This window comes from Mytilus galloprovincialis, chromosome 10 (assembly GCF_965363235.1).
Source record: "Mytilus galloprovincialis chromosome 10, xbMytGall1.hap1.1, whole genome shotgun sequence".
NCBI lineage: Eukaryota > Metazoa > Mollusca > Bivalvia > Mytilida > Mytilidae > Mytilus > Mytilus galloprovincialis.
In genome coordinates this window covers 14,058,034-14,130,122 of record NC_134847.1, presented here as the reverse complement: position 1 = coordinate 14,130,122, position 72,089 = coordinate 14,058,034, and the positions used below count along the sequence as shown (strand labels likewise).

Genomic DNA, 72,089 nt, shown 5'->3' with positions numbered 1-72,089 from the left:
AACATTTTATATTGGCAAATTTCCAATGAAGTTATTTACATAAAGTTATTGGCAAATAAAAATAGAAAATGACATCATAGTCATGTCTGGCAAATGTCCAACATACATTATCTAAAAACATTTTAGATAAGATAAGGAAAAAAAGCTTCATCAGCAACATTTTATATTGGCAAATTTCCAATGCAGTTATTTACATAAAGTTATTGGCAAATAAAAATAGAAAATGACATCATAGTCATGTCTGGCAAATTTCCAACATATATTATCAACTACTATTCTATACAAAGAAAGATAACTCCAATTGAAAATTAATTGCTATTGCAAAATATTGTGCAATTAGATATTTTCTTGCTATTGTGCAATACTGTGCAATTGAAAATTTCTTGCTATTGCACAATACTTGATATGGAATCCTGATTTGGACCAACTTGAAAACTGGGCCCATAATCAAAAATCAAAGTACATATTTAGATAAAGCATATCAAATAAGCCCAAGAATTTAATTTTTGTTCAAAGAACCCCAATTATTCAATTTTTGATGAAATCACACTAAGTTCAATTTTGGACCCTTCGGGCCCCTTATTCCTAAACTGTTAGGACCAAAACTCCCAAAATTAAACCCAACCTTCCTTTTAAGGTCATAAACCTTGTGTTTAAATTTCATAGATTTCTATTTACTTATACTAAAGTTATGGTGCAAAAACCAAAAATAATGCTTATTTGGGCCCCTTTTTGGCCCCTAATTCATAAACTGTTGTGACCTCAACTCCAAAAATCAATCCCAACCTTCCTTTTGTGGTCATAAAACCTTGTGTTTAAATTTCATTGATTTCTATTTACTTATACTAAAGTTATTGTGCGAAAACCAAGAAAATGCTTATTTGGGCCCTTTTTTGGCCCTTAATTCCTAAACTGTTGGAACCAAAACTCCCAAAATCAATCCCAACCTTCCTTTTGTGGTCATAAACCTTGTGTCAAAATTTCATAGATTTCTATTCACTTAAACTAAAGTTATAGTGCGAAAACCAAGAAAATGCTTATTTGGGCCCTTTTTGGCCCCTAATTCCTAAAATGTTGGGACCAAAACTCCCAAAATCAATCCCAACCTTCCTTTTGTGGTCATAAACCTTGTGTTGTAATTTCGTTGATTTCTATTCACTTTTACTAAAGTTAGAGTGCGAAAACTAAAAGTAATCGGACGACGACGACGACGACGACGACGACGACGACGCCAACGTGATAGCTATATACGACCAAAAAATTAAAATTTTTGCGGTCGTATAAAAAGACAATATATCTTTGTAATAATTGTTCTACTGTATCTATCACACTAACATGTATAAGGTCTACATCTAACACCCCAGTCATGCCCTCATAGCACCCTTGTCAGGCAGTTGGGACATCCTAGTCATACACAATCAACTATATAATAGATACAGACATCATATCTTTGTAATAATTGTTCTATTGTATCTATCACACCTCCATTTATAATGTCTTCATCTAACACCCCAGTCATGCCCTTGTAACATCCTAGTCTGGCATTTGTGACATCCTAGTCATACACAATCAACTTTATAATACATACAGACATCATATCTTTGTAATAATTGTTCTATTGTAACTATCACACCTACATATATAAGGTCTACATCTAACACATCATATCTTTGTAATAATTGTTCTATTGTATCTATCATACCTTCATTTATAATGTCTTCATCTTACACCCCTGTCATGCCCTTCTAACACCCTAGTCTGGCATTTGTGACATCCTAGTCATACACAATCAACTTTATAATACATACAGACAACATATCTTTGTAATAATTGTTGTATTGTATCTATCACACCTCCATTTAAAATGTCTTCATCTAACACCCCAGTCATGCCCTTGTAACCTTGTAACACCCTAGTCAGGCATTTGTGACATCCTAGTCATACACAATCAACTATACAATACAAACAGATATCATATCTTTGTAATAATTGTTCTATTGTATCTATCACACCTTCATTTTTAATGTCTTCATCTAACACCCTAGTCATGCCCTTGTAACATCCTAGTCTGGCATTTGTGACATCCTAGTCATACACAATCAACTTTATAATACATACAGACAATATATCTTTGTAATAATTGTTCTACTGTATCTATCAAACCTACATATATAATGTCCTATCTAAATCCCATGTCATGCCCTTGTAACACCCTAGTCAGGCATTTATGACATTCTAGTCATACACAATCAACTATATAATACATACAGACAACATATCTTTGTAACAATTGTTTTACTGTATCTATCACACCTACATGTATAAGGTCTACATCTAACACCCCAGTCATGCCCTCACAGCACCCTAGTCAGGCAGTTGGGACATCCTAGTCATACACAATCAACTATACAATACATACAGACATCATATCTTTGTAATAATTGTTCTATTGTATCTATCACACCTTCATTTATAATGTCTTCATCTAACACCCCAGTCATGCCCTTGTAACCTTGTAACACCCTAGTCAGGCATTTGTGACATCCTAGTCATACACAATCAACTATACAATACAAACAGATATCATATCTTTGTAATAATTGTTCTATTGTATCTATCACACCTTCATTTTTAATGTCTTCATCTAACACCCTAGTCATGCCCTTGTAACATCCTAGTCTGGCATTTGTGACATCCTAGTCATACACAATCAACTTTATAATACATACAGACAACATATCTTTGTAATAATTGTTCTACTGTATCTATCAAACCTACATATATAATGTCCTATCTAAATCCCATGTCATGCCCTTGTAACACCCTAGTCAGGCATTTATGACATTCTAGTCATACACAATCAACTATATAATACATACAGACAACATATCTTTGTAACAATTGTTTTACTGTATCTATCACACATACATGTATAAGGTCTACATCTAACACCCCAGTCATGCCCTCATAGCACCCTAGTCAGGCATTTGGGACATCCGAGTCATACACAATCAACTATACAATACATACAGACATCATATCATTGTAATAATTGTTCTATTGTATCTATCACACCTTCATTTATAATGTCTTCATCTTACACCCCAGTCATGCCCTTGTAACATCCTAGTCTGGCATTTGTGACATCCTAGTCATACACAATCAACTTTATAATACATTCAGAGACATCATATCTTTGTAATAATTGTTCTATTGTATCTATCACACCTTCATTTATAATGTCTTCATCTAACACCCCAGTCATGCCCTTGTAACATCCTAGTCTGGCATTTGTGACATCCTAGTCATACACAATCAACTTTATAATACATACAGACATCATATCTTTGTAATAATTGTTCTATTGTAACTATCACACCTACATATATAAGGTCTTCATCTAACACATCATATCTTTGTAATAATTGTTCTATTGTATCTATCATACCTTCATTTATAAAGTCTTCATCTTACACCCCTGTCATGCCCTTCTAACACCCTAGTCTGGCATTTGTGACATCCTAGTCATACACAATCAACTTTATAATACATACAGACAACATATCTTTGTAATAATTGTTCTATTGTATCTATCACACCTCCATTTAAAATGTCTTCATCTAACACCCCAGTCATGCCCTTGTAACCTTGTAACACCCTAGTCAGGCATTTGTGACATCCTAGTCATACACAATCAACTATACAATACAAACAGATATCATATCTTTGTAATAATTGTTCTATTGTATCTATCACACCTTCATTTTTAATGTCTTCATCTAACACCCTAGTCATGCCCTTGTAACATCCTAGTCTGGCATTTGTGACATCCTAGTCATACACAATCAACTTTATAACACATACAGACAATATATCTTTGTAATAATTGTTCTACTGTATCTATCAAACCTACATATATAATGTCCTATCTAAATCCCATGTCATGCCCTTGTAACACCCTAGTCAGGCATTTATGACATTCTAGTCATACACAATCAACTATATAATACATACAGACAACATATCTTTGTAACAATTGTTTTACTGTATCTATCACACCTACATGTATAAGGTCTACATCTAACACCCCAGTCATGCCCTCACAGCACCCTAGTCAGGCAGTTGGGACATCCTAGTCATACACAATCAACTATACAATACATACAGACATCATATCTTTGTAATAATTGTTCTATTGTATCTATCACACCTTCATTTATAATGTCTTCATCTAACACCCCAGTCATGCCCTTGTAACATCCTAGTCTGGCATTTGTGACATCCTAGTCATACACAATCAACTATATAATACAAACAGACAATATATCTTTGTAATAATTGTTCTACTGTATCTATCACACCTACATATATAAGGTCTACATCTAACACCCCAGTCATGCCCTCATAACACCCTAGTCAGGCATTTGCGACATTCTAGTCATACACAATCAACTATATAATACATTCAGAGACATCATATCTTTGTAATAATTGTTCTATTGTATCTATCACACCTTCATTTATAATGTCTTCATCTAACACCTCACTCATGCCCTTCTAACACCCTAGTCTGGCATTTGTGACATCCTAGTCATACACAATCAACTATATAATACATACAGACATCATATCTTTGTAATAATTGTTCTACTGTATCTATCACACCTACATGTATAAGGTCTACATCTAACACCCCAGTCATGCCCTCATAGCACCCTAGTCAGGCAGTTGGGACATCCTAGTCATACACAATCAAATATACAATAGTTACAGACATCATATCTTTGTAATAATTGTTCTATTGTATCTATCACATCTTCATTTATAATGTCTTCATCTAACACCTCAGTCATGCCCTTGTAACGCCCTAGTCTGGCATTTGTGACATCCTAGTCATACACAATCAACTATATAATACATACAGACATCATATCTTGTAATAATTGTTCTATTGTATCTATCACACCTACATATATAAGGTCTACATCTAACACCCCAGTCATGCCCTCATAGCACCCTAGTCAGGCATTTGGGACATCCGAGTCATACACAATCAACTATACAATACATACAGACATCATATCATTGTAATAATTGTTCTATTGTATCTATCACACCTTCATTTATAATGTCTTCATCTTACACCCCAGTCATGCCCTTGTAACATCCTAGTCTGGCATTTGTGACATCCTAGTCATACACAATCAACTTTATAATACGTACAGACATCATATCTTTGTAATAATTGTTCTATTGTATCTATCACACCTTCATTTATAATGTCTTCATCTAACACCCCAGTCATGCCCTTGTAACATCCTAGTCTGGCATTTGTGACATCCTAGTCATACACAATCAACTTTATAATACATACAGACATCATATATTTGTAATAATTGTTCTATTGTATCTATCACACCTACATATATAAGGTCTACATCTAACACATCATATCTTTGTAATAATTGTTCTATTGTATCTATCATACCTTCATTTATAATGTCTTCATCTTACACCCCTGTCATGCCCTTCTAACACCCTAGTCTGGCATTTGTGACATCCTAGTCATACACAATCAACTTTATAATACATACAGACAACATATCTTTGTAATAATTGTTCTATTGTATCTATCACAACTCCATTTAAAATGTCTTCATCTAACACCCCAGTCATGCCCTTGTAACCTTGTAACACCCTAGTCAGGCATTTGTGACATCCTAGTCATACACAATCAACTATACAATACAAACAGATATCATATCTTTGTAATAATTGTTCTATTGTATCTATCACACCTTCATTTTTAATGTCTTCATCTAACACCCTAGTCATGCCCTTGTAACATCCTAGTCTGCCATTTGTGACATCCTAGTCATACACAATCAACTTTATAATACATACAGACAACATATCTTTGTAATAATTGTTCTACTGTATCTATCAAACCTACATATATAATGTCCTATCTAAATCCCATGTCATGCCCTTGTAACACCCTAGTCAGGCATTTATGACATTCTAGTCATACACAATCAACTATATAATACATACAGACAACATATCTTTGTAACAATTGTTTTACTGTATCTATCACACCTACATGTATAAGGTCTACATCTAACACCCCAGTCATGCCCTCATAGCACCCTAGTCAGGCATTTGGGACATCCTAGTCATACACAATCAACTATACAATACATACAGACATCATATCTTTGTAATAATTGTTCTATTGTATCTATCACACCTTCATTTATAATGTCTTCATCTAACACCCCAGTCATGCCCTTGTAACATTCTAGTCTGGCATTTGTGACATCCTAGTCATACACAATCAACATTATAATACATACAGACATCATATCGTTGTAATAATTGTTCTATTGTATCTATCACACCTTCATTTATAATGTCTTCATCTAACACCCCAGTCATGCCCTTGTAACATCCTAGTCTGGCATTTGTGACATCCTAGTCATACACAATCAACTATATAATACAAACAGACAATATATCTTTGTAATAATTGTTCTACTGTATCTATCACACCTACATATATAAGGTCTACATCTAACACCCCAGTCATGCCCTCATAACACCCTAGTCAGGCATTTGCGACATTCTAGTCATACACAATCAACTTTATAATACATTCAGAGACATCATATCTTTGTAATAATTGTTCTATTGTATCTATCACACCTTCATTTATAATGTCTTCATCTAACACCTCAGTCATGCCCTTCTAACACCCTAGTCTGGCATTTGTGACATCCTAGTCATACACAATCAACTATATAATACATACAGACATCATATCTTTGTAATAATTGTTCTACTGTATCTATCACACCTACATGTATAAGGTCTACATCTAACACCCCAGTCATGCCCTCATAGCACCCTAGTCAGGCAGTTGGGACATCCTAGTCATACACAATCAACTATACAATAGTTACAGACATCATATCTTTGTAATAATTGTTCTATTGTATCTATCACATCTTCATTTATAATGTCTTCATCTAACACCTCAGTCATGCCCTTGTAACGCCCTAGTCTGGCATTTGTGACATCATAGTCATCACAATCAACTATATAATACATACAGACATCATATCTTGTAATAATTGTTCTATTATATCTATCACACCTATATATATAAGGTCTACATCTAACACCCCAGTCATGCCCTCATAGCACCCTAGTCAGGCATTTGGGACATCCGAGTCATACACAATCAACTATACAATACATACAGACATCATATCATTGTAATAATTGTTCTATTGTATCTATCACACCTACATTTATAATGTCTTCATCTTACACCCCAGTCATGCCCTTGTAACATCCTAGTCTGGCATTTGTGACATCCTAGTCATACACAATCAACTTTATAATACGTACAGACATCATATCTTTGTAATAATTGTTCTATTGTATCTATCACACCTACATATATAAGGTCTACATCTAACACCCCAGTCATGCCCTCATAGCGCAGCCTAGTCAGGCATTAGGGACATCCTAGTCATACACAATCAACTAAACAATACATAAAGACATCATCTCTTTGTAATAATTGTTCTATTGTATCTATCACATCTTCATTTATAATGTCTTCATCTAACACCTCAGTCATGCCCTTGTAACACCCTAGTCTGGCATTTGTGACATCCTAGTCATACACAATCAACTATATAATACATACAGACATCATATATTTGTAATAATTGTTCTATTGTATCTATCACACCTTCATTTATAATTTCTTCATCTAACTCTAACACCCCAGTCATGCCCTTGTAACATCCTAGTCAGGCATTTGTGACATCCTTGTCGTACACACTCAACTATATAATACATACAGACATCATATGTTGTAATAATTGTTCTATTGTATCTATCACACCTACATATATAAGGTCTACATCTAACACCCCAGTCATGCCCTCATAGCACCCTAGTCAGGCATTTGGGACATCCTAGTCACACACAATCAACTATACAATACATACAGACATCATATCATTGTAATAATTGTTCTATTGTATCTATCACACCTTCATTTATAATGTCTTCATCTTACACCCCAGTCATGCCCTTGTAACATCCTAGTCTGGCATTTGTGACATCCTAGTCATACACAATCAACTTTATAATACGTACAGACATCATATCTTTGTAATAATTGTTCTATTGTATCTATCACACCTTCGTTTATAATGTCTTCATCTAACACCCCAGTCATGCCCTTGTAACATCCTAGTCTGGCATTTGTGACATCCTAGTCATACACAATCAACTTTATAATACATACAGACATCATATCTTTGTAATAATTGTTCTATTGTATCTATCACACCTACATATATAAGGTCTACATCTAACACATCATATCTTTGTAATAATTGTTCTATTGTATCTATCATACCTTCATTTATAATGTCTTCATCTAACACCCCAGTCATGCCCTTCTAACACCCTAGTCTGGCATTTGTGACATCCTAGTCATACACAATCAACTTTATAATACATACAGACAACATATCTTTGTAATAATTGTTCTATTGTATCTATCACACCTCCATTTAAAATGTCTTCATCTAACACCCCAGTCATGCCCTTGTAACCTTGTAACACCCTAGTCAGGCATTTGTGACATCCTAGTCATACACAATCAACTATACAATACAAACAGATATCATATCTTTGTAATAATTGTTCTATTGCATCTATCACACCTTCATTTTTAATGTCTTCATCTAACACCCTAGTCATGCCCTTGTAACATCCTAGTCTGGCATTTGTGACATCCTAGTCATACACAATCAACTTTATAATACATACAGACAACATATCTTTGTAATAATTGTTCTACTGTATCTATCAAACCTACATATATAATGTCCTATCTAAATCCCATGTCATGCCCTTGTAACACCCTAGTCAGGCATTTATGACATTCTAGTCATACACAATCAACTATATAATACATACAGACAACATATCTTTGTAACAATTGTTTTACTGTATCTATCACACCTACATGTATAAGGTCTACATCTAACACCCCAGTCATGCCCTCATAGCACCCTAGTCAGGCATTTGCGACATTCTAGTCATACACAATCAACTATATAATACATTCAGAGACATCATATCTTTGTAATAATTGTTCTATTGTATCTATCACACCTTCATTTATAATGTCTTCATCTAACACCTCAGTCATGCCCTTCTAACACCCTAGTCTGGCATTTGTGACATCCTAGTCATACACAATCAACTATATAATACATACAGACATCATATCTTTGTAATAATTGTTCTACTGTATCTATCACACCTGCATGTATAAGGTCTACATCTAACACCCCAGTCATGCCCTCATAGCACCCTAGTCAGGCAGTTGGGACATCCTAGTCATACACAATCAACTATACAATAGTTACAGACATCATATCTTTGTAATAATTGTTCTATTGTATCTATCATATCTTCATTTATAATGTCTTCATCTAACACCTCAGTCATGCCCTTGTAACGCCCTAGTCTGGCATTTGTGACATCCTAGTCATACACAATCAACTATATAATACATACAGACATCATATCTTGTAATAATTGTTCAATTGTATCTATCACACCTACATATATAAGGTCTACATCTAACACCCCAGTCATGCCCTCATAGCACCCTAGTCAGGCATTTGGGACATCCGAGTCATACACAATCAACTATACAATACATACAGACATCATATCATTGTAATAATTGTTCTATTGTATCTATCACACCTTTATTTATAATGTCCTTACTTACACCCCAGTCATGCCCTTGTAACATCCTAGTCTGGCATTTGTGACATCCTAGTCATACACAATCAACTTTATAATACGTACAGACATCATATCATTGTAATAATTGTTCTATTGTATCTATCACACCTACATATATAAGGTCTACATCTAACACCCCAGTCATGCCCTCATAGCGCACCCTAGTCAGGCATTAGGGACATCCTAGTCATACACAATCAACTAAACAATACATAAAGACATCATCTCTTTGTAATAATTGTTCTATTGTATCTATCACATCTTCATTTATAATGTCTTCATCTAACACCTCAGTCATGCCCTTGTAACACCCTAGTCTGGCATTTGTGACATCCTAGTCATACACAATCAACTATATAATACATACAGACATCATATATTTGTAATAATTGTTCTATTGTATCTATCACACCTTCATTTATAATTTCTTCATCTAACTCTAACACCCCAGTCATGCCCTTGTAACATCCTAGTCAGGCATTTGTGACATCCTTGTCGTACACACTCAACTATATAATACATACAGACATCATATATTGTAATAATTGTTCTATTGTATCTATCAAACCTACATATATAAGGTCTACATCTAACACCCCAGTCATGCCCTCATAGCACCCTAGTCAGGCATTTGGGACATCCTAGTCATACACAATCAACTATACAATACATACAGACATCATATCATTGTAATAATTGTTCTATTGTATCTATCACACCTTCATTTATAATGTCTTCATCTAACACCCCAGTCATGCCCTTGTAGCATCCTAGTCTGGCATTTGTGACATCCTAGTCATACACAATCAACTTTATAATACGTACAGACATCATATCTTTATAATAAATGCTATATTGTATCTTTCACACCTTTATATATAATGTCCTATCTAACACCCATGTCATGCCCTTGTAACACCTTAGTCAGGCATTTATGACATTCTAGTCATACACAATCAACTATATAATACAAACAGACAACATATCTTTGTAATAATTGTTCTTCTGTATCTATCACACCTTCATTTATAATGTCTTCATCTAACACCCCATTCACGCCCTTGTAACCCCCTTGTCTGGCATTTGTGACATCCTAGCCATACACAATCAACTTTATAATACATACAGACATCATATCTTTGTAATAATTGTTCTATTGTATCTATCACACCTTCATTTATAATGTCTTCATCTAACATCCCAGTCATGCCCTCGTAACACCCTAGTCTGGCATTTGTGACATCCTAGTCATACACAATCAACTTTATAATACGTTCAGACATCATATCTTTATTGTAAATGCTCTATTGTATCCATCACACCTTTATATATAATGACCTATCTAACACCCATGTCATGCCCTTGTAACACCCCAGTCAGGCATTTATGACATTCTAGTCATACACAATCAACTATATAATACAAACAGACAATATATCTTTGTAATAATTGTTCTACTGTATCTATCACACCTACATGTATAAGGTCTACATCTAACACCCCAGTCATGCCCTCATAGCACCCTAGTCAGGCAGTTGGGACATCCTAGTCATACACAATCAACTATACAATAATTACAGACATCATATCTTTGTAATAATTGTTCTATTGTATCTAGCACACCTTCATTTATAATGTCTTCATCTAACACCCCAGTCATGCCCTTGTAACATCCTATTACCAATTATGCATTACGGCAGATATGATCGAGTTTATTGACGTGACGTTCCCACAGAGTCCTTACTTATATGCCATTAATGGTATGCTGATTTTTTCAGTACATTAAGACACCATAAAGTGTTGCTTTGACATGCAATGATTGTCACTTTATTTGAACTTAAAACAAAAGAGCTGTGTCTGCTTGAAATTGAGGAATTAACATAGCAAGCAATGGGGCCATGAATTAGTGGTGTACTTCCTATTACAGAGAATCATCAGAAATTCAATTTTTAGAAGTTTTACCTATTCCAATGAAAATTGGTCATATTTGATGTCAGTAATCATGATTAATCAACCTTTGGGGATGAACAATTCTGTTTATGCCAAATTTCAGCTCTTAAATTGACACAATAAGGTATTTTAGCCTTTAATGGTCATACAACATGCATGCAGTTAAGACTTGTCACCCCAAGTTCTTATTTTTGCATTATTTGGGATTTAAATCAATAAAACATGCATATTATGACTTGTTTATTGTAAAAAAAATAGCTCTTGGTCAAATAATCCAATGATTTTTCAAGTTTTATTGGTTTTCTTATGGTAGCCTTTAATTTACAATCTAGGCAATTAGTATATATACTCATATAAGAATTCCAAAATCTCACTGTACATGCAATTTTGAACCAGTTTTGCATGTTATCCAGCTGAGGGATATATAAATTGCTCTTAATAATCTATATTGTACCACAGAAGTTTGGTTTGTACCAAAAATGTCCCTTTTCTAATTTGAAGAAAAAAGGGGGGACAATATTCTCAATTATGTCTTAGGTTTGGACTTTCAAAATATGTAGAATATTTAGGCAATTTTGATATCAAATGAAAGCTGAATGACTGGTGATCATTGTTGAACACTTTTTGACTTATAATTTTTAATAATAAAAAAAATTGCATGAAATTTAAAAAAGAGGGTACATTTTGCCTGTTTGTCAGATCTGAAGTACCTATTTGCGTTCAGTTAAACTGGGTCAGTTTCAATAATGTATAATCTGCTTGATATCATATATGAAATAACTTGGAAACATCTTTTGAAACAAGAAAACCTTGCAAATTAAAGAATAAGACGGGGGAAAAAAATTTTAAAAAATTGTTCAGAGAATAATTGACTGAGGTCTAATTCCACCAAAATTCACTTAAGATAAAAAAAAAATGATAAAGTATGACTGGTACCAGAAGATACCTTATCTCATATTGATTTTAAAAATACAATGTTTAAAGGGTTTTAGCTACAAGAAATATAATAAAGCAAGATATAGTTATTTTTGGCCAAGTTCATTCATAGTCAAACAGTGAAATAATACGCTTTTAGTGGCAAGTTTGCTTCAATTTTGACAAAATAAGCTCAGAAACATTGCTGATGAACTATATTCACTTGCAAGTTTAGATACTCTTCATTACAGATTCTTGGGTTGTTTGGAGGAAGGTTCAAACCCATTTTTCTATGATTCAGTGTTGAACTAGTAAATTGGTTACGTCTACAAAAAACACAGAATGAACATTTTTGTCTGTTCCTTGAATAAATGTAGGTGAAAAACTGTTGAAATGGGTGCAATTTGGGTACCCTCATTTTAACCCATTACTTCATTTAAAATAAAGTACTGATAGTTAATTTCATATAAAATAATACTTATTTCGTTTATCATACTTATATCTTTTAGCAGTCCGAGTTTGTGATAGTTTGAGTCTGTTATAGACCAAGTTTGTGAAGCCGACTTTGTAATAGGCCGAGTTTGTTTTGGGCCGAGATATCTGGTAGTCCGAGTTGTGTCAGTACCTCCTCAGAACCCTGCGTTATTTATAGTAAAAACAACCATACCTTGTCAATACTAAATTTTCTAAGAAAACTTTGTAACGGTACCTCCTCAGAACCAACCGTTATTTATAGTAAAAACAACCATACCTTGTCAATACTAAATTTTCTAAGAAAACTTTGTAACGGTACCTCCTCAGAACCAACCTTTATTTACAGTATAAACAACCATACCTTGTCAGAACTAAATTTACTAAGAAAACTTTGTGTCGGTACCTCCTCAGAACCCACGTTTATTTATAGCTAAAACAACCATACCTTGTCAGAACTACATTTTCTGAGTAAACTGAGTGTCGGTACCTCCTCAGAACCAACCTTTATTTACAGTTAAAACAACCATACCCTGTCAGAACCAAACTTTTCAAAGTAAACTGAGTGTGGGTACCTCCTCAGAACCCACGTTTATTTACAGTAAAAACAACAATACCTTGTCAGAACTAAATTTTTTAAGAAAACTTTGTTACGGTACCTCCTCAGAACCCACGTTTATTTACAGTAAAAACAACAATACCTTGTCAGAACTAAATTTCCTAAGAAAACTTTGTGTCGGTACCTCCTCAGAACCCATGTTTATTTATAGCTAAAACAACCATACCTTGTCAGAACTAAATTTACTAAGAAAACTTTGTGTCGGTACCTCCTCAGAACCCACCGTTATTTATAGTAAAAACAACCATACCTTGTCAATACTAAATTTTCTAAGAAAACTTTGTAACGGTACCTCCTCAGAACCAACCGTTATTTATAGTAAAAACAACCATACCTTGTCAATACTAAATTTTCTAAGAAAACTTTGTAACGGTACCTCCTCAGAACCAACCTTTATTTACAGTATAAATAACCATACCTTGTCAGAACTAAATTTACTAAGAAAACTTTGTGTCGGTACCTCCTCAGAACCAACCTTTATTTACAGTAAAAACAACCATACCTTGTCATAACTAAATTTTCTAAGAAAACTTTGTGTCGGTACCTCCTCAGAACCAACCTTTAATTACATTACAAACAACCATACCTTGTCAGAACTAAATTTACTAAGAAAACTTTGTGTCGGTACCTCCTCAGAACCCACCTTTATTTACAGTAAAAACAACAATACCTTCATGACCTTGTCAGAACTAAATTTTCTAAGAATACTTTGTGTCGGTACCTCCTCAGAACCAACCTTTAATTACATTACAAACAACCATACCTTGTCAGAACTAAATTTTCTGAGTTAACCGAGTGTCGGTACCTCCTCAGAACCAACCGTTATTTATAGTAAAAACAACCATACCTTGTCAATACTAAATTTTCTAAGAAAACTTTGTAACGGTACCTCCTCAGAACCAACCTTTATTTACAGTATAAACAACCATACCTTGTCAGAACTAAATTTTCTAAGAAAACTTTGTGTCGGTACCTCCTCAGAACCCACGTTTATTTATAGATAAAACAACCATACCTTGTCAGAACTAAATTTCTAAAGAAAACTTTGTGTCGGTACCTCCTCAGAACCAACCTTTATTTACAGTAAAAACAACCATACCCTGTCAGAACCAAACTTTTTAAAGTAAACTGAGTGTCGGTTCCTCCTCAGAACCCACGTTTATTTACAGTAAAAACAACAATACCTTGTCAGAACTAAATTTTCTAAGAAAACTTTGTGTCGGTACCTCCTCAGAACCCATGTTTATTTATAGCTAAAACAACCATACCTTGTCAGAACTAAATTTACTAAGAAAACTTTGTGTCAGTACCTCCTCAGAACCAACCTTTATTTACAGTAAAAACAACCATACCTTGTCAGAACTAAATTTTCTAAGAAAACTTTGTGTCGGTACCTCCTCAGAACCCACGTTTATTTATAGCTAAAACAACTATACCTTGTCAGAACTAAATTTCTAAGTAAACTGAATGTCGTTACCTTCTCAGAACCCACGTTTATTTATAGCTAAAACAACCATACCTTGTCAGAACTAAATTTACTAAGAAAACTTTGTGTCGGTACCTCCTCAGAACCAACCTTTATTTACAGTAAAAACAACCATACCTGGTCAGAACACAAATGGTGTCCCTGTTTGCATATAATATAACTGAAAAACAGTATAAGTGACGCTACCATATTTCGTACTTGATCAGAGTTATGGGGTTATAAGCACTGTGTATAAGTTTCATAACAGTCTGGTTGAGGCAAACGTAAGTTGGATAACGGGAATGAAAATTTCAACAATTTTTCCATTTATAATTGGGCACAACTCTAGAAAGGTAAAGTGACGCCACCCACATTCAATCTCTAACTGTGATTTGTAGTTATAAGCATTGTGTATAAGTTTCATAACATTTGGTTGGGGCAAACTAAAGTTGGAGAACGGAAACCAATTCAGGGAGATACGGAGTACGGATGTACGGACGTACGGGCGGACGTACAGACTGACAAGGGTAAAACTAAATGGCGACCGGGGGCTTAAAAATATATAAAAGTAACCTTTTCAGTACCAATAATATGTATATACATTCTTTATGTACCAGTCTTAATTCTGGCGAACGTCCTTAGACACAACTTGTATATATAGTTCTTTATACCTTGTAAGAATCATGATTTTTTTTTAAATTATGATATAAAGGACGTCACCTATCCAGAACTAAACATAAATTACTAAATATTAATTTTAACCAATACCTTGTCAGAATTAAGTTGTGAAGTAATAATATAAGTAATTCAAATGCAACCATTTTTACAGGAAAGTATACACCCTATAAGAACCTACTTAATTCTGTATTTAAAATTAAAATATAGGATAAAACGTCCTTAGAACTAATTCAACAAAACCTTTTCCAGTGCCATAACTAGCCTGTTTTAAAAGTGAGGCAAAATAATTTTCGGCGAGGGGTCTGGGGGCCGCTGCTCATGGCCCCCAGAAGCTCCGAGAAAAATCACGCAAAATCGTGCATTCTGAACGTTTCCCGGATTCTTTTTTACATTGAAACACAATTAATTTTTATCTATTTATTTTTTTTTGACAATATTCTGGTCTCACAGCAAATATATAGATTCATTGTAAAACATTTCGGCGAGGGGTCTGGGGTGGCCGCTGCTCAAGGCCCCCAGAAGCTCCGAGAAAAATCACGCAAAATCGTGCATTCTGAGCGTTTCCCGGATTCTATTTTACATTGAAACGCAATTAATTTTTATCTATTTTATTTTTGACAATATTCTTGTCTCAAAGCAATTATATAGATTCGTTGTAATTTAAGACTTTTAGGTTTTAGGGACAACATTTAAAGACCGATATGTAGGATAATGCAAAAATCGTAATTCTCATGATCATTAATACCGGATCTGCCTGTATTGTCTTTAGACTTTGGTGATTTTTTTATGACTTGATTTAAATATAGTGACATTGCAGTATTATGCTTTAAGTACTAGTAATGCTTGAGTCGACACTAGGGATCATCTTGACCTTGTTTTATGGTATCATTGATTCTTTCATTGTTGAAGACCCTTCAGCGACTATCAAGATGAAGAACAGAAATAAAAACCCTGACCATTGATAATATGTATTTTTTTCTATGCATTGACTGTGTCCCGTGCACGTTTACACCATTTTCCTTTATTTTCTGTTAAAAGGTTTGAGCACGACTTAAAGCAAGTTTAACTCTTCGATGTAAAAGCATGTCAGCTATCTAGTTTTATCTACAAAAAAAGAGCTAGTTTTGTATTCTTTGATATTAAGTTCAATTCTCCACGAAGAAACGACCAATTTTTTTGTTTCCAGTAGCATCGTATCTTCTTAAAATATTTTCTCGCACAATGTCTGGACATCGGTGGACATGCAACTTTGCCAAACCACTCATTTACAAATGAAAATCAACATGTGTTGATGTGTGACGTCAGCGACGTAAGCTTTGTTAATGTAGCAAATCAAGTCACCGTCCCGCAAACCAGCTTTTCCAGCAACGCTCTTGGGAGATACCTATAATTAAAGATCTAATAATATAACGTATACAAGTATTAAACTATAATAGACTTTTGATATTAATACCATTAATACTCATCGTTGAAATTAAAGGGCGTCTCCGTATGGATGAATACATATAGATCAAATATTTTTTTTATTGATTACTGGGTACTTTTTACATAAGAGAAATATTCAGCTACAATAATTATGGGATATGACTATAACAACTATAATATAGGTCACAATTTATTTAAAAAAAGGAGCGACAAACACCTCGTTATCATTTAATCAGACCAAGGAGGTTATATGTCTCATATAACCTCCTTAATCACTGAGACAAACAAACGAAACTGATAATTATAATCTAAGACTACTGTGATTACAATATATATATATATAATATATATTATGTTGTGTTTATTTGTGGTCATTCAGGTCACAATTGTTTGTCGGTATTTAGCTAACAAGTGCTGCGCATGACTTTTAAATGGTTCTGGGGACGTATTCCGGTGCTGCATTCGAACGGTTCTGTGACCGTACCGGCTGCCGTATATTGATGAGTTGAGAACAATTATCCTCGGCACAACATGGCGTCATCCTCGAAACCTAAACGCAAACGCAAACGGCACAGCTCAAATTCAGAAGATGATCCACTGTGGACAAAAAGATCAGATGGCGATTATTATTCCGCATCAAGCGATAAGAAGAAGAAATTAACTGCACTGAGTAGTTACATTCCGCGTGAAACAAGTGATTGGACGATGAGCGAACTAGAAAATCTTCAGATTATAGTCGCCGTCAGCTGAAATTCGTAGCGGTTATCGGTAAAAATAATCTAAACTATCAATCGCGTTCACTCGAGATATAGTTTTTCACATTCCATTCATAAATCGCAAAAAGAAAAACCACTACTGACCTACCTTTTAAGTGATCACACTGTAATAATCCTGACCTTCACATTTTCCAGAATATTTTCCATTGTAATTCCGCCATCTTCGTTTCTATGAGGATCATTTGTTTACATATGACATTCGTCACTGTACGCAGTTTCCTGAAATGTTCCTTTCATTGATGTGATAAGGTTTCCCGCGCTTTATGCAAATTTTATGAAATTGAACTCCACGGAAACACTTCCGGTAAAAACAATGGCTGATTCCACCATTAAAAATCGTCTATGAAAAGTGAAGGTCAGGATTATTACAGTGCGATCACTTAAAAGGTAGGTCAGTAGTGGTTTTTCTTTTTGCGATTTATGAATGGAATGTGAAAAACTATATCTCGAGTGAACGCGATTGATAGTTTATATTATTTTTACCGATAACCGCTACGAATTTCAGCTGACGGCGACTATAATTGGAACTGGATCGACCCATCCACGAAGAGCATTGATGAATTTTTCGACATGTTTTCAAATATAAATGCAGATTTGCCACCCCTCGATGCAGATTTAATCAAGATGATGGATTATTTGAATGCTAACTTGACATTTGACACAAGTGTCAAAGAACTTGAACAGGAAAATCATGTTAAAGTTAGAGAATATCTTGTTAAAAACTTTCTTCCCAAAGTTGATGCTGATTCAGATGAACACCATGATGATGAAGAGTTGATGAAAACTGTGGGTAGTAGTTCCAGGTAAAATTAAAATTACCATCTTTTCATTCACTACTGCAATGTCAGTCAGGTACTTTTCAAGTTCTTGTAGCTTCATGTCAATCGGGCCCTTAGTCGATCCGCCCCAATATAAAAAAATATTTATAGGGAATAAAAATGAAGATACGATGCAGTCTGGTAACTCCGCCCATCTAAGGCTTTGATCGTGTATATTTCTTCTTTATTATATAAAAATTGCATCAAATTTGATTTGAATCTATTCACTGAAAACTCAATGTTACGTACATTTTTTACTATCTTATTTCCGCAATCATATATCTGAAAAGATTTGAAAATCAATCAGACAAATGGGTCACCTCTGTTTTCACAGAAGTGTTGTTGTCCGGTAAGTCCGTCCATGCGTAGTAAACATGTATGGATGACAGGTTTATCATCATGATCATATATTAACGAACTAGAACATGTAGAACTTAAGGAAATGATGTTTTATCATGTTTATAAATGGACCACTAAGAAAGGAACTTTAGATGAACAAAATAAAAAAATTCAAGCCAATATGATAAAGAAATTGTTGAAATAGAAAAATAAACCAAAAATATAAAAAAAACAGAAAATAAAGAAAAGTAAAAAATATGATTATAGATAAAGATAAGAATGTCAATAGCATGGTTAAAAGTATTTTCTTTAAAAAAATGCCCTCATTCAACATGTTCGGTATTCTGAATTGCAGTTACTTAGACACCATCATCCTTGTCAATGGGTTTAAAGTCTGTGCAGTATCATGAGTATATAGTGGTTTTAATATATAACCCAAAATTTTAATTTCAGAGTCAATATATTTTATTTTCAGTCTTTAAAATCGAAAAAAAAACACCAAAAAAACAGAAAGCTTGTGTCAAACTTTTCCATACATCATTGTACATATTTATTAAAGATAATGAGTCTTTAAGATTTTTAGCACACCTGGCCCGAAGGGCCAAGTGAGCTTTTCCCATCACTTTGCGTCCGGTGTCCGTCGTCCGTCGTCGTCGTCCGTCGTCTTCGTTAACTTTTACAAAAATCTTCTCCTCTGAAACTACTGGGCCAAATTAAACTAAACTTGGCCACTATCATCATTGGGGTATCTAGTTCAAAAAATGTGTCCGGTGACCCGGCCAACTAACCAAGATGGCCGCCATGGCTAAAAATAGAACATAGGGGTAAAATGCAGTTTTTGGCTTATAACTCAAAAACCAAAGCATTTAGAGCAAATCTGACACGTGGTAAAATTGTTTATCAGGTCAAGATCTATTTGGCCTGAAATTTTCAGATGAATAGGACAACCCGTTGTTGGGTTGCTGCCCCTGAATTGGGTAATTTTAAGGAAATTTTGCTGTTTTTGGTTATTATCTTGAATATTATTATAGATAGAGATAAACTGTAAACTACAATAATGTTCAGCTAAGTAAGATTTACAAAAAAGTCAACGTGACCGAAATGGTCAGTTGACCCCTTTAGGAGTTATTGCCCTTTTTAGTCAATTTTTAACCATTTTTCGTAAGTCTTAGTTATCTTTTACAAAAATCTTCTCCTCTGAAACTACTGGGACAAATTAATCCAAACTTGGTCATAATCATCATTGGGGTATCTAGTTTAAAAAATGTGTCCGGTGACCCGGCCAACCAACCAAGATGGCCGCCATGGCTAAAAATAGAACATAGGGGTAAAATGCAGTTTTTGGCTTATAACTCAAAAACCAAAGCATTTAGAACAAATCTGACAGGAAGTAAAATTGTTGATCAGGTCACGATTTATCTGCCCTGGAATTTTCAGATGAATCGGATAATCGGTTGTTAGGTTGCTGCTACTGAATTAGTAATTTTGAGGAAATTTTGCTGTTTTTTTTGTTATCTTGAATATTATTATAGATAGAGATAAACTGTAAACAGCAATAATGTACAGCAAAGTAAGAACTAAAAATAAGTCACTATGACCAAAATAGTCAATTGACCACCTAAGGAGTTATTGCCCTTCATAGTCAATTTTTAACAATTTTCTAAAAATTTGAAGATTTTCAATAACATTTTCCACAGAAAGTACTGTTATAGATCGAGATAATTGTAAGCAGCAAGAATGTTTAGTAAAGTAAGATCTACAAACACATCACCATCACCAAAACACAATTTTGTCATGAATCCATCTGTGTCCATTGTGTAATATTCACATAGGCCAAGGTGAGCGACACAGGCTCTTTAGAGCCTCTAGTTTTTATTATTTTGCCTTATATTAAATGGCATTGTCTCCCTTTTTAGCTCACCGGAGCCCAAAGGGCCCCATGTGAGCTTATGCCATCACTTGGCGTCCTTCGTCGTCTGTTGTCATAAACTATTTCAAAAATCTTCTTCTCTGAAACTCCGAAGTTTTGATCCATCGTCAAACATGGCCACCATGGCTACAAATAGAACATAGGGGTCAAATGCAGTTTTTAGCTTATATCTTAAAAACTAAAGCTTTTAGAGCAAATCTGACATGGGGTTAAATTGTTCAATTTGTCAAGATCTATCAGCCATGAAATTATCAGACGAATCGAGCAACCCATTGTTGGGTTTCTGCCACCAAATTGGTAGTTTTAACAAAATTTTGCAGTTTTTAGCTCACCTGGCCCAAAGGGCCAAGTGAGTTTTTCCCATCACTTGGTGTCCTGCGTCCGTCGTCTGTCGTCCGTCGTCGTCGTCGTCCGTCGTTAACTTTTACAAAAATCTTCTCCTCTGAAACTACTGGGCCAAATAAAATCAAACTTGGCCACAATCATCATTGGGGTATCTAGTTTAAAATTTGTGTCCGGTGACCCGACCAATTAACCAAAATGGCCGCCATGGCTAAAAATAGAACATAGGGGTAAAATGCAGTTTTTGGCTGATAAATCAAAAACCGAAGCATTTAGAGCAAATCTGACATGGGGTAAATTTGTTTATCAGGTTAAGATCTACCTGCCCTGAAATTTTCAGATGAATTGGACAACTGGTTGTTGGGTTGCTGCCACTGAATTGATAATTTTAAGGAAATTTTGCTGTTTTTGGTTATTATCTTGAATATTATTATAGATAGAGATAAACTGTAAACTGCAAAAATGTTCAGCAAAGTAAGATTTACAAATAAGTCAACTGGACCAAAATGGTCAGTTGATCCCTTTAGAAGTTATTGCCCTTTAAAGTCAATTTTTAACCATTTTTCGTAAATCTATGTAATCTTTTACAAAAATCTTCTCCTCTGAAACTGCTGGGCCAAATTAAATGAAACTTAGCCACAATCATCATTGGGGTATTTAGATTAAAAATTGTGTCCGGTGACCCGACCAATCAACCAAAATGGCCGCCATGGCTAAAAATAGAACATAGGGGTAAAATGCAGTTTTTGGCTCATAACTCAAAAACCAAAGCATTTAGAGCAATTCTGATAGGGGTTGATATTGTTTATCAGGTCAAGAACTATCTGCTCTTAAATTTTCAGATGAATTGGACAACTGGTTAGTAGGTTGCCCCTGAATTGGTAATTTTAAGGAAATTTTGGCTTTTTTGTTATTATCTTGAATATTATTATAGATAGAGATAAACTGTAAACAGCAATAATTTTCAACAAAGTAAGACCTAAAAATAAGTCAACATGACCAAAATGGTCAATTGACCCCCTAAGGAGTTATTGCCCTTTATGGTAAATTTTAACAATTTTCATAAAATTTGTAAGTTTTTACTTACATTTTCCACTGAAACTACTGGGCCAAACCTAATTAATAGGGATAATTGTACGCAGCAAGATTGTTCAGTAAAGTAAGATCTACAAAACATCACCATCACCAAAACTCAATTTTGTCATGAATTCATCTGTGTCCTCTGTTGAATATTCACATAGACGAAGGTGAGCGACACAGGCTCTTTAGAGCCTCTAGTTTGTTATTATCTTGAATATTATTATAGATATATATAAGAAGAAGTCTTAAAAGCTGTACATGTATTTCATGCTTATCTTTGAAAAGCAGCAGGAAGAGTTGATATTCCTGCTGAGGTCCTGACAAACGTTATTAGAACTTCTAATAAAAGATCCAACTATAAAGACCTTGAATCAGGGCCGTAACTACAATGAGGCAGACGAGGCAATTGCTGGCAAAAAAAAATAATAAGGGAAAAAAAGAAAATGGAGAAAGTTAGGCATGCATGCAGAGGGTAGAACACATCCTTGCATTTTAACATCAAGAATTAAGTAATGCATACTTCGAATAGTAATTTATGTTGACGTGCAGCTTCTGTACTTTTATTTCAACGTAAGGTATCAATATCTCTGTATCTGATTACCATCGCCAGTAAACCGGCATTTGGTTCTGTAATTATTTATTTCCCGTGAAAATGAATTATTGATAATGGATATTTCCAACATTATCAGTCATGTTGTCAGTTCGCAAAGTAAATCAAAATTAAAATAGTTTGAATTCTTCACCTTGCTCAGTTAATATTATTAAAGAAGCATTCACAGATCACACATGAATACCTAAACACCCCACAATTTGTATGTAGTTCTCTTTCAAATAAAATGAAGATTTGAGGCATTTTCAAATGTTTTGCTGCAAACCTGGCTGCTATTCGAAAACAAAACATTTATTTTGGATGGATGGAGGATTTGTTTGGTTTAACGGCAAGTACATGAAGTAGGCTTTCTTTTAGCTATATATAGAGAGCAAGTTACAAAATGTATGTGATTATTCCATTCAAATGTTAAACGGACAGGACAAGACCTTGGCAGAATGACAATTTGATTGCTTGATACTTTGAATTTCCATGGAGTATTGTGGGAATACTTTGGGCTTGTGAAATAAAGACGGTCACACAATTAACCATGGTAAAGGTGACTAGAGAGTATTTAATTTGTATCATTATTGATTCGGGTGTAATAAAATTGAGAATGGAAATGTGGAATGTGTCAAAGAGACAACAACCCGACCGAAGAGCAGAAAACAGCCGAAGGCCACCAATGGGTCTTCAGTACAGCGAGAAAATCCCGAATCCGGAGGCGTGCTTCAGCTGGCCCCTAAACAATAATGTGTACTACATGTAGTTCAGTGATAATGGACGTCATACTATAAAACTCTGAAATATATAAATGAACTAAAAATTAAACATGTTTTTTGATATCTCAACCCTCCCCTATACCTCTAGCCAATGTACATTGTAAGAAAAACAAACACACAGCAATACGCACATGCATTTATCATGTTTATAGAATTAGCAAAAAAAATTAATTATTCAATTCAAAGAAAGTAGTCAGACGATGGGATAATAGTGGCACAAGAAAGGTCAAACTAGCATTCACAGACAGTGACTAGGTTCCACTCTTTGCGCTTTATTAAAGTGTTATTGAAAATGTGTGTTATTTTTAATAAAACGTTGACCACACACACTTGTCCCGCATTTTCTACTATCAGACATATAACCTACTGTAAATTTTATATAATTGATGGTACAAAATTCGAGGCAAATATCTGTCAACCGGCTCTGATAGACTATTACAGTTCTTTATATGGTAAATATGAAACAAAACGATAAATATGATACAAACAACGGAGGTAACAAGATATATTTCGAACCATAAATTAATGTTACAATTTTCGGCCAGGGGGCCTCAATCGGCGGCTCCCGTTAAACCCCTGCCTCGTCTGTTCCCAAGGCCTAGTTACGGCCCTGTGAATTGTTTATTTAGAGCTAATTTCCTAATGCATGTAGAGCAAGACTTTCAGGTTAGCTTACTTACTTGCTTTGTTTGTATATTGTACAATTTTATTGGGATAACGTCCAATTAAATGTAAATATAATATATACAGGTTTAACTATGCCTATATATATTGTTTGAAGATGTCAAAGCTTGAGTTAAAAGTTTATACATTGTTATACAAACAAAGCAAGCAAGCCACCAAAGTTTTACTCTACAAGAATTAGGAAATTAGCTCTTAGTAAATTTTAATAGCTATGATTTTAATTGAATTAAGTGATTACGACCAGCCTTACTTTGGTTCACGATCATCAGACAATTGTTGAATAAACAAACCAATTACAAATGTATAGACTAATGATCATTATGGTAATTACATTATTATGTGTTCCAGTGGATTGTAAATATCTATTTATCTCTTCTATGTGTCGGAATTGAATATAAACTTTTCCCAATTGTATTCTGAGTTATCATGGAAAATAACTTCATATTCATATACTGATATCGATGCTGCTTAACAAATTGTACAAATCACACTGATTACTCATTTTTGTATCGATTTAAAGTAATTCATCTGAATGTTTCTCTAAACATGCTAAAGGTAATATTAGGCATCCTTCACTTACCTGCTGTCACTATTCATCGATACTTTTTACAAATTCCATTTATACTGATTCAGATATGTCACCAAATCCGCCGAAGTTAATTATTCATTATTATTTTATTATAGGGCCGGATCAACTAGGGGTGGATAATAATAACTTGTACAAGTAGTACCCCTGACTGAATGTGTCAAGTTTGCAGCATTCTAGACACTTCAGCACCGAGACAAATCGTCACCAGCATGGTGACAGACATTATGTTCTCAACAACTTTGCTTTATATTTTAAAAATCACATTTTTCTAATACTGGATGTTGACTTGACAATGGTAAAACATGGACCAGAGACGGATATGTTAAATCTGTGTACGTTTTCAAAGCACGATTGCTTTTAAGAAGTTCTTCACAGTTATTTCTTCAGGAAAATACTCTAAATGAATGTAAGATAAAGGTATCAGTGATAATTTTAGCATTTTGGAAAATTTGTATGCATAATTAAACCTCACAGCTGTAAAACTGTCAGACAACTTCTTATGGGAGTTATTACCCTTACACATGGAAATGACAAATGTTACCATTTTTTTTCCATTTTTATACGACCGCAAACAAATTTTTGTGGTCGTATATTGGTATGAAGTTGGCGTCGTCGTCGTTGTCGTCGTCGTCAGAAGACACATTGGTTTTCGCACTCTAACTTTAATTTAAGTGAATAGATCTCTATGAAATTTTACCATAAGGTTCAATACCACAACAGAAAGGTTGGGATTGATTTTGGGGATAATGGTACCAACAGTTAAGGAATTAGGGGTCAAAAAGGGGACAAAAAAAAACTTCCAGACATAACTTGTGTGTTAGTGTATGGATCTCTCTGACATTGTACCACAAGGTTCCATATCACAAAGGGAATGCTGGGATTGATTATGGGGGTAATTGCCTCAAAATTTTAGGAATTAGGGGCCAAAAAAGGGGCAAAAACAAGCATTTTTCTAGTTTCATGACAATAACTTGTGTGTAAGTGTATGTATCTTTCTGAAATTGTACTACAAGGTTCCATATCACAACACTACAAGGTTCCATATCACAACACTACAAGGTTCCATATCACAAAGGGAGAGCTGAAAATGAGTTTGGGGGTAATTGCCCACAACGTTTAGGAATAAGGGGCCAAAAATAAGAATTTTTCTAGTTTCCAGACAATAACTTGTGTTCAAGTGTATGGATCTCTCTGAAATTGTACTGCAATGTACCATACCACAAAGGGAAGGCTGGGATTGATTATGGGGTAATTGCCTAAACATATTAGGAATTAGGGGCCAAAAAGGGGCAAAAAACAAGCATTTTTCTAGTTTTAGGACAATTACTTGTGCGTAAGTGTATGGATCTTTATGAAATTGTACTACAAGGTTCCATATCACAAAGGGAAAGCTTGGTTTGAGTTTGGGGGTAATTGCCCTGAACGTTTAGGAATTTTGGGCCAAAAAGGGGCCTAAAAACAAGCATTTTTCTACTTTCAAGACAATAACTTGTGTTCAAGTGTATATATGGATCTCTCTGAAATTGTACTGCAAGGTACCATACCACAAAGGGAAGGCTGAGATTGAGTTTGGGGGTGATGAATCATAAGGGGGTTCAAAAAATTTGGGGGAGGGATTTTTTTTTCCTTTTTTTCCATTTTTTTTCTTTAAAATTTTCCATTTTAAATTGGTTATTTCTGATTTATATATAAAAGCAAATAATAATGATATGGTTTGAATAGGCAAATTAAAAATATTTTTAAGTTCTTAGACCACATTCATTCTGTGTCAGAAACCTATGCTGTGTCAAATATTTAATCACAATCCAAATTCAGTGCTGTATCAAGCTTATAATGAATGTTGTGTCCATACTTGCCCCAACTGTTCAGGGTTCGACCTCTGTGGTCGTTTCAAGCTGCACCCAGCGGAGCATTTTATTTACATTTATAAGTTTTCATTATTTACCGGCCCTCATTAAAATTCAAATATCTGTAATTGGGAGATATCTGTATTGTATTTTAAGCTTGGCCTTCGTGAAACGTAGATTTGACTGTCACAAATTGAGTTTACCTAGCAACGAAATACAATACAGATATCTCCATTCTAATGCAACATCTTAAAATAAATTCCATTTGATAAATATTTTGGCTTACTTCCCAAAGTTGGTTTCCGTCCTCTAACTTTAGTTTGCCTCAACCAAATGTTATAAAACTTCTACAAAAGGCTTATTACCACAAAACACAGATCAAGTTTAAATTTCAGTGGCGTCACTTAAACCGTTCTAGAGTTATGCCCCTTTACAAATGGAAAAATTGCTGAATTTTTCATTCCCGCTCTCTAGTTTAGGAGGGGCCTCAGTGGCCGAGTGGTCTAAGTAGTTACTACTGTAATCACTAGCCAGTCAACACTGAGGTTGTGAGTTCGAACCCCGCTTGTGCGGGTGCACTGGACTCCAATCTAAATTGACTAGGATTGTCAGTTTTCCTATCACAGGTCGGTGGTTTTCTCCTGGCACTCCGGCTCCCTCCACCAATAAAAATTGGCCCAAAAGCGGTGCTTAAAAGTGGCGTTAAAACACCAAAAATCAAATCAAATCTAGTTTAGGTTGCCTCAACCAAATGTTATGAAACTTATTCACAATGCTTATTACCACAAAACACAGATCAAGTTTGAGTTTCGGTAGTGTCACTTTTACTGTTCTAGAGTTATGCCCCTTTACAAATGGAAAAAATACTAGTTTTCATTTCCATTCCCTAACTAAAGTTAGCCTCAACCAAATGTTATGAAACTTATACACAATGCTTAATACCACAAAATACAGATCAAGTTTGAATTTTGGTGGTGTCACTTTTACTGTTCTAAAGTTATGCCCCTTTACAAATGGAATAATTGCTGAATTTTTTGTTTCCGTTCTCTACCTTCAGCTTGCCTCAACGAAATGTTATAAAACTTATACACAATACATATAACCACAAAACTCAGATCAAGTACAAATTTGAGTAGCGTCACTTTTACTGTTCTTCAGTTATGTCCCTTTCAAGGTTACCGCTGGCGTTCACCATTTTCGCATTTTGCAAAAAAATAAAAATTGTGGCGATTAAAATTCATCATTTGCGAAAGAATTTGGCGAAAGAAATATATATAATGATTTGATTTCATCCATTTTATTTATTTTTCGTTTTGGCGACGCACGTGTTTCAAGCATATTTTTACGTCTCAACTTTTTCATTTACGATGGTCCGGAAAAGAAAACTGTCGTTATGAAGAAATATATTCAACAGGTTGGGAACAACTCCTCAAATAAGTAACCCTTCAATGTAATGACTATCCCTTAAATCAGGGATCAATTTCAAGTGATAAAAAAAAAATGTTTTGTTGTAAAAACCACTTTTTAGTACAAAAGGGCACATATTCATATCATTTGAAGAAACTTTTCCCAAAGAACTATACAACTATCTGGTATTATATGGTCAAAACATGTCCAAGAATTTTGTAATATTCCTGGACTTATACATCATGTACATGTATCTTCTTTATTTTAAAAAATAAGTGGACCCCTCTTTAAGAAAAGTTGTTCCAAATATAATGAATTTTTCCCCGTTTAAGTTAAAAAAAAGCTAAATTTTTCTTTTTACTTTTCTACAACAGCAAAATGATCCCTTGTCTGAGGGACAGTCCCTTATTTAAGGGATATCCCACATTTGGAGGGTTGTTCCAAACCTGTTGAAAAGTAAGAAAAGTCTCTGCCTTTAGTCTTTATCCTTCAACTGGAAGGGAAATGTATATCCGATAAACTTTTGAAGTCAAAATTATGATGTCTATATTGCTATTTTTATAGTATCTTTTAAAAAGTAAATGGGGGGGGGGGGGGGGGGTTAGAAAGAAGGAACATTTTAAACGAAAAATATATTTATGTAAGTTGGCGAAAAAAATAATTGACTCGGGGAAACCCTGCCCTTTATAACTTTATATGATATGCTAGCGGGGGCATCATCTGTGTCCCATAGACATATTCCCCATTTATTTGATTTTGCATATATATATGTACAGGTACGACTCAAATAGACACCAAGTCTGACTTAATAATAGATTATAGAACAAGTTTCCAAATCGACAGCAGATTCTATGCACCTCTAATCAGTGTCCAGTTCTTATATAAATAATTAGGATTTTTTTTCAGAGTTATGATACATCATATTGAAGCTGGAAGACATGACTTTCAAAATGACCTAAAAGAAATACTTCGTGATTTGTTGTTGACTTCTAGAACAGTGGAAGAAATGAGGTTCACAACAATGCTGGAGAAGTTTTGCAGAATGTGTAACCTAAAGGGAAGGTAAATTCTTTAAAAAATATGGTGAAAATAAATTTTGACCATTACTATCATGACTATTGACAAGACTGTTTCTTTAACCACTTTGTGCTTAACCTTAACATACTGCAGAATGAGGACTGACTTTTCAGGGTTTTTTTCACATTGCTGGACTATTGTGTTACAATACATGTACATACATGTAAAACCAGTAAGATATTGTTTTTTTTAAATTGAGAATAGCAGCTAAGATTCCTTACGAACATCTTGCTACAACAAGAAATGAAACAACATGAGCAAGCTTAATTAGTGGAATGAAAATGTTATTTCTTTAAAATTTTGAAATTCAGACAGACATGATACAATGTATATGTAACACTTCCAAAAGTGTCAATCTCCCCAACAATGCCCAAACATGTCCTCAAAATCCTAAATGATCCAAACGTGTTCAATTATTATTATTTGCAAAGCGTGTCCGCTTTAAAACACCAGAACATCTCAAAACTTTTAGCAATAATATGTCCTCAGTAAAGGCAATAACTTTTATGGCAATTTAATAATTTTTGAAAACATGATTAAAGACGTCTGGTTTTGGTTGCAGGATTCTAAAACAGATCAAACGACATCTGGAGGAAATAAAGGTATTCTGTTTGGTAAAGACCAATGCCCAAGACATGGAACATTATCCTGTCTATCCACAGTGAAAGATGATATCAATGACTTCTGCTTTCAAATAGACACCAGATAAGAATAAGAATGGCACAATAAAAATGCGTTTTGCTTGCAGTGGTTTTATTGATTCAGCCATGCTAAGTTGAAGACATATCATGAAACTTATAATGTGTTTTTATGATTTGTGGAATCTTTCTACACCATTTTAATCATGTTAATCATCAACTGCCAACTTTTGACATTTTATTTGCCCTTGAATTTAGAAAAGATTGGACGAACAACCCTTTTATTTTAGATATACACTTGCATATAGTTCCTTTGTAAATCAAAATTTATAATGATTTACTATTTATGAATTATTTTGAAAAAGTATTTTTACATCAATTGAATCAGTTGATAAGAATTTTGTTTTATATAAGTATCTTATGCTTGTGTAAGTTGTTATTCAACGAAATTTGGGTCAACATGTGTATTAATAGATCTAAGTTGATTCCCACACTTTTTTGAAATGGTATAACTCCAATTCTTTCAATTGGCAAGTAAGAGTCAGTATGATTATCAAATGTCATGATTTTCAAATAATTACACTCAAAGGTGTAAGTATTAATTGGAAACAACCCCAGTCTTAATTCACCACAGTTAATATCTCATGACCTGTTGTACCACCATTTATTAAAAAAAAATCTGACAGAGTCTAAAATTGACATATCAATATATAAATATATCAATATTTGCATCAATATTGTGAAATTCCCTACATTTGGACAATTACACAGAAATTTTATAGTAAGATTGGAAATGAAAAGAGAAAAAAAAAGTATGGTTAGAAGAATATCAGACTAGCTATGAATATGGCTGGATCACAACATTGACAATGCTTTGATTAGCATAAGTTTGTGCAACGCGGTTTGTTAATTTGCAACGCATAATTTAACTCTTGGTTGCTTAGTGGCAAATATGTCATGCATACTTAGAATGAACATAAAAATTGTAATTGATTAGTTTTGTACAGTTAAATTTATCGTTTATTAATTATAAGTGAACTTTTTTTGCACAAATATACCCCAGTGATGCCAAACGTTAAATATCTTAATAATATAGGAGGGTATCGCATGGCCTGCTTCCTACATAAATGGTATCTGGGCTATTATCATGATTATATAGTTACTGTCCCATTTTAACAACAACAAAACAAAACTACTGTTCCTTTATTAATATTGATTGGATTTGTAAACAACATATATGTGAATACGAATCAATATTTAATAATGCTCGACAGGTTTAAGTGATTTAAAAATATTGACACGATAAGCATTCATAAACAATGGATGTTTTCACTTCATATAGACACATTTTGGTGTGTTTTTTAAGTGGACAACAACAACAACAACAACAACAATACTTTATTTTAAGAGGGTTACACAGTTAGCTATATAACTAATCTTCCCTGAGGCCCTCATCATGAGAAATCAAACAAAATGCAAACATATACATTGCATACATTAGTATAAAAAGTCAAGTATGATAATAATGTTTAATACAACTTGATAAAATGTGATGAAAAAAATAAACATGATGACATGATCAGTTTTTAATATTATTGATATAGCTAGGTTGATTTCAATAAATGATCTGTTATTTTGTATTTGAAAGAATTAACATTTGTAATATTTCTTAACGGTATTGGCAAATTATTCCACAAGAATGGTCCAGAATACATAAAAGATTTTTTGAACAATTCTGTTTTTGGTTTAGGGAGTATGAGGTTTCCTTGAACAGCATTTCTCAAGGGGTATGGATTTCTGTCTGAAACATAATGAAACTTGTTAGTAAGATATGATGGGGCATCATTTTTAATGCACTTAAATGTCATCACTAACTTATGACATTTTATTCTCTGTTCAACTGTCATCCAGTTTAAATGTTTGAATAAGGGTGCAGAAGGAGCGAATGGGTCTGTTTCTAGTATTAATCTAGCAGCCCTCTTTTGTAATTTTAATATCCTTTTTAAACCCTCACTGCTACAACTACTCCACACTATACAACAATAATCAATTAGTGGCAAGATATAACCATTATAGAATAATTTTCTGCAGTCTAGATTTAGAAATTTTTTAATCTTTAATAGTAGATATAGTCTAGATGATATTTTTGAGCAGATCACATCAATTTGGTTTGTCCATGTGAGGGAAGGGTCAATTTTAATGCCTAAAAGACTTTCACATGTGGAAGATTGTATCACTTGATTGTTAATAGTTAAACAACTCTCATTGTAATGTGGCATTGCTCTTTGCTTCGTTCCAATAATCATATATTTTGTTTTATTTTTATTGATGAACATATTGTTATCATTGCACCATTCCTCTACACCATGTAAATCTTCTTGTACCTTTGACTGTAGAGTTTGATAACAATTACCAGAAAGATGTAAAGTTGAATCATCGGCATATAAATCAGTGCAACAATTTTGCATATAAATAGGAAGGTCGTTTATGTATAATATAAACAGAAGGGGGCCTAATATGGAGCCTTGGGGGACACCATACTTGATATAAAGTTTTTCAGAATGAGCATTACCAATTTGTACTTGTTGAGTTCTTTCATTCAAATATGATTTAAAAAAAGAAACAGCAGTATTATCAAATCCATAAATTTCAAGTTTTTTACAGAGAATATCATGATCTACTACATCAAAAGCTTTCTTAAAATCCAACAGGACTGCTAAGTTGATATTACCATCATTCATATCCTGTATCCATTTATCTATGATATTGATAAGGGCAGTTTGGCAAGAGTGTTCTTGTCGAAACCCAGACTGTGCTGGGTGTAAAAGATCTAATCTTTTTAGGTAGTCATACAAATGTTTTGAAACATGCTTTTCTAAAAGTTTTGATAAAACGGGAAGTACAGAAATTGGTCTATAATTTGTTGCCATGAATTTTTCACCAGCTTTAAAAACAGGGGTTACTCTTGCATTCTTTAGAACACTGGGTAATGTACTTGTATCTATTATTCTGTTAAAAATGTAAGTTAAAGATGACGTTATGAAAGGAGCACTCAATTTAAAAATTTTTGGTCCTATGTTATCAGATCCGGTGGATTTATTAATGTCAAGTTTGATCATCTCATTAAATAGACCATTTATTGTGACTGGTGGAATTGAAAATTTTACTTGTTCTGACTTAGTAAATTTCTTTTGTACAAATTGATTTAATTTTGCATAATCATGAGTTTTGCTCATACATCTGTCAGTCCTCAGGTTTTCAACACAAGATGTAAAAAACTTATTACTGTGCTTATCCAGTGACCTTTGGGGTATCACAATAGCAATGGCCAAAACAGTTTACCAAATTGCAGTTAGATTTCTTCTCCAACTAACTGATCAACTGGTAAAATGTTTTAGCAGATTGCTCAAGTGAAATGTTGTTAGTATGAAGTGAGTGCTGTGAAATCAAAAGTAATACTTACCATCCAGATCCAGTTAGTTGATACCTTTGTCAATTGTTTCAAACACAAAAATGACTTACTATAGTATGAGTCACTGAATAAGAAGGTCTAATTTTGACATGGAAACTTCTATCATGAATATTATTATAGATAGAGATAAACTGTAAACAGCAATAATGTTCAACAAAGACAGATCTACAAATAAGTCAACTTTACCAAAATGGTCAGTTGACCCCTTAAGGAGTTATTGCCCTTTATAGTCAATTTTTAACCATTTTTCGTAAATTTTTGTAATCTTTTACAAAAATCTTCTCCTCTGAAACTACTTAGACAAATTTAACCAAACTTGTCCACAATCATCATAAGGGTAACTCGTTTCAAAAATGTGTTTGATGACCCCGCCCGCGAACCAAGATGGCTGACATGGCTAAAAAATAGTACATAGGGTAAAATGCAGTTTTTGGCTCATATCTCTGAAACCAAAGCATTTAGAGCAAATCTTGCAGGATAAAATTGTTCATTAGGTCAGGATCTATCTGCCCTGAAATTTTCAGACCAATCAGGCAACACGTTGTTGGGTTGCTGCCCCTGAATTGGTAATTTTAAGAAAATTTTGCAGCTTTTGGTTATTATCGTGAATATTATTATAGATAGAGATAAACTGTAAACAGTAATAATGTACTGCAAAGTAAGATCTACAAATAAGTCAACATGACCAAAATTGTCAATTGACCCCTAAAGGAGTTATTGCCCTTTATAGTCATTTTTTTACAATTTTCATAAATTTTGTAAATTTTTGTAATTTTTTACAAAATATTTTCCACTGTAACTACTGGGCCAAGTTCATTATAGATAGAGATAATTGTAAGCAGCAAGAATGTTCAGTAAAGTAAGATCTACAAACACATCACCATCACCAAAACACAATTTTGTCATGAATCCATCTGTGTCCTTTGTTTAATATGCACATAGACCATGGTGAGGGACACAGGCTCTTTAGAGCCTCTATTTATGGTTGTGTAACCAATGAAAGGCAAATATTTCATACAAGAATAGAAGCCAAATATTTCATTGGATTACAGTTTATGTTAAGGAAAATTTTACCCCAAATTGTACCTTGTCCTATAAACATTAAGGAAGATCAAAATCAGTGACAAGAAAAGCATGAACAAAAAACCTCACAAAAATATTTAGCCCTTGACATATTTAAAATCCATGAAATATTGTAACCACCTTAAATAACTGATTAAAACAAGATCGCAATCGATTGACTCGACCTAAATTATCAAATCCTGGTACCCTGTATATGAAAATGATGAAAGGTTAATTTTGAAAATGGTTCTTTTTGTAGTATAGGATTGGTCGAGGAAACCATGATCAAGGATGTACGTGTTGTGGCAGTTCCAGACTTAACTTTCATAATTTCATCAAATGAAATGCCTGATGTAACGGATGTAATACAGATACAGATAATGACAGTTGCAGAGGTACTTCTTCATATATAAATAAAGTAAAAAAATTTCAGGCTTGTGTGTCAACAATTAATTTTCATTTCCAATGTATGCAGATTTCTTAAGTCTAGTCTTGTAAGTGCTCTCCTGTGTACTATTCTTGCCAAATATTTAAAGAATTTATATCGAAGGTTTATATCAGATGGCTTAAAATTTCTCCACTGATTTTTTTCAAAAAACTAAAATCCATGAACATGTACCATGAAAATATAAACTATGTATCAGATATCAGAATGCAATTTTTACTCAACTGGCCCAAAGGGCCAAGTGAGCTTTTCTCATCACTTGGCGTCCATCGTCGTCGTCGTCCCTTAACTTTTACAAAAATCATCTCCTCTGAAACTACTGGTCCAAATTAAAGCAAACTTTGCCTAAATCATCCTTAGGGTATCTAGTTATAAAAAAACTATCCGATGACCCCGCCCATCAACCAAGATGGCCACCATGGCTAAAAATAGAACATGGGTGTAAAATGCAGTTTTTGGCTTATATCTCTGAAACTAAAGCATTTAGAGCAAATCTGACATGGGGGTGAATATGTTCATCAGGCCAAGATCTATCTGCCCTGAAATTTTCAGATGCATCAGACAATCCGTTGTTGGGTTGCTGCCTCTGAATTTGTAATTTTAAGGAAATTTTGCAGTTTTTGGTTATTATCTTGAATATTATAATAGATCAGTCAGGGCCATTACTTAAACAAGTAACAATTAAAATTACCTATACAAGTAATGTTGAAAACGAGGCTAATTTAAATATAACTTAATATATAAGTTATTTTTCTAAATATTATTTTTATAGGTGTTTAAGAATACAGATTTTACTAGCTTTAAATAATTTTCACAGTTATCTGGTTATTTTTCCCTTGATATATAAAAACTAATTCTTCAGAAACACTAATTAACTTTCCAACGCACTTATCTTTCATAACGACGCTTCTGGGTCAAAGATTGGTCTCTTGGGACTATTAAATTATCATTTTCCTCTAAAATCTTGAAGGTAGACTGATATAAATAGATTGATACTTGTGAATTAATTAAGACCTGAAGTTATTTATAATTTGTAACCTAATTCAATTATGTGCCTTTAATAGGTAAGTGTAATTGCTATTTTTTTTCAAAAATGTTAAAAATAACTTATTCAAATAATATTTTTGTCATTATTTTCAAAGTAACCCTTTATCTCTATACTCCTCTCAAATCTGATAAATTCTTTATTTTATCATATAAAATGGTGTTTTAAAAATCATGAAAACTACATTTAGTCTATGTTTCTATTGAAAATTAAAATAACTCTATTAAGTAATTTTATTATTTTTAAAATAAAAAATTACTTATATATTAGGTAATTAAAAAAAATAACTTGTTTAAGTAACGCCCCTGACTGATAGATAGAGATAAACTGTAAACAGAAAAATTGTTCAGCAAAGTCATGAAAGTAAGCTCTACAAATAAGTCAAACATGACAAAAATTCACCCCAAAAAGAGTTATTGCCCTTTAAAGTCATTTTTTCACAATTTTTCGTAAATTTTTATACGACCGCAAAAAAAATTTGTGGTCGTATATATATATATATATATTGGTATGACGTCGTCGTCGTCCGAAGACCGATTGGTTTTCGCACTCTAACTTTAGTTTAAGAGAATGGATCTCTATGAAATTTTACCATAAGGTTCAATACCACAAAAGGAAGGTTGGGATTGATTTTGGGGATTATGGTACCAACAGTTAAGGAATTAGGGGCCAAAAATAAGCATTTTTGTAACTCCCTGACATAACTTGTGTGTTAGTGTATGGATCTCTCTTGAAATTGTACCAAAAGGTTCCATATCACAAAGGGAATGTTTGGATTGATTTTGGGGGTAATTGCCTTAAAATTTTAGGAATTAGGGGCTAAAAAAGGGGCAAAAAACAAGCATTTTTCTAGTTTCATGACAATAACTTGTGTGTAAGTGTATGGATCTTTCTGAAATTGTACTGCAAGGGTCCATATTACAAAGGGAAAGCTGGAATTGAGTTTGGGGGTAATTTCCCAAAACGTTTAGGAATAAGGGGCCAAAAATGGGCCAAAAATAAGCATTTTTCTAGTTTCCAGACAATAACTTGTGCAAGTGTATGTATCTCTCTGAAATTGTACTGGAAGGTTCCATATCACAAAGGGAATGTTTGGATTGATTTTGGGGGTAATTGCCTCAAAATTTTAGGAATTAGGGGCCAAAAAAGGGGCAAAAAACAAGCATTTTTCTAGTTTCATGACAATAACTTGTGTGTAAGTCTATGGATCTTTCTGAAATTGTACTACAAGGTTCCATATCACAAAGGGAAAGCTGGAATTGAGTTTGGGGGTAATTGCCCAAATGTTTAAGAAAAGGGGGCCAAAAATAAGCATTTTCCTAGTTTCCAGACAATAACTTGTGTTCAAGTTATGGATCTCTCTGAAATAATACTGCAAGGTACCATACCACAAAGGGAAGGCTGGGATTGATTTTGGGGGTAATTGCTTCAAAATTTTAGAAATTAGGGGCCAAAAAGGGTAAAAAAACAAGAATTTTTCTAGAGTCAGGACAATAACTTGTGTGTAAGTGTATGGATCTTTATGAAATTGTACTACAAGGTTCCATATCACAAAGGGAAAGCTGGGTTTGAGTTTGGGGGTAATTGCTTTAAATGTTTAGGAATATGGGGCCAAAAAGGGGCCAAAAAAACAAGCATTTTTCTAGTTTCCAGACAATAACTTGTGTTCAGGTGTATAGATCTCTATGAAATTGTACTGCAAGGTACCATACCACAAAGGGAAGGCTGGGATTGAGTTTGGGGGTGATGAATCATAAGGGGGTTCACAAAATAAGGGGGGGGGATTTTTTTTTACTTTTTTTTACTTTAAAATTTTCCATTTTAAATTGGTTATTTCTGATTTATATATAAAAGCAAATGATAATGATATGGTTTGAATAGGTAAATTAAAAATTTTTTTAGTTCTTAGAGCACATTCTGTGTCAGAAACCTATGCTATGTCAAATATTTAATCACAATCCAAATTCAGTGCTGTATCAAGCTTGAATGTTGTGTCCATACTTGCCCCAACTGTTCAGGGTTCGACCTCTGCGGTCGTATCAAGCTGCGCCCAGCGGAGCATTTTATTGTAGTCTTTTACAAAAATCTCCTCTGAAACTACTGTGCCAAATTAAACCAAACTTGGCCTAAATTATGCTTAGGGTATCTTCTTTAAAAAATGTATCTGATGACTACACCCATTGACCAAGATGGCTGCCATGGCTAAAAATAGAACCTGGTGGTAAAATGCAGTTTTTGGCTTATATATCTGAAACTAAAGCATTTAGAGCAAATCTGAGAAGGAGTAAAATTGTTCATCAGGTACAAATCTTTCTGCCCTGAAATTTTCAAATGCATCAGACAACCTGTTGTTGGGTTGCTGCCCCTGAATTGTTAATTTTAAGGAAATTTTGCAGTTTTTATATGCCCGTTTACGGGTCGTATTATGGTATACCGTTGACCGTCTGTCCGTCCGTCCTTCGTCAACATGTCGGACATTAACTCAAAAAAACTTTAACCAATATGCATGAAACTTTGGTGAATTGTTTATATCTATTGACGTGAGCTCCCTTTCATTTTTTATAAATTTCAGAATTACCGTTTCCGAGTTTTGGGGTTTTATTCATATAACCAATTCCAAGTTCTTTGGCTACATTTATTCAGAAACCTATAATATGTCAAATATTTAATTACAATCCAAATTCAGACCTGTATCAAGCTTGAATATTGTGTCCATTTTTGCCCCAACTGTTCAGGGTTGGACCTCTGGGGGCGTATCCAGCTGCGCTCAGCGAAGCAGTTTATTGGTTATAACCTTGAATATTATAATAGAAAGAGATAAACTGTAAACAGCAAAGTAAGCTCTACAAATAAGTCACCATGATCAAAATTGTCAATTGACCACTTCAGGAGTTAATCTTCTACAAAAATTTTCTGCTCTGAAACTACTGGGCCAAGCTCATTATAGATAGAGATAACTGTAAGCAAGAATGTTTAGTAAAGTAAGTTCTACAAACAAGTCACTGACACAAAAACAGAGAGTTTTGTCATGAATTCTATTCTTGTCTTAAAAAATGTAGAGTGTCCTATGTTTAATATGCACTGCAACACATAGACCAAGGTGAGCAACACCGGCTCTTAAGAGCCTCTAGTTATTATTGCGATATTAAACCAGTCAAATTATTTGTATAAAGAAACCTTGCAATAATTTCTGAATGTACAGTAGTTATTAATTATGAATTAGTGGGTCCTATATGGTTTTCCTTGTTCTTAGGTTAAAGTTTCAACCAATGATTCATTAGTTGATCAAAAGATTCATGATACTAGACAAAAACCAGAGGCTATTGATAAGGAGACACTTCAAACTATGGATCCATCAAAGATAAGAGGATTTAGCCAACATGTTGGACAGCTGATCATTGGACTAGGCAATTCTTGCTTCAAAAAACAATGTCTTGGCCTTTTGCTCCATGAGACAAAGGTAATGTTAATATATAGCTTATTGATTAAAATGTTTCGATCAACTCTTAAATGATCAATACTTTCAGTCCAGTAAAATTAATGATCCCTTTTGATAGATAAATGATATTTTCTATAAAATTGCATTACTATCAGTACAAATCAGTTTAGTTATTTGGATGCCCTGCCCCGATGTCATGGTCTAGCGACTTCGTATTAATTGTCAATGCTGCTGTCCCTCAAATTGTCTATTTCAGAATTTTCTGCTGACAGCAAGACATTTCTCTGTGTCAGCAGTTTATTATACCCCACACAACAAATAAGGACTTACTATGTAGATGTGCATATCGACAGCAAATTACGATTTTTTTTTTGTAGGAGTTATGCCCCTTTAACTTAGAATTTTGGCCAAAATATACTACTGCAACAGTTTGTCATCCCAACTTCTCTGAAACCACACAACAGAATTTCATGAAACTTTGTAGATAATAAGGACTTACTATGTACATGTGCATATCGACAGGAAATTACGATTTTTTTTTTTTGTAGCAGCTATGCCCCTTTTACTTAGAATTTTGGCCAAAATATACTACTGCAACAGTTTGTCATCCCAACTTCTCTGAAACCACACAACAGAATTTCATGAAACTTTGTAGATAATAAGGACTTACTATGTAGATGTGCATATCGACAGGAAATTACGATTTTTTTTTTGTAGAAGTTATGCCCCTTTAACTTAAAATTTTGGCCAAAATATACTACTGCAACAGTTTGTCATCCCAACTTCTCTGAAACCACACAACAGAATTTCATGAAACTTTGTAGATAATAAGGACTTACTATGTAGATGTGCATATCGACAGGAAATTACGAATTTTTTTTTGTAGGAGTTATGCCCCTTTAACTTAGAATTTTGGCCAAAATATACTACTGCAACAGTTTGTCATCCCAACTTCTCTGAAACCACACAACAGAATTTCATGAAACTTTGTAGATAATAAGGACTTACTATGTAGATGTGCATATCGGCAGGAAATTATGATTCAATTTTTATTGTAGGAGTTATGCCCCTTTAACTTAGAATTTTGGCCAAAATATACTACTGCAACAGTTTGTCATCGCAACTTCTCTGAAACCACACAACAAAATTTCATGACACTTTGTAGATAATAAGGACATACTAATATGTAGATGAGCTTATTGCAGGAAATTACGATTCAATTTTTTTTCTAGGAGTTATGCCCCTTAGAACTTTTTTGGCCCAATTATACTACTGCAACAGTTGAAACTTTGTAGTTTATGAGGACATTATATGTTAATTGTGCATATCCACAAGAAAATTTTTATCAGTTGACTTTTGTAGAGTTATGAGTCTTTGAACTTAGGAATCTGGTGAGATTTTGTTTGTTAAGTGACAATGTGGGGGTGTGGGGTATGTGAGGTTCTTTAATTTTTTTATTAAAATTATTTTTAGGGTTTCCCCTTAGCAAATCATGGACTTTGCAAGGGGGAGGGGTATCATTTTGTGGAGCAAGATCACTGGGTACTTCTACTTTTTTTCCAGTGTGCTATATTCACAAATATCAGAACTTTAAAGTGTCTTTTATACCATCTCTTGGGCAGGTAACAAGTAACTTTCTAGTGGTATACTAATTAAGTATAACTGATTTTTCTTTTCAGATACTGATAACATGCCTGTCTACATCACCCAGGTATTGTAATCATATCAAAGATAAATTAGGTCCAGAAGACAAAGCTACTCTGCATTTCATTGGACCTTATGATATATTAAAGGCAAGGGAGAGGAGCCAGCTGATAAAAGCTTTTCTACGTTTAGGAAACCGACAAAGATTAGGAATATCAAAAGTATAATCTGCCTTTTGTGTTACTAGAATCTGCTCACCCTATCAAAGCTAAAGTGAATACCAAAGTTGATTCATAGTAATGAATATAGAGGTGTAATACCACCAAATCATGGTACGTCACATCCGGTTGCATACGAAAGTAGGTCTTAAAAAATATTCCCTTGAATTTGACCGTTGTAGGTAATTAATTCTACATTTTATTGCAGTAAAACTATTTCTGTGTCATAAACATATGTCTTGGGTATTTCAAAACACCATTATTTTTTATTTGTGATTTCTATAGAAAATTTTGTAATCTTGAGGTTACATGGTTACTAAACCTTGTACACAGATAGAATAAGGGGAGAAATTTGATTGGTTAACTTCCAATGATTGTTATTTTCTTATATGCAATGAAATGTTATGTGAAACTTTTTCTATAGAACTGGACAGGATAAAACTTTACTCATGCCAAGTATTTCTTTATTTGAAACAAAGATAAATTCTGCACAATTTTTTGAAAAGTGCAAATTTAACAAAGACTAATAGGGGAAAATCAATGGTGGTATTACACCTAGAGGTGGAATCTCTTAAAATACATTTATTTTTTAGTACAAAATCTTAGTGAAATTGTTGCCACAACATTTTGTAATTCAAGAACAAAGCAACAAAAAGTTTATTTATACAGCATCAGAGCTAGATATATAGATATGTATATATATTAACATTATTGTGACATAGGAAATGTACTAGAAAATGCAAGAATGGTGAAATTCATCTATTATCCATTACTTATCATCCCCTGTTTGACACATTGCAAGGGACATAGAAATACCCTGCATCCATCCAGTCTTGTAAGTGCTCTCCTGTGTACTATTCTTGCAAGATATTTATAGAATTTATATCGAAGGTCAGCAATGTCTAGAACAAGTTTGAAAAATCAGTGCAGATCAATTTTTATGCCCCCACCATAGCGGAGGGGCTATTGCGATTTACCCTTGTCCGTCTGTACGTCCGTCCCAAAATTGGTTTCCCTTCTCTAACTTTAGTTTGCCTCAACCAAATGTTATGAAATTTATACACAATGCTTATTACCACAAAACACAGATCAAGTTTGAATTTTGGTGGCGTCACTTTTACTGTTCTAAAGTTATGCCCTTCTACAAATGGAAAAATTGTTGACTTTTTGGTATCCCTTCTCTTACTTTAGTTTGCCTCAACCAAATGTTATGAATCTTATGTTGTGTTTTGTGTACTATTGTTTGTCTGTTTGTCTTTCTCTTTTGTAGCCATGGCGTTGTCAGTTTATTTTTGATCTAGGAGTTTGAATGTCCCTCTGGTATCTTTCGCCCCTCTTATATGCACAATGCCAATTACCACAAAACACAGATCATGTTTCAATTTTTGTGGCGTCACTTTTACCGTTCTTGTATAAAAATTACCATCATGTAACATCTATCAGCCCAGCCCTGACATATAAAAGTATATTTACAGTAAACATCTTATTTATTTGTAAACCTGTTTTCTCTTAACCATACATACAGATTTTATTACTATTTGCCTTTTTAGTTCACCTGGCACGAGGTCCATTGTGAGCTTTTGACATCACTTATTGTCAACTGTCGTCTTCTGTTAAATTATACATAGATCATCTCCTCTGCAACTACTGAACCAAATTTAACCAAACATGGCAAAAATTATCAACAGGATATCTATTTTAAAAAGTGTGTCATCTCAACCTGCCTGCCGACAAACATGGTTCACATGGCTAAAAACATAAGAGCAATTTTTGTCTATTAACTTGAAAGCGCTTAAAATACAGGAAATAGCCTAAGTTGTCTTACCCTTGTTCCTATGCAAATCATCCCTGGAAGGTATCTGAACATTCTACCCTTGCTAAGATAACCACCATAAATATCTTTATGTATCAGAAGTTCACCCCCATGTTGCCCATGGAATCTAGGAGGTATATCTTGATATATTGCTGGTTCAGGTTTCACATCACTTTCACTTCCACCTGAAGCTGACCTAGTTGCTCTTGTTTTCTGTTGTGCTCGAACTGACTGCAATTGTTGAACCATCTTTACCTACATTTTTTTTCAAACACCTTAATTATTATATATATATGTATACAAAGAGCCAAGAGCTGTCAGATTGACCCTTATTCAAGTTTTATGGCATTTATTTGTGTTGTCTCATTTGCCAATTCAATCTATCAAGGACCATAATACTCTAGTTTCAGGAAAGCTTGTTCTGAGAGAGTCATGCTTTTAATTGAAAATCATGCAAGAATATGCACAATTCAAATGAACTGGGGGCAAATTCATAATAATCAATGTGAAAGATATCTGCTGCTCTTTTGTTTGACTATGAAGCAGTTGAGTGCCATCTGTTTATTCGCTTAACAAAGTAAAACTAAAATATGAAAATCACCGTACACATTTTTTAAACTACATACCCCAATGATGATTGTGGACAAGTTTGGTTTAAATTGGCCCAGTAGTTTCAGAGGAGAAGATTTTTGTAAAAGTTAACGAGGAACGACGCCAGACGCAAAGTTATGAAAAAAGCTCACTTTGCCCTTCGTGTCCTGGACATGCAATTAACTTGCCACTGGATGCAAGCAAGCCATCAATCAGTACCCCCTTACCACAAGCAATTCACATTTTTTTAACACATTGTCACATGATTGTGTTACTTGACTTCCATTATAGACAGTCAGTTACTAGTGAAGCGATCTCTATCCCTATGTCAAGCTATGTAAAGTCCTAGGCTCGACAACAAAAACTGCATTTTACCTCCATTGTTCTATTTTTAGCCACGGCGGCAATGTTTTTTTATGAAACAGAAAATTAAAAAAAACCTTTATTTTAGATTACCTAAGAATCATTCAGCTTAAGTTTGTTTGGAATTGGTTCAGCAATTTCAGTGGAGAAGATGTTTGAAATAGTTTACACCAGACTGACTACGAGGCCGCCAAGTGATGGCAAAAGCTCACAGTTCCTTTGGAACGGTGAGCTAAAAATGATAGTTTTAAAATTAACAATATCAAACTTGACCTCCATTTTTTTATCAGGTTAAATATATTAAGATTCGGGATGCATTGATTGAAATTGATCAGTTATTGCAGGAAAAAGACAAAATTAAAGTTCTTTTTTACAATCAATCAAGGACAGTAATTTCTGAAAGACAAGTCATATTTTCATTTGAAAACCAGTTAAAAAGTTTTTCAATATTTTTTCAGAATATAAAAGAGGTGAACATAAAAAAAACATGGAAAACCCATATTTTTTATACTTTCTGTTCAAGTTTAATAATTCACAGCAATATGCAAAATTTGAAGAAAATCTGAGGCCTTCTCTATAGCTATACTGCAACTTGACCGTGATATAATCATTTATCATATGGTTAGTAGTAAATACAGTAGTTTTGCATATGTGATAAATAGCCTGCTGTTTAATCCATATCGCGCAACTTTGATGCGCACCCTTTATCGCATACCCTTTATCACATCCTACCCTTTATCGCATACCCTTTATCACACCCCTACTTTTTTTTTTTTTTTTACATAAAGTCAGTTTTGGTTTTTTTTTTACTTAAGAAAATTTTTACTCAAAATAGGTAAATTTTTTGAATGTATCATATGTCGTATCATCCCGAGACATCAATATCAGCCCAAGGGCCTTTAGGCCCGAGAAATGATATTGGTCGAGGGTGACGGCATGTGATACAAAATATATAAATTTGAAATCATGCTAATCTTACTGAGAAATACATGTAGAGCAACCAAAAAACAAAAGGCTCTTGAGAGTCTGAATTGCTCACCTGTGATTTTGTGTGTAAACTTTGGTTGCAGTTCAACAGTCTCAGAGAAAATCTTTCAAAAATTTATAACAATGATGGAAGAGAATGTAAACACCAAGTGATGGCAAGGTGAGCTTTAAAAAATAAAGGCTCTAAAGAGCCTGTGTCGCTCACCTTGGTCTATGTGAATATTAAACAAAGGACACAGATGGATTCATGACAAAATTGTGTTTTGGTGATGGTAATGTGTTTGTAGATCTAACTTGACTAAACATTCTTGCTGCTTACAATTATCTCAATCTATAATGAACTTGGACCAGTAGTTTTAGTGGAAATTGTTAGTGAAAATCTACAAATTTTATGAAAATTGTTAAAAATTGACTATGAAGGGCAATAACTCCTTAGGGGGTCAATTGACCATTTTTGTCATGTTGACTTATTTTTGGTTCTTACTTTGCTGTACATTATTGCTGTTTACAGTTTATCTCTATCTATAATAATATTCAAGATAATAAACAAAAACAGCAAAATTTCCTTAAAATTACCACTTCAGGGGCAGCAACCTAACATCAGGTTATACCATTCATCTGAAAATTCCAGGGAAAATAGATTTTGACCTGATAAACAATTTCACTTCAGGTCACATTTGCTCTTAATGCTTTGGTTTTTGAGTTATAAGCCAAAAACTGCATTTTACCCCTATGTTCTATTTTTAGCCATGGTGGCCATCTTGGTTGGTTGGCCGGGTCACAGGACACATTTTTTTTAACTAGATACTCCAATGATGATTGTGGCCAAGTTTGGTTAAATTTGGCCCAGGAGATTTTTGTAAAAGTTAACGACGACGGACAACGACGACGACGTGGGACGACAAGTGATGAGAAAAGCTCACTTGGCCCTGTGAGCCTGGTGAGCTAAAAAAGATGTATTTGAAAAAGTAATCTACCAATTTACATATTAATCCCCCAAACATGTTGTCTTTTTTAATCAGTAAACTTAACAAATCCTCATTTATAAAACTTACCTCAACAACTGACACTATGCATGATGTGTCTTTATCAAATGCATTTAGACGATACATCATTGGAACAAGGACAACATCTGATGAAGATTTTACATTCACATTATGAATATTCATGCTGCATTTTTTTGCTGAACCTGGACTGAAACATTAGAATATCTGAAGTTAATTTTATTTATTTTGTTCCACTGTAACATAGATCACAAAAGTTTGTGAAAAAACCGACAAAGGATGCTAAGTGATGAGTAAAGCTCACCTGACCCTTCGGCCTGGTGAGCTAAAAATCTATTGCACATAAAAATACCCCTTTAAAAAGTTAGGGAAAAAATACCCCCACCCCCTTGGTTTAATTATCTAACCTTCCCTTTGTAGTATAAAACCTTGTAGTGCAATTTTAGAAAGTTCCATACACTTACACACTTGTAAGCTATTGTCTGGGAACTAGAAAAAAATGCTTGTTTTTCCCCTAATTCCTGCAAGTTTGTGGTAATTATCCACAAACTCAATTCCAGTATTCCCTTTGTGATATTGAACATTGTGGTACAATGTCAGAGAGATCCATACACTTACACATAAGTCATTGTCTGGAATTTACAAAAATGCTTGTTTTAGCCCCTTTTTTGCCCCTAATTCCTAAACTGTTAGTACTAATACACCACAAAAGGAAGGTTGGGATTGATTTTGGAAGTTTTGGTCCCAACAGTTTAAGAATTAGGGGCCAAAAGGGTCCCAAATTAAACTTTGTTTGATTACATAAAAAAATGAATTATTTGGGTTTCTTTGATATGCCAAATCCAACCGTATATTTAGATTCTTAATTTTTATACGCCGGTCAAAATTTTGACGGGACGTATTATGGTATACACATGTCCGGTGTCTGTCCGTCTATCTGTCCGTCCGTCTGTCCGGCTTAAACATGTCGCACCGTAACTTGAGAACGACTTATCCAAATTTTATGAAACTTAACATAGTTGTTTCTTATGATGGTCAAATGATATGTATACTTTTTGGTGAAAATAAGATTAAAACTTTTTGAGTTACGGCACTTTGTAACTAAAACAGGAGTGTGTTTTTTTTCACATGTCGCACCGTATCTCAAAAAACGATTCTTAATTATGGCTTTAAACTTGGCTAATACGAAATCACGTGTCATAGTTTAATTTCGATGTTTTTTCTAAAAATTGGCAGGAGTGATGAATAACCCTAACAAATGCTCTAGTTCAGGGAAAGCTTGTTCGCGACCTAGAATTCTGAGTTGGTCAAGCGTTTAATTAAAATTCATGTGAGAATATGCGATATTTGAATGAACTGGGGGCAAAGTCATTTGGTACAATCAATATTCAATGTTAAGGACGCCTGCTTTTTTCTCCGTTTACCTGTGAAGTCGTGTTACCATACCATAAAAACATGGATGTAACAAGAAATGTAGGAATGCATTTTATGATATTAATTTATTGTACCATGCAAAGCAGTTATACCAAGGATGATACATAGAATTAAGAAAGGTACATGAATAAAAAAATATCACATTTGCTGCAACTGCAGTTCTTTTCAGGATTTACCTTAATTTGGAAGGCTTAAGACCACCAATTTGAAAGCCAATGATATATTTGAGTTTTTGCAGAGCTTTGAGAATAAAAGCACCACAAGGACTAGCTGAAATCTTTAACTGTAAAAAAGAGTGCCAATGCTTTGAATATCTGCTGTAAATTCAGAAATAATGTGGAGGTGTTTATTGTTGTGAATGATGCGACCAGTTGAAAATTGCAATAACAAGAATTCCCTTTCAGAAATCTGACATATTTGAATGAAGCTTTTCCTGTATTCACAACAATTTTCTCTTAGTTTTGTTTGTTAGGTCAAAATCTCAATAAATGCATGCAATAATTTCTGGATTTACAGTATTCAAGTCCGATTGAAGAAGATTTAAACAAATACATGGAAAATGAACTGTCTTCAAAAATGAGCAAAAACAATGCTGTATAGTAAGAAAGATATTTGGTACAATTGATGTGTACATACGTTTTTGTAACACATTTGTGTTCATTGGGCCTGGGTGTATGTATATTCAATTGGTCTGTACTTTGATCTGCATACTGGTACAAAACATCCACATCTTGACTTATATAAGTAAATCTACCACCACAGTAAGGTACTATACAATGTCCTGTATACCGGTGTAGTACATTTACAAGTATGATAGTGCACTGGACAACTCATGCAAACTGGTATTGTACATTTTCAACCACAATATAAAAAAGAAGATGTGGTACAATAATGCCAATGAGACAACTCACCACACGAGACCAAATGACACAGAAATTAACAACTATAGGTCACTGTACGGCCTTCAACAATGAGCAAAACCCATACCACATAGTCCCCTATAAAAAGCCCTGAAAATGACAATTCAAAAACACATGTAATCTGTACATAGTCTTACATACCGGTATAGTACATACAATAGCAGTGCTCTGTACAGTGTCTAGAATACACTAGAAAAGTTTTTTGCCACAATACATTGTACATAATTGTATTGTTATTAACCTTATAAACGTTCAAAACCAAGCCCATACCACACATACACGTTTAGTATGTCATCTACAAGTCTATCTTCTGCACATGGCAAGTGTTCTCGGATCAATACTTATATAGTTAGGATTGATTGCTTGTTTTCCTATTGATAGTCCGTAGTTCTCTCCGGCCTATGAATGTTTTATCACGGTCAGATGAACCATGCCAGACAGACTTGTACAGCTAACAATTCTTCCTTACAACAAATATAGTTGACCTATTGCTTATAAATTAAGAAAAACAGACCAAAACATAAATACTTAGCAATGAACCGTGAAAATGATGTCAAGGTCAAATTAAATCTGCCCAACTGACATATAGATCATAAAAGATTTCCATACACCAAATACAGTTGCCTTATTGCATTTAGTATTGGAAAAATAGACAAAAACTCCAAAAATAACTTTGACCACTGAACCATGAAAATGAGGTCAAGGAATGATTACACCTGCCAGTTGGACATGTACACCTTACATTCCTTCCTTACACCGAATATACTAGACCTATTGCTTATAGAATCTTGAGATATGGACTTGACCACCAAAACTTAACCTTGTGCACTGATCCATAGAATGAGGTTGAGGTCAAGTGAAAACTGTCTGACGGTCATGAGGACCTTGTAAGGTACGCACTTACAAAATATAGTTATCCTATTACTTATAATAAGAGAGAATTTAATATTACAAAAAATCTTTTTTCAAGTAGTCACTGAACCTTGAAAATGAGGTCAAGGACATTGAACATGTGACTGACGGAAAGTTCGTAACATGAGGCATCTTTATACAAAGTATGAAGCATATCCAGGTCTTCCTGTCCACCTTCTAGATTATAAAGCTTTTAGGAAGTTAGCTAACGCCGTCGTCGCCGCTGTATTCGGATCACTATCCCAATGCCGAGCTTTCTGTGACAAAAGTCACAGGCTCGACAAAAAATGAACTAGTTCTTAGACAAATGAAGAAAACTGTGTATAATGGTTATCAGCATTTATGTCTTCTGTAAATTAACAAAAAAATACATGTCGCTCCAAATCAGTCGGTTTTTTTTTTCTTTTCCAAACGCATACAAATATCATAGAAGAATTGTATTGTAACACCACTTTATTTATTGTCATCAGATATTCGGGTTATTGTTCGCTAGCTTATGTCTAGTGATCTGCATTGTTTCTTTCCATTACGAATTGTATGTCAACAAAACTAAACCCAACAGACTCTACAGTTCTTTCTGGTTCTAGAAATAAATGAATACTTTTCCCAGAGGACATAATACATGTCTCATTAGTTCTGCCGTCTACTGCTAGTAGTCGCTTTTAGCCTCTGGTCGTTCAAAGTTAACACTGTATGTAGACTTATTTGGAAGTTCTTGTGAAATCTGAACTCTTACATTTTCTGCATACAAATGAAACACAACAGGAAATCACCAACTTAAGGAAAATTGGTTTAAAGTTAATACGGAGAGCTCCTCTATAAACATTATACCATTTGAAACTACCTTCGTTGCACACTGGTTGTACCATGCGCACTGCTCGAATGTCTGAATATTCCTCGCTGAAATTTAAAAAAAAAGACTGTGTTTAAATCTTCATCGTATTAGCTAGCGACGATATCGTTCAAAGTTACAGGCTTACCAAAAAAAAAAATAGGGTATGACGTCCCGATTTAAGATCCAAATATGGCACCGGTGACCCAATGTCACAGTCACATGGTCAGCCTCTAAGGTATGGCGTCTCATTTTTAGGGTCTTATCTGGCGATACTATCGGCCAACAGGAAAGTGTTTTAATGTTTTTTGATTTCTGTATAATTATGTATAGATTATTCATGGATAAACAAGAAAACTTGAGTAGTTTGCGTTATTTTCTACATTTTAAAACCCTTTTAAGACCGATAAGAACTAACAGTTGATTAATATTAAAACACTCTCCATCAGAACCTTAATCCTTTCCTTTGATTTTGTGTTTGCAGTGGAAGTAATATTTTGTCTTCCGATATTTTGTCACTAGTTTTCGCACTGCATGCGTACACAGGGCAATAGTAAGACATGTTAATGAAAATGTTAAATAATTTATAGGTAGATAATATTTACTTACCTGATAGTGCATTCACATTTGTAAGATACATTTTGTGAATTGACCATACACATGATACATATGATAATAAAGCCTTATAAGTTTGATGACTTATGTCAGAGACATATATACACAATGTGTATATGTCTCTGCTTATGTTGAACTCCATTCTCTTTTGCCATATTAATTGTTAAATAGCAGAACACAATATGTCTTAATCTTAATTCAAATAAATATGTAAACTTTGAGACTGAAATGCAATTCATTTACATCTACATCTACATCTACATTCTACGTTGATCTGTCAAACTTGACCAATACTCAACGCTTTCGGTGGGCGCAAGAAAAAGAGTAATTTTGAGAGATAACCAAAGAATATACAAGCGAGTATAAAGTAAAAAAAAATATAATAAAGCAATGTATAAAACAGGGGGGGGGGGGGTTCATTTGCTTTTCGATCATCTGGCCTGAACCAATCCGGCTTCCGTGGCGGTACCAGGGAAAATAATCCCCGCCGGCACAGCTCCAGTCCATCATTTGACTTACTTGGCAAATGGGGGAGTGCACAGATTAGATAGAAAGTGTTGAAAGCTCCCTCTTGAAAGACACCAAGGAGGGAGCCTCAGCTATAGTTGCTGGTAGTGATTTCAAAACTGTCACTGTTCTTGGCGCAGTAGTCTAAGTTGCAACATATGCATTTGTCTTGGTTTCGCTGTTGTATGTTCTTATGTTGCGTTTTAGGAATCCTAGCATGCTGTTCGCTTTTTTTGTTACTCTATTGATGTGTTGTTTCCAGGAGAGGTCTGATTCAATGTCGACGCCAAGGTATTTGGTACTTTTTTTTTTATCTTTCTAGCACTTGTCCCTTAAGCGTGTATGAGTGTATTATTGGTGAACGTGATCTAGTGGTAGACTGTACACTACACTTCTGTTGGTGAAAGTCCATGCCCCAGGTTTTTTCCCATTCTGCAAGTTTGTAAAGATCTTCTTGTAGTACATTAGTATCAGCAGTAGATGTTATCATTCTGTATACTATACAATCGTCTGCAAATAGTTGTGTGTTGAATGTTATGTTGTCAGGTAAGTCGTTGATGAATAGGAGGAATAGTAACGGTCCAAGAATAGTCCCTTGGGGGACTCCGCTGACCACAGGAACTTTCTCTGAAGATTCTCCCTCAACGATGTCTTGTTGGGTACGTTTGGCTAAGAACGATTGAATCCACTTATGTGTTTGTCCTGTAACTCCATAATGCTGTAGTTTGTTTAGCAGCCGTTTATGTGGGACACGATCACATGCAGGCCTTAGAGAAATCAAGGATAACCATATCAATCTGCTCTCCTCTGTCTAGAGCTGATGCAAGCTCATGACAATGCGTGACGAGTTGGGTTTCACAGCTTCGTCTTGCTCTAAAACCATGCTGACAGTTGGTAAGTATTTTGTGATTGTCTAGATGTTTTAAGGTGTTATTGACAATGATGTGTTCCGGGAATTTACAACATAGAACGCTCAGTGTAAAATATCGACAAATATAATGCCTACCCATGTTAAAATGGGCATAGAGCATGACATGAAGGAATTATTTCTTAATTTACAAATGGATATGTACATTTCATAGACAAAAAAGATAAATGTGCAGAAGTAATGAGTGTTTTTGGGTCGCGCAGTGAAGAGGACGAACAAATTAGTGAGTGTTACAAATATGCAGTACATGATGTTTTTGATATTGACTGTCATCATATTGTGGATGTTGGGCATGATATATTTTGTAAATATATATTTTCAGGTAACATTTGTTTCTCTAAAAACTAAAAAGGAATACTTTGAATATTTAAAGACCAAAAATAGGACAAAAGAGTGGAGAGCAGAAGTAACATACAGTAAAGAATGCAATTTTTTATCAAAAGATGGAAGAAAAGAGTTGATTCCAATATTATTGGGAATGGAAAAGCTAGTTAATTTATAAATATAAATTTTCATGTTAAACTAATTATAGTTTTGAAAAGGTATTGATTGTGCCACTCTCTATTTTTCAGATGGTATTAATTGCACCAGTAAATGGAATCAAATTGTGCCACATTTACTTGTATATTTTTTATGCCCCAGTCATAGCTGAGGGGGCATTAAGCAGATTTACCCTTGTCCGTACATATGCATGTCTGTACATCCTAAAGTTGTTATGAAACATAAATACTTCTTACCAAAAAACTCAGATCAAGTACAAATTTGTAAGCGTCACTTACATGAACTCTTCAGTTATGTCCCTTTATAACTTTACATAATATGCAAGTGGGGGTTTCATCTGTGTTTTTCACATGTTAAGCTGATCATTGCTAAAAAATATATTTTCAAGCAAATAGATTCTATTTTTTTGTCGAGCCTGCGACAAAAAGTTTGACATAGGGATAGTGATCCATTATCACTGTACTAGTATAGATATTTGTTATGGGGCCAGCTGATGGACGACCCCGGGTGCAGGAGTTTCTTCCTGCTTTGAGAAATAATCTTCTACCAATCTTTATCAATATATATATATCCGGTTTATATGATCCGTTCATCCTATATTGACTCTTAAAATTCAAGAGTCTATCTAAAAATGAGGGTACATTTTATATGGCCTTCCAAATACCGTTTCGATCCCTAACATCACTGAAGAGACATTTAATGTCGAAATCCGGATCTCGTGTACAAAAAAAATATACATATTGACACCTTATGGTTGTGGCATAACATCGTGGCCACAACTTTATAGTATGAAATTTATATTAAGATCCATTTTGTTACATCTTGTGATCAATTTTATTTGGCAATCGCCAATGGCAGTCAGCAGGGTTAAAGAACATCAATTGTTCGACCTGTTAGTCAAATGCGTTTTGTTTAAATATACTTTTTCACTTTGTTGGTCTTTTGGAAAATGTTGTTTGTGCTGTATTTAGACCCTTCTACAACGAAATTTGTTTTACATGCACACGTATAAAAATTGAGGTTTTTATCCAACGCAATCATAGGTTTGAACGTAGTTTTCAATTTAGACTCGTTTATATATAAAGATATACATGTATATATATATATATATATATATACATAGATTAGACCGTTGCACTGGTTTGACACTAGTATTTGTTTGGAGCCCTTACTGTTTGGTGTGAGCCAAGGCTCGTTCTAAAGACCGTACTTTGACCTATAATGGTTAACTTTTACAAATAATGACCTGGATGGAGAGTTGTCTCATTGAAACTCATACCACGTCTTCTTATATATATATATATATATATATATAAACAATGGAATATGTAGCAGACTTGAAAGCCCGATATATATGTGAAATACAAACACAGTTTCATAGGGATATTACGTTTCAAAAGTTGCTGCCTATGTATTATGTAGACATCAATATGCACATCAATTTGAAAAGGTAACGGAATACTAGAAAACATGTGGATGTCATTGTATGGCGCCGACAATACTCATGAGTTTATTCAGATAACCTTGTACTGATTGACCATTGCTTCTGGGGTCATTTTGATCTGCGGTGAATTGATTTTCACTGCAACATATTTGTCAATATAGGAACCAGCTAGAACGACAAATTTTGATACAGGCTTGTTTTCCCCGATCCTTTGTAATTGTCTTCTTTTGCCAATTTCGATTAGAAAAGACGTGTCGCATCCTGTAAGAGTGTGACCTGCTGTTGGTGTGCCATACATTAAGGGTCCAATAACGTTTAAAAAGTTGCTTATCTCGTGAATAGGTAAACACTGTCTTGTGGCTTTGGTTGAAGAATCGCCTCAAGTCTAAAATCATAATTCATCATGTTTGACATCTGAAGAAAACCTTAGTAGAAATAAAACATAACTGTCATGATTTTGATATGATGAAACCCCTGGAAGTCTTTTCAATATCTGTTCATTGGCAATAAAAAGGCGGCAGAATAATTCTTATATCTGCCTCTTCAGTCACTTACAGATCCTATAAAAAATCTATAGATTTTGAAAGATACTGCAAGATATATTTCGTCATGTTCTTGCAAACAAAATCATTTTAGCTGACTATGTGGTATAGGATTTGCTCCATTGCCAATCATACCACATCTTCTTTTTATATACACCAATGTCCGATATAAAGGAGGGTTGGGCGTCCGCTGACATGTTTAACCTCGCCACACTCTGTATGTGGCTGACAGAAGTCAGGAGCCTGTTATTCAGTGGTTGTCATTTTAATTTGTTGCTGTTACATTTTTGTTGTTCGTTTATTATTTTGTACATTAATTAGGCCGGTGTTTTTCTCGTTTGAATTGTTTTTAGTTGTCAATTCGGACCCTTTATTGCAGACTATGCGATAAGGGCTTTGCTTTTTGTTGAAGGCTGGACGGTGTTGTAAATGTATGTGCTATTTGTTGTCTTTTTGTGGCGTTTTGTCTAATTGGCAACCATACCACATATTTTTTGGATTATGGTTCTAAGGCATTCATTGGCCAAATCTCAATAACTGTTGTACCATTTTACATAATCACTTTTGACAATGCCAATAACATCTATCTGCTCAGGAGTGTACTGGTTTTTCATAAAGGAATATCACACACTCAGCTAAAGTATACAGTTTTGTTGACTATCAAATGAGAGTGCATTGTAATCATTATCCATTTGAAAATAATTATCATCTACTAACCAGGCAAAATATTTAGCAGAGAGGTTGGAATACATTGTAAAGATAGAAATAATTTGAAATTTCAAACGATCGTAAACAGCTTTTCACAATTTTTTTTGGCAAAATGCAATATCTGTAAACAAATGTAACTAGCAAACTATACAACAACAAACATGTTTATTTTTTCTTTCTTTCGCAAACAGATCATCATGTAGACTTTCTATTAATATTTGAAAAGCAACATCATGCCCCGATTAATTTCAAGCATCAAAAGCAAATTATTTCTAATTTCATCAAGTAGTTAACAGTGCATGCTGAATATTGAAGCAGCTTGTCCCAGAAGTTATTTATGAAAATTAAACCCACCGCTGGATGGCCTGCCTGATAATTTGTGTCATTTAAAACAATATCGGCACGCTTAAATAACTCGACATGCCTTAATTGCTTAGTTTGTTGTATGACTAGACAATTTTATCAGTCATGTTAATGTCATGAAGCTTGTTTAACGAAAGTTGATTCCTCGTTACACGCATGTTTTTTTCTTCTAACTAATTCAAATGCTTGAAAAGTTTAAATCTTGACATGTAAAGGCTTAAAAACACGATATAAGCTACTTTGTTCGTTCTTATTTAATAGAATTAGCACGGACAACAAACTTTCAGATGTGTTCCAATGTGGTTTAAAATTAGTATTTTCGAAAAACAAGAATAAAAGCACCTCAGACATTATTAAACCTTAGCATCTTTACTTATTCAAGCACACAGACACAACTATTGATACACATGTATATTCTTTTTTCTAAACTTAAGAAAATGCACAATTATTTCATTGCATTCCATATGACAGTGGAAGATAGGACGGGGAACGTTACATGACTTCCTGAGGTGAAAATTGAGTAGTAATACTGCTATGTGATGATCGAGTTTTATGAAAATACTTGTAAAAATTGATTTGTATCTTCTATCAAAATTTTATATATCAATACTTCTTAGGTATTGGTTGTTCAACTATTTTTTGTGAGCATTAAGTTTTGGTGATATGTATAAGAAATGACAGACGGTAAGATTTTAAAAAAAATGTTACATACATTTGAAAATCGTTTAATTTACTCAATTTATATGTTCATATGATATTAAAGTTTGATGTCAAATAAAAACTAATACAACACTCTTTCATCTGATGGGAATTTTTGGATGATATCTTCATTTTGGAATTTATAATAAGGGTTCCCGTATTTTAAAATGAAAAAAAAATCCGAAAATTACACTCTAAGCGACTTTTTCTTATTTGTCAATCCACTAATAGATGAATTTATGGAACACAAAATCTGTAAAGGATTATTCTCATCTATCTCCGTATTTGAATAATGCAGCAGGTACTTCTCCGGCTTTTGGTGGGGTTTGCGTTGCTCAGTCCTTAGTTTTATATGTATTGTATTGAAAACTGTTGCTTGTTTGCTCGTTGCTTTCAGATTTTGCCGGGGTGTAGTAAATTTTCTCTTCGACTGGTTTGAATAGATATAGGAAGATGTGGTGTGAGTGTCAATGAGACAACTCTCCATCCAAATAACAATTTTGAAAAGTAAACCATTATATGCCAATGTACGGCCTTCAACACGGAGCCTTGGCAAACACCGAACAACAAGCTAAAAAGGGCAATGTCAATTTGCTATCTTTTGATTGCTTTGTTTGCATTGTTAACATCGCTCTATTCAATTCACTTTGCCTGAATATTGTCAACATCGACCTATTCCTTTACGTTGTCTTATTATTGTCAATATGGTCTTATACTCATTCCACACTGTATAAAATGCTGTCAACGTCGTCCTAGTTATTTTACTTATATATTGGAAATTTGGAATTCATTAGTTATGCAAAAAAAAAAGATCGAAATTTGAAATTATCCAGAATTTTTTTTCGTCTAGAATCCACAAATGAATAATACAACAATGCGAGTTCACAGTTTCGTAGTATTCCTAAAGACCATCTTTTGCTGCGTACATATTTGTCAATCTAATGGACAATTCATTGGTGGAGGATACAGATGAGCTGCAATGTACAGTGTTTGTATGGAATTTTGTGAAACTAAAGTATTCAATACAATACACGGTAGGTCCTCCGATTTAAAGTTCAATGGAATGAAAACAAATATATACTAGTTCAATGATAATGAACGCCTTACACATTCCATGTATGGACAACCTTAATACCAAAACATATATATCAAAATACTCTACGTTGTCTTTTTTTATTTCCCCTGGACCATTGCTATTTTTCATCCTCTGATTAAAGATATAACAAGTTGATTGTGCAGCAATGACCATTAGAGGGGTTACGGTGGACCTAAATACCAAAACACGAGTGAAAAATTAAGAAATAGCCAATTTTGAATAATGAAATGGATACTTTGAATAATGGAATGGACTGCTGTGACCCTTCAGCCCGTTATTGCAGATAAACCTTATACCTCATTCGAAAACTTACTTAGAATGGAACAAAAGGTATATAGTCAATATGTTTCGCAACGCATATTAGAGGAGTACCGACGGACATTTAAGTATGTGCCTGTCCCAAGTCAGGAGCCTGTAATTCAGTGGTTGTCGTTTGTTTATGTGTTACATATTTGTTTTTCGTTCATTTTTTTACATAATTAAGGCCGTTAGTTTTCTCGTTTGCATTGTTTTACATTGTCTAATCGGGGCCTATTATAGCTGACTATGCGGTATGGGCTTTGCTCATTGTTGAAGGCCGTACGGTGACCTATAGTTGATACTGTCTGTGTCTTTTTGGTCGTTTGTGGATAGTTGTCTCATTGGCAATCATACCGCATCTTCTTTTTTATATATTAATATCGAAATACGCGTGAACATTGAGAACTAGCTTATTTGGAGGAAAGGAACGGACTGCTACAACCCGTCAGCTCCTAATTCAGGAAAAAAAATATACACCAAATTAAAGCTTATTGATAGAGGAATACATTGAGAATAAACGATGTGCCGCAATGACAATTAGCTGGATTGCGGAGGCCTAAATACAAAGATACGCGTAAAAATTAAGAAATAGCAAATTTTTAATAATGAAATGGATATTTTGAATAATGAAATGGACTGCTGTGACCCTTCAGCCCGTAAGTACAGATAAACCTTAGCTTATACCTCACTCGAATGCTTATTAAGAATGGAAAAAAAGGTTTATAGTCAATATGTTCCGCAACGCATATTAGAGGAGTACCGACGGACTTAATATCGAAATACGCGTGAACATTGAGAAAAAGCTTAATTTCAATAATGGAATAGACTACTGCAAATCGTTTTATGACCCCTTCAAGCTGTCGTTAATTCTCGTTGACCTCGAATTTAAGCCCTTATATAAGTTGAATATTTGTCTTTATGTAGTCAAGGAATTGTATATTTAAAACGCGGCTCGAGATCAATCGGGATACCCGCAGAGCACCCGCAGAGCTATAATCCATGTCTGGCTCAGGCGGAAGTATGATGAATAATATAAAAAATCATGACGGTGGTCCATTTCCTGTCATATAGATCGGTCTTTAAATTCACGGGGTCATCTTGCTTGAGACGATATAAATGAAAGATAAAGCCGAAATTAAGAATAAACTTTTATTCCTTGAAAAAGGAAAGGCCTTAGGTATCATTTTAATGCCTCATTAAACATATGTTTGTAATATTGTATTGAGTAAATTCTCATTAGAATAGACCTCTGTCTTGAAACTTGAGGGAGTTTCATCCGGATTACAAAACAAAATATACGGTGTTTTGATTTTTTCTAAAAATTCGACAACTACAAAGCACAAAACAAAACAGTTGATATCATTACGAAACTGAAACCCTATTCTATCGTTAAGCTCTTTTTAAAGTTTCTTGTTACTTTTCTGAATTTTCTACGATTTTTCGAAATTTCTGTTTTGAGTTTCATTATTCTGTCAAAATATGTCTATCAATCTGGGAGTGCACTACGATTTCTTTATAATATTGAAAAGTAGAATGAAAAAAGTGAGAAAATGAGATATCACTTTAAAGAAGAAATATTTTCCTACAGTTTGGTTTAAATTACGAATGCTAAATATAATTGGTACTATGTAAATTATTTTATTTCGAAACATGTTGAAAATTTGAAGTTGTGCGTCAATGAATACATCGACACTTTGTATTTTGGAATGAGTTAAATAACTGCTTGAAATAGATGTGACATTGACATACAATTTTAAAGCTTAATCTTTTTTCTATCAAATAGTGTTGGTTTTATGAAAATGGTGATAAAAACGAATTTGCTATGATTTTTCAAAATCCCATGTTTATAGTTCACATTGACGCCATTTTGTTCAGTCAAGTTCGACACGGACGAAGTTGGAAATAACAGACAAGAAATATATACAAAGACTTACGATTGGGATTGATTGTGGCTTTTTATATACGACATGTACGATGTTATTCATTTATTTTTTTGTAAATACTTTTTTTTTTATACTAAATCGTTGTTTGGTAATGCAGTTTGCCATTATTAAGCGTTGCCGCAAATTACCATACGCAACAACAAAACTGTTCTTTCCTTTTTCTCGCAGAGCAGTAGTCTATAGGTCGCAAAAGTATTCATTTGGTGTTAAAATACATAAAATGCGAATGTGGGAAAGTTTTAACTGTTTCTAATTAGAAAATTTATTGCATCTCTGCATAATTTGGCATTAATTAACAGGTGAGCTCGGCGTTATTTATTTTTAACATCTTAAGTATGTAAGACACAAATTAGCTTATCATTGATACATGAAATATTATACCTGCAAATTGGAACATTAACTTCTTTCTTTATCAGTCATATTTCACAATTGAAAAGTCATTTAGCTACATTTTTAAAATTTCCTTTATTTTGCATGAAAACTATTTAAAACTCGTAAAATGTCCAATATCATCTGATTGTGACATACCTTCATGAAATATCAAGATAAAAAAAACTAGAATAAAAAGTTTTTTTATAGGTAACTTTGCATGTGGTTGTATTGTTATATTTTTTTCTTGGATTAATTTATTTTTGGTTTCATGATTTATCACCTACTATACCACGTTCATACTGCACAACGCAACTTGCACAATGTAGGTACCATTACTCTACAATAAAATATATGTATTTCGAATTATCTTCTAAAATAAACAATTATGATTTATTTCACACCAAGCAAATTGAAAAAGAATGCCCTCAGAAGGATTTTAGTTCATTATATTTTTTATTACAGAAACATGCCTAGAAAAAAATATCATTGTCAAATTAGATAACTAGTGTCAGATTAAATGACCACGTTAGATAACTTCTACCATATAAGTAATGAGCCAGTTAGAGCGATGGGGTGTAATTAACACCCGGTCGAAGAAAGAGATGCATCATAATATTGTCTTTGAAGTCGGCCACGTTTCCATTCCTTTTAAATATACAATCCCTTGATGTAGTATAGAATTTTATCAATAAAACGACATCAAAGATTCATCAAAGATGTAATTTAATATATGATATATAAAACAAAAACAAATACCGATCACTCCAGTGACATTTAGAAATATAAATAGAAATACTTATGAAAAGCCAAAAAAGAAATGTACAGTGAAAACCTACCGCTTAGGACCGCTTAAATGATGTTGAGACCCCCCGGTCTTTCAATGTCCTAAATTTGACGAAATAATAGACTCTGTAATATATAAAACTTATACCAAATAGATGTAGATACACACGTGATTAAAAAGGAACTTGGGTTCTGGGTATTGTATTTATGTTAAAGAGCAACTTTGAACCTCTGTGGTGGCCAGACGGGCCCGGATCTCAGAAAAATATCTAAGTGGAAAATAGCCTAGGTCAATACCTTTGAAATGAGCTAGGTCCGGTTCAGAACTTTGATGTAGGGATATGCCGAGTAGTACCGAATGTGTGGTTAATACGGAAAATTACGTTAAGGGTCACCTTTGAACCGAGCTCTGTGGTGGCCAGACGGGCCTGGATCCCCAAGAAATATTTCAGTGGGAAATAGCTTATGTCAATACCTTTGAAAAGGATTGACACAAGCTATTTCCCACTTAAATATTTTTCTGGGATCCGGGACCGTCTGACCACCGTATTGAAATAGAAACCGAATACAGAAACAGAAACCAAATAAGGAAATGAATTTCGAATAAGGAAAAAGAAACCGAATAAGGAAACAGAAATGAAAAAAGGAAATGAAAATCAAATAAGGAAATAGAAACCGAAAAAGGAAATGATAAAGGAAAACGGAAAAAGAAACCGAATAAGGAAATGAAAATCGAATAAGGAAAAAGAAACCGAAAAAATTTGAAAAAAAAAATTTTAAGGAAAAAAAAATTCAGTTTGGATATCGAAAAAGGAAAAAAGGAAAAGGGAAACAACTTGTGTCTGGTTGTTTACAAAGGGTTCATGTGTATATAATTACCATACGTCCTTGCACTTTATAGCTAATATAAATACATAAACTAATATTTATTAGAAAATAAGCAACATATATAGACGAATAATTTATTAGTTACCAAACAAACAACAACAGAAATAAAGAATCAACAGAGGATTTAATCTTTAATTACTTTTTTTTATTATTATTTATTCGAGAGATATACATGATATAATACTTTAACTTCAAATAAATATATAATTAATCTAAAATGCACTAATCAAGCAGAAGGTCCTAACTCGTGGTATCATACCGGCATACTGAACGGATCTAAACATGGTCTGACACTTTTGAATGTTGATTTTTGAGTTTTGATCTGTTTCGGTCTGACACGGTCTTAACAGATCTAAACAGCTCGCTAGACGATACAGTCTTAAATATCTTGACATGCCTTAACGGACTAATTTACCTAATGAGACTATCGATCCGAACGGAGACTTAACGATCTGACAAGTCTTGACGGTTTCCTCTAGCGGTAAATCCAGTCAATTAAGATACGATCAGACCAAAATGACCGTTTCAGACTGAAATCGTGCTACTAGTGATTGAAGCCATGAAGGACTTTTTATTTGTCAAAATGTCATCCTTTCAAATGCTGTGTTTTTGTATGTGGGATTTCCTGAGTGCTTATTTGTTACTATTTCTTTTAGAAGACATTCGTAGTATTTACATGCAGAAACAATATTCTTTAATGCTCTATATCTGCAGGAACATCAACATACATTTCGTGAACAGATGATAAATATTGAACAGCTTTTTAATATCTGTTAACGGATTTGTGTCGATCATTCACACAGTTCTCTAAATTAAGGACCATGAGAAATCATCTTCCGGTAATGTTTATGATGAATTATGTTTAGCTCTCAGTTAATAACATGGCCAAAGGGGTTGTAAATACAGTGGAGATCACTTCTAACCTCTCATTAGAACTGTCAGGAGAACTGTCATAGAACTGTTCTAACCTGTCCTTGAACAGTTCTACCTAGAACAATTCTACCCTAGAACTGTTCTAAGTAGAACTGTCAGAATCAGTTCTAGGTAGAACTGTCAGGATCAGTTCTAGGGTAGAACTGTCTAAATCAGTTCTAGGTAGAACTGTCCAAATCAGTTCTAACCGTAGAACTGTCAGCAGAACTGACTAAATCAGTCAGGATTGTAGAACAGTTCTAAACTGACGTCACTGCAGTAAGGGTACTTTAGAATTTAGAAGAAATAAATCACTTCCAATTACTTTGCTATATAATAGCAGATTTTCTATATTTCTTTCTGATCATATATATACGTTACATGTACAAATATCGAAGTGAATAGGAGGTTATCCAACTCATCGGAGAAATATTTTTATAAGATTGCATAGGAAACATCATTGTTTACGTTTCTTCGTTCCCCGTTTTTAACAGTCTCTTCATACATGTCATAAATATATCTCTGCATTTAATTCATGGAATCTTAATCGTAATTTACCTTGTTTGCCTTGGATTTACATTCATTTAAGATTCTGTTTTGACAAATGTTCATACGAAAATTGTACAGTGGATGAATTATGGGATATTAATGATAAAAGTGTTGTATTATAACGTAAAAAAACATTTGCACCATCTTGTCAATTTAGCCAGACTTATCCATAACGATTATAAATGATATCTGGGAGTCTGAAACTCAGAAAAATATACTCATCTGAACATGAATGAAGCATTTGCCACTGAACGTTCGGCTACAAACAAAATCATGCATTTTTCTTTGCCTTCTTCCATTTGTCTTCAAATTATATTAACAGTATACTATTCCAAGAAGAGAACTTCCCATACATGTACTTTTTATTTTAAAATAAAGTATATGAATCAGTCATGTTAGTGCTGGATGATGCCGTAAAAGAGTTTTGTTTAAAAAAAAAACCATCACAAACTAACTGACTTTAAAAGTCACTTTAGTGACGGTTCATTATTATGGATACAGAGAGAAGATAAGGGTGCGCTAAATTTTTAGATATGGTATAAATACACCTTACCGCTATTTGTTTGCCATTCCTGGATATCGCACAGGTTCCCGTAAAAATTGACATAAAACAAAATATCTGACGCCACAATTGAAAAGTGATTGTAGTATGCTTCAAAAGTTCAAGAGGCTGTCACATATGGTCAGTTTTGGTTGATGCGTCAAATATGGTCAGTTTTCATGGTTTTGGTTGATGCGGACAAATAATTTTGTTATATCCATGAGTCAGTCTGAGATATCAAAACTACTGAAATTAGTTTACGATTCAAAATTTTGATTAAAAAGAGGACATGCTGGCACTTTAAACTGATGCGAGCATAATTTTGTTTTCAAATGTTGCTTTCCTTTATCATGTTTATATTGAACAATCAAAACAATAAAAATATAAGCACGCGCAATTTAAAATTCTACTCGGAACAATATTCCCCAATACTCATGCAATAACCCTATAATATAGATTTTTTGTATTATAATGATTATACACTCCATCCTTACATAAAAATATTACAGATTTACTATGCGACTATAAGAGTTGTATAAAAAAGAGCAAATATGGTCAGTTTTGGTTGATGTGGTCAAATATGGTCAGTTTTGGTTGATGCTGTCAAATATGGTCAGTTTTGATTGATACAGACAAATAATTTTGTAACATGAGTCAGTCTGAGGTATGAAAACTACTGATATTTGTTTCTGATGCGATATTTTGAATAAAAATAGGAAATGCTGGCACCCTCTATTAATGCGGAAAAAAAATGTGTGGTCATTGATTTCCAATATTGCAGTTATTTATATACTACAGTCCCTCTCGAACTAAAATTATAACTGAATTGTTGTGCAGCTATATAGATTTACATAATAAAAAGCAAATATGGTAAGTTTTGGTTGATGCAGTCAAAAGATTTTATTACACGACTCAGTCTGAAGTATAAAAACTACTGATATTTGTTTATGATTCAATATTTTGAATAAAACAAGGACATGCTCATTAGAGGATCAAGGGGAGGGGGTCCAGGGGTTGGAACCCCACTTTTTTTTAACATCAATGCATATGAATGGAAGCATATAGTTGGACCCCAGCCTGGATCTAGGTGCCCCTGCATGCTGGCACTATAAATTGATGTGAACAATTACATTTTTTTTCCAAAATTGCTTTACTTGTATATTACAGTCCCTCTAGACCTAAAATTAAAACTGAAGTACTGTGCAGCTATATAGATTTGCAGAAAGAAAAAGCAAATAAAGGCAATTTAGATTGATGCGGTCAAAAGATTTTTGTTAAACAGGTCGTCCAAAGTATGAAAACTACTCGTAAACAGATATTATATTGGTTATTGAGGTCCGATAACTTTGTTATGTGATAATGAGACATCCTGACTCCCGGAATAACAAATGTAAAACAATTCAAATAATAATGCCCCCCCCCCCCCTAATACTAACGGCCTAATTTATGTACAAAAATTGAGAGAAAAACAAAAATTTATGTAACACATCAACAAAAGAAAATTACTGAATTACATGCTCCTGACTTGGAACAGGCACATACATGCAGAATATGGCGGGGTTAACAGGTTAAACATGTTCTCTAAGGCAGCAACCATTTGATTTTCTGGGTTGGGGTGGCTATGGGTTTTTTTCTGTACAAACTTTTTTTTTCGACTTCAGCGAAGAAGAATCTATTTTTTTTAGCGACAAACCAAAAACAATTTTTTTCTTTTAATTTTAGCATTACATAAACATGATAAACTGGAAACAAACTTTTTTTTCCAAAAAAAAATATAGCCCCCCCCCCCTCCCCCCTCCCCTCAGAAAATCAAACGGTTGCTGCCTTAGTCTTGCCGATTATAAATTTGAAATAAAACCGGCAAAATAGCAAGACTCTATATAATTTAAATCGCTTTTTTACCCAACCCTTTATATTAAGGCAAAGTGTTCTTAAAACTTATAAATCAACTCTAGCCGTAGAATTTATAAATCAATTTTAGCCGCAAAATTTATAAATCAATTTTAGCCGTAGAATTTATAAATCAATTCTGGCCGTATAATTTATAAAAATCAATTTTAGCCGTAGAATTTATAAATCAATTTTAGCCGTAGAATTTATAAATCAATTTTAGCCGTAGAATTTATAAATCAACTCTGGCCGTAGAATTTTTAAAAATCAATTCTAGCCGTAGAATTAGAAATCAATTCTAACCGTAGAACTGTTCTAGAAGTAGAACTGACCAAATATCTGGTCAGTTCTAGCTAGAACTGTCAGGATCAGTTCTAGGGTAGAACTGTCAGGATCAGTTCTAGGTAGCTAGAACTGTCCAAATCAGTTCTAGGTAAAACTGACCAAATCAGTTCTAGCTAGAACAGTTCTAACCTAGAACTGACTAAAAGGTGTCAGGCTGACAGTTCTACGTACTGTTCTAGAACAGTTCTCCTGACAGATTTAATGAGAGGTTAGAAGTGATCTCCACTGTATAAGGCGAGTTTGAACAGCCACATGTTAGAGGGTTCGTGATTTGTAAAAAAGTCAAGGTCCTATACTGTAGGTGCAATAGTTTGGAGGTAACTGTAGGATATAATAGGAACAGACTGATTTTGAAAATATAGTGGAATTAGAAAATTTACCTCCTTGTGAAGTCGAACATTGCTGATGCTTATTTTAAATCAATTCCTATATTGTAAACTAAACAGGGAGGACTTTTCTTTTTCATTATGGAAGGTAAAGAGCTACACCAGATATTATATTGGAGAACATGTATTTTGAATAATTTGTCAAGTGCCTTCGTAGTCTCTCAAACATTTTTTGAAAATAAACAAGTAGTGAATAGTTTAATGTAGTGTAAGCCTAGCGGATTATGCACATGTGAAATATAAAAAAGAAGATGTGGTATGATTGTCAATGAGACAACACTCCACAAGAGACCACAATAACAGAAATTAACAATAATAGGTCACCGTAAGGCCTTCAACAATGAGCAAAGACTGTCATCAAAGCTCACAAGGGAAATCTACATTTAGAAGACTTTTTTACATTACTTATTTAACATTATCATTACATCTATATGTCAGTGTAAGACCTAGCTCCCTTATTCAGACATTTTCTCTAAATATTCGGAAAAGGGTACGTAGTATGGGTCGTAAAGAAGAGGGGCGAAAGATCCCTGAGGGACAATCAAAATCACAGATCGACAATGAACTGACCACGCCATCGATACAAAGATTCATCCTTTACGCAAAGTACATTGGATTAATAAATAATTCATGTTTATTATCATTACATGAGTTTGAGTAATGTTTGAATACTGTAGTTTTGAAATGGACGTCAAGTTGGTTACTTATTCCCTATTCCCTATTCGTTACCTATTCCTTATTCCCTATTCGTTACCTATTCGATACATATTCCCTATTCGTTACCTATTCCCTATTCCCTATTCGTTACTTATTCCCTATTCGTTACCTATTCGTTACCTATTCGTTACTTATTCCCTATTCCCTATTCGTTACCTATTCGTTACTTATTCCCCATTCTTATTCGTTACTTATTCTATTTTTAATATCCTTCCCCCTTTTTAATTGTTTATACTCTTATATCTGGTAATAGTTCTAAATTTGTTGAGGTAAAATTATCTTTTTATGACCTATTTATATGTGTTTGTGCTCATTCTTTTACTTTATGTTCGATACTCATTTGTTCCTTATTTGATTTTTATACGTTCTACTTTTTAACTGCTTTATGTCCGTATGTTTGAAGATGGATCTTGGTTCGAAGGGATGAAATCACCGTGTTAGCGCTTTCATAAAAAAAAAGATGTGGTATGATTGCCAATGAGACAACACCCCACAATAGACTAAAATGACACAGAAACTATCAACTATAGGTCAATGTACGGCCTTCAACAATGAGCATAGCCCAAACCGTGTAGTCAGCAATAAAAGACATGATAATTTCAAACAATTCAAACAACAAAACTAACGGCCGTAATTGATATACAAAAAAATAAACGGAAAACAGATATGTAACACAAAAACAAACGATAACTACTTAATTTCAGGCTTTTGTCTAGGGACAGGCACAAACTAACATAATGTGGTTGGGTTAAACATGTTAGCAGGGTGTACATCGTTTCGGAGCATGCTATTACCTTGTTTAATTCGTTCAATCACTCGCTTATAATTCGCATATCATACGTGTATCATACGTTGCACCTTTTAAAACATGATTTTCAATTGTTTTGTTGTCTCTGGTGGTAGATTTGGGTTCTTAGGGGGGATATAACTCTATAAGCGCATATGTACCCGTTCCAGCGCTCGGATAATACCCTGTTAAATATTCGTTACTATTTCGCTTTTAATACGTTTGTTGTACGTTGCACCTTTTAGAAAAGGATTTTCAATTGTGTTCATATCTCTGGTGGTAAGAATGTGTTCTTATAGTTGAAATACCCCTATTAGCGCGCATGTACCCGTTCCAGCGCTCGCATAATACATGTACCCTGTTACTTTTTCGATCCTTATTCGCTTTTAATGCGCAGGGTATACGTTGCACCTTGAAATACATCGTTTTTTAATTGTGTTCATGTCTCTGGTGGTAACAATGTGTTCTTAGAGATGAAATGACTCTATTAGCGCGCATGTACCCGTTCCAGCGCTCGGTTAATACCCTGTTTCCTATTCGTTACCTATTCGTTACTTATTCGCTTATAATACGTTTGTTGTACGTTCCACCTTTTAGAAAAAGATTTTCATTTGTGTTCATGTCTCTGGTGGTAACAATGTGTTCTTAGAGATGAAATAACCCTTTTAGCGCGTATGTACCCGTGCCAGCGCTCGGCTAATACCTTGTTACTTATTCGTTACTTCTTATTTCAAGGTGCAACGCATAGCACGCGTATTTAAAGCGAAGAAGGAACGAATAAGTAACAGGGTATCAGTCGAGCGATGAAACGGGTACATATGTTCGATTAAGGTTATTTCACCTCTAAGAACCGACAGTTACCACCAGAGACACAAAAATATTTCTTTTTAAAGTGCAACGCATAACACACGTTTTAAAAGCGAATAAGGAACGAATGAGTAACAGGGTATCAGTATAGCGGTGAAATGGGTACATATGCGCTAATAAGGTTTTTTCAACTCAGAGAACACATAATTACCACCAGAGACGTGAAAGCAATCGATAATCGATTTTTTTTTCAAGGTGCAACGTATACCATGCGTATTAAAAGCGAATAAGGAACGAATAAGTAACAGGGTATCAGTCGAGCGCTGAAACGGGTACATATGTTCAATTAAGGTTATTTCACCTCTAAAAACCGACAGTTACCACCAGAGACACAAACATATTTCTTTTTTTAAAGTGCAACGCATAACACACGTTTTATTTTTTAATTTAAACATATTTATTTATAGTGGATTGGGAAACAAGTTTTGCAACTTATATTTATCCCTTCCACTTTGCGGGTGCGAGTGCTGCCTTGTAGCGGCATCAGCCTACTCTTTTTCGAAATCTACAAGGGTGTCTTTAACGTGCAAGAGATATGGCTCTCTCTTAATAATCGTTTTATTTCAAGGTGCAACGTATACCACGCGTATTAAAAGCGATTAAGGAACGAATAAGTTACAGGGTATAAACCGAGCGCTGGAACGGGTACATACACGCTAATAGGGTTATTTCATCTCTAAAAACACAAAGTTACCGCCAGAGACAAGAACACAATTGAAAATCATTTTCTAAAATGTTCATTTTTATACAATCACTAAAAGGTGATTTCACTTATTCGAACCAAGAACCAGATCTTCAAACATACGAATATAAAACATTTAAAAGGTAGAACGTATAAAAATCAAATAATAAACAAATAAGTATCTAACATAAAGCAACAGGATCGGTTGAGCACAAACACATATAAATAGGTCATAAAAAGGTCATTTTACCTCAACAAATTTAGATCTATAACAAGAGATAAGAACCTCTTACTTATAGTTTAAGAAAAATAGACAAAAACACAAAAGCTTAACACTGAGCAATGAACCGTGAAAATGAGGTCGAGGTCAAATAAAACCTGCGCGACTGACATACAGATCATATAATATTTCCATACACCAAATATAGTTGACTTATAGCATATAGTATTAGATAAAAAGACCAAAACTCAAAAACTTAACTTTGACCACTCAACCATGAAAATGAGGTCAAGGTCAGATAACATCTGCACGCTAGACATGTACACCTTACAATCATTCCATACAACGAATATTGTAGATATATTGTGTAAAGTATGAGAAAAAGAGACCAAAACACAAAAACTTAACTATAACCACTGAACCATGAAAATAAAGTCAAGGTCAGATGACACCTGCAAGTTGGACATGGACACCTTACAGTCCTTCCATACACCGAATATACTTGCCCTATTGCTTATAGTATCTGAGATATGGACTTGACCACCAAAACTTAACCTTGTTCACTGATCCATGAAATGAGGTCGAGGTTAAGTGAAAACTGTCTGACGGGCATGGGGACCTTACAAGGTACGCACATGCCAAATATAACTATCCTATTACTTAAAATAAGAGAAAATTCAATATTACAAAAAATCTTAAGTTTTTTTTCAAGTGGTCACTGAACCATAAAAATGAGGTCAAGGACATTTGACATTTGACTTACAGAAACTTCGTAACATGAGGCATCCATATACAAAGTATGAAGCATCCAGTTCTTCCACCTTCTAAAATGTAACGTTTTTTAAAAGTAAGCTAACACCGCCGCCGCCGTAGCCGCCGCCGCCGGATCACTATCCCTATGTCAAGCTTTCTGCAACAAAAGTTGCAGGCTCGACAAAAATTAAAAAGGGTGAGGATATCAAAAATCGAATAAGTAACGAATAAGGAATAAGTAACGAATAGGTAACGAATAGGGAATTGAGAATAAATAACGAATAGGTAACGCATAGGGAATAGGGAATAAGTTACGAATAGGTAACGCATAGGGAATAGGGAATAAATAACAATTAAGTAACCGAGCGCTGGAACGGGTACATGCACGGTAATAGGGTCATGTTATCTCTAAACACATTGTTACCACCAGAGACATAAACACAATTGAAAATCCTTTTCTAAAAGGTGCAACGTACAACAAACGTTTTATAAGTGAATAGGTAACGAATAGGTAACGAATAGGTAACGAATAGGTAACAGGGTATTAACCGAACGCTGAAACGGGTACATGCACGCTAATAGGGTCATTTCATCTCTAAGAACACATTGTTACCACCAGAGACATGAACACAATTGAAAAACGATTTATTTCAAGGTGCAACGTATACCCTGCGCATTAAAAGCGAATAAGGAACGAACAAGTAACACTACAAAAGTCTTAAAGTCTGAAAAGACCAGTTTTTGTCTTAATTTGCATGAACTTTTACTCGACATTCTTTAAAAGTATGACTTGTGTTTTAATTTTTCTTGATGAATTCTCATTTTTATTAAATTTGTATTAAATTTACTCGACATATTCTTGACATTCTGAATATTGTCTTAAAATTTCTTGACAAATTCTTGACATTTGAATATTGTCTTGAAATATCTCGACATATTCTTGACATTCTTATTTCGTATCAGTATGGCGTGAGATATTCTGAACATTTTGAATTGTGTCTAAAATTTACTTGACAGTTCTGAGCTCTACAAATCATGACCAATATACATGGTATAAATTTATCTTTATTTCTCTTTATATGATATACTGTTGTTTCAAGTTACACTTCTTACAACAAAAATAAAAGTTGGGCATGTAAAATAATTGAAAATCTAAAGTATGAAATAATTTAAATGTGGGTTTTTAAATAATTACAAATTTTGATTCCTTAATCTTATAAATTAAATGATTTAAAAAACCAATCATACTGTAGACATATTTCATTAAACATTCATAATACTCAATGTTTATATGGTAAAT

General features: G+C 34.0%; 1 protein-coding gene across 3 annotated transcripts; it reads left to right on the top strand.

The window, feature by feature from the left end:
- The first annotated feature begins 18,725 nt into the window (after window positions 1-18,725).
- Window positions 18,726-43,074, top strand: LOC143049894 (uncharacterized). Of its 3 annotated transcripts, XR_012970347.1 has the most exons (6): window positions 18,735-18,951; window positions 29,462-29,617; window positions 35,064-35,199; window positions 39,548-39,754; window positions 41,413-41,688; window positions 42,157-43,074. XR_012970347.1 is itself a non-coding variant. In XM_076223660.1 (5 exons), the coding sequence occupies exons 1-5, from the start codon at window positions 18,773-18,775 to the stop codon at window positions 41,602-41,604; spliced, it is 870 nt and encodes a 289-aa protein (XP_076079775.1). In that variant the 5' UTR covers window positions 18,735-18,772; the 3' UTR covers window positions 41,605-42,149. The 3 variants fall into 3 exon arrangements, 2 of the variants coding, with proteins under 2 accessions (XP_076079776.1, XP_076079775.1); XM_076223660.1 differs by lacking the exon at window positions 42,157-43,074 and having other exon boundaries at window positions 41,413-42,149; XM_076223661.1 differs by lacking the exons at window positions 35,064-35,199; window positions 39,548-39,754; window positions 41,413-41,688; window positions 42,157-43,074 and adding an exon at window positions 30,195-30,379 and having other exon boundaries at window positions 18,726-18,951.
- Window positions 43,075-72,089: the final 29,015 nt, after the last annotated feature.

Coding starts and splice junctions, on each gene's coding strand:
- LOC143049894 (XM_076223660.1), top strand. CDS start 18,773: ATGATGGATTATTTGAATGCTAACTTGACATTTGACACAAGTGTCAAA. Junction 18,952..29,461: donor ACTGTGGGTAGTAGTTCCAG/GTAAAATTAAAA, acceptor ATTTTTTTTCAG/AGTTATGATACATCATATTG. Junction 29,618..35,063: donor ATGTGTAACCTAAAGGGAAG/GTAAATTCTTTA, acceptor TTCTTTTTGTAG/TATAGGATTGGTCGAGGAAA.